This window comes from Rhea pennata, chromosome 8 (assembly GCF_028389875.1).
Source record: "Rhea pennata isolate bPtePen1 chromosome 8, bPtePen1.pri, whole genome shotgun sequence".
In the NCBI taxonomy this organism is placed as follows: domain Eukaryota; kingdom Metazoa; phylum Chordata; class Aves; order Rheiformes; family Rheidae; genus Rhea; species Rhea pennata.
In genome coordinates, this window is record NC_084670.1 from 24,769,509 (window position 1) to 24,830,456 (window position 60,948).

The 60,948-nt window shown below is 41.4% G+C and overlaps 1 long non-coding RNA gene across 1 annotated transcript; it reads right to left on the bottom strand.

Annotated features, from left to right (window-relative positions):
• Window positions 1–29,663: 29,663 nt before the first annotated feature.
• LOC134143520 (uncharacterized) lies at window positions 29,664–47,467 on the bottom strand. The gene is made up of 7 exons (XR_009959129.1): window positions 47,160–47,467; window positions 45,134–45,205; window positions 40,701–40,798; window positions 34,874–34,970; window positions 32,637–32,841; window positions 30,046–30,090; window positions 29,664–29,758 (listed from the first exon to the last, which is right to left on the bottom strand). It is a non-coding gene; the product is annotated as an uncharacterized LOC134143520 (long non-coding RNA).
• Window positions 47,468–60,948: the final 13,481 nt, after the last annotated feature.

Consider the following 60,948-nt stretch of genomic DNA (forward strand, 5'->3'; position numbering starts at 1 on the left):
ATCTGCAGGAAGGAGACTCCACAACCTCTCTGGGCAACCTGTGCCAGTGCTCTGTCACTCTCACAGGGAAGAAATTCCCCCTCACGGTCAGGCGGAACTTCCTGTGGTTCAGTTTCTGCCCGTTGCCTCTTGTCCTGTCACATGGGACAACTGAAAAGAGTCTGTCCCCGTCCCCTTGACACCCTCCCTTCAGGTACTTGTACACATTGATAAGATCCCCCCTCAGCCTTCTCTTCCCCAGGCTAAACAGGCCCAGCTCTCACAGACGTTCCTCATAGGGCAGGTGCTCCAGCCCTCTGATCGTCTTTGTAGCTCTACACTGGACTCTCTCCAGCAGCTCCATGTCTCTCTTGTACTGGAGAGTCCAGAACTGGGTGCAGTCCTCGAGATGAGGCCTCCCCAGGGCTGAGTAGAGGGGCAGGATCACCTCCCTCGACCTGCTGGCAAAGTCTTCCGAATGCACCCCAGGAGACCATTGGCCTTCCTGGTCACAAGGGCACATTGCTGGCTCATGGTCAGCTTGTCACCCACCAGCACTCCCAGGTCCTTCTCTGCAGAGCTGCTCTCCAGCAGGTCAGCCCCCAGCTTGTACTGGTGCCTAGGGTTATTTTTTCCCTAGGTGCAGGACTCTGCACTTGCCCTTGTTGAACCTCAGGAGGTTCCTCTCTGCCCAGCTCTCCAGGTCTCTCTGAATGGCAACACAGCCCTCAGGTGTACCAGCCACTCCTCCCAGCTTGTTAACGTAGGCAGTTGGTTAAAAGTTGCAAATGATACAGGTTTGGCTTTAGGTGTCCTAAGTTCTTGGGAGTTAAAATGTAAGTAAGTAATGCCAACAAGCTTAGATAGCTAATCTGTATTTTGGAATTTTCTGAGTTATGATCTGAAAAATCATAATTTCATTATAGAAAAAAAGCCCTGAAAATGAAGCTACTTTTGAAGTTCCAGTGTCTGAAGACTTTGCCAGTCTGCAACTATTTTGTCCTCTTACATGTTAAGTTCACAATGACTCTCTCTGAGGAAAATGGACCTGACTCTTATTAGACATTGTACAGTATTAATGGCACGACTCCCTCATATTTTATTCATTAAATAAATTTGTCAATGTGTTTTTCTCTATTTTAAACTTTTACTGTAAAGTATTATCACCTTAAAGCAATTGATTCCTAGTGTGAATGCCAATACTATCCAGCCACCATATAGTCTCCTAATTATGCTGAGGGTTTTTTTTTTTCCTAACAGCATTTATTTTTAGGGTGTCAACAATACTTCGGTTAAATGTAGTGTAAAGTGCACTTATTTAGCAAGTTTGTTCGTCAGAAAAAGGGCTTTTGTCTTTGAAACACTGTTATATTTTTTCTTTCTGTCAGTGTGTGATACAGTAGAAATCTTAAATCAATAACACTTTTTATTCCTATGAAATTGATGCATAACATCCTTCTTCACACAGAGGTTTAATGTGTTGTAAATTAATTATCTGGAATGAGTACAGGGTCAATGGACCTTGGTATGACCGGGATGTAACGTTGAAGTGTTCCATTTCCTCCCAGCCTGCACGCATCTCTTACCGCGTCTTTGATACGTGTCAGTTAGTTATGCCATCTTCTGCAGTTTGTTCCCTTAAGTGTTGTTAATGCCCCTCTAGGGCTTGATCGATAGGAAAAATTCGTTTTACCATAAATTTGCACAACAATTTTCTTTCTTCTGAAGGCAGGGCATCTTTATTAACTACACTTGTATAATGCTTGCTAGTAAACTATTCTAACTTTTGCAGGAACTTAATAGCTTTTATTTTAAACTGGAGTGAAATTATGAAAATGTTTAATATGCAGCAGTAGACTTTTTTTTTTTTTTTTTTTTTTTTTTTTTGCTTTCACTCACCATTTCTGGCAGGAGAACTTTTGCTTTAGCATTTCTATGCAGCAGGCCACATAGATGAATAAAACTGCTGGAAAAAACAGCGGGAGAAAGATTCCCAACCAGGAACAGTGCAATTAAAACCTGTGTTCAGTTCAATTTCCTTTAAAAACCGGAGTGGCCACCTCTACGATATTATTTTTTTCCAAGACAGCTCGGCTACTAGTTGCTACAGGAACAAGCCGCCGAGCAGTGAGTAAGGGCTCTCCGCTCCGCATGGCATCGCGGGCCCAAGGTAAGAAAGAGTCGCGAGCAACAACGTTCAGTTTTAGATTATTTTTATTTAATTGGTGCAAGAAGGGTGGTCCGAATACGCCCGTGCCTACAATTCAAACCGTGCTGATACTCCGGGGTTTTAACGGGCTCTTGTGAGTGACGGATGACACTAAACCACTGAAGTCGCAGGCGCGCCTAATCTCACCGAAAAGAGGAGATGCTGCTTAAAACTTACGGCCCGTTGGGGGGATCAGTTTGACGCGCTGCGCTGTGTCAATGTCGCTTGCGTAAACTTTTGCTGAAGCGGTTTTCCTACCGCCTGGTGAGTGATGCTGTCGGGCCTGCGAGTCGGGGGCGCTGGAATCAAGTCTGCTCCGCTTCCCCCGATGAAAAGGTCGCTGCCACCGCTAAATCTCTTTTACTCGCTGCACAGTTGTTTGTGTCAGAGTCTGTCAGCCCTGCGGGATGTCAGGATCACACAGCCGTGGCAGGAACAAGGAGCACGAAGTCCCAGGTGGTGCGTCCCCGGGAAACGTCTCTGATCTTTGTGCGAAAGTCCTGCCGAACGCTTTTCGTCTGGGGTTTTGGGCTCACTTCGCCTTGATCGCAGAAATAAACAACGTTCGTGTTTCACTGCCTGCCATCTGGTGGGCCTTCCCCGCTGACAGCTCGTCGCAGGGCCGCTTGCATGCCTGCAGTCGCAAGCGAAGCAGTCCCCTCTGCTTCGTTTCGTCAAGGGTGCAGGTATAAGGGCACCAGTTAGGGCACAGTTAAGACTCGGCCTGTGCTGTGTTATGTGGTAATGTTTTGACAAATCATCACACCAGATCAGGATCACAAATCCTCAAACTATGCATAAATTATTTGGAAAATACTTTCTTTTTAAGAACTTGAAATAAAGTAAGTAAGTGGCCAGTAAAAAAAATCAATCAATCAAATGGAAAATCTCCCCCGACCTACCAACACAACAAAGCGAAAGGCAAAAGCCTCAGAAAACTGCAACGTACTTTCCTCTTACTCGAAGGATCGTGTGAACCCTTCCGTGCACGGGTGCAGGCAGCTGATAACTCGGCAGTTTTTCTCCCCCCATGTCCCACGCTGCCGGCGTGCCGCGGCGGCGGCGTCTGGCCGAGAGCGGCGCGAGGAGGGTTGGGAGCTTTGCGCTCTGGCCGCGCGGGAGGCGGACGCCACGTCCATCTCGGCCCGGCCCGGCCCGGCCCGGGCGCCCCGCTGGCCCAGTCGCCTGCTTGCTCCAGAGGCCTGCGCGAGCCAGAGCCGAGCTTTCCACGCAGTGATGTATTTCTGTACGACCTTGCGGCTAAATTGGTTTTTTTGAGCGGAGCGGTTTGCTGCTGAGGAGACAGAACGGGACCCGAAGGGGGCAAACACTGAATCTTTTCGGCTTGACTTTCGGTCAAGGTAACTCGCTGGGGCCCGCGGTGATACGAGTAAACAGCTGCCAAGTGAAGCCTCGTGTCAAGGCTGGCATTTGGGGCACCGCAGGGCGCCAGCCACGGGGGCACGTATATCAGCGTGCCAGGCACCCCCCGGCCGGGAGGGGAGAGGAGGCGCCAGGCTCCCCCTCGCTGCCCTCCCCGCGCCCCTGTTCTGACTGGAGAATGCTCTTCGTGCGCCCCTGGCTCGCCGTGCGCCCCTGGATCTGGCCTGGAGGCCATCTCACGCGTTCGTCTGAACGGCAGGAAAACAGAGTCTCTAATCCAAAGCTTTCCCCACCATTCGTGAACGGTTTGAATGAAAGACGAGCAAGCCAAAAGAAAAAAAAAAAAATCAGGAAGAAAAAAGAGTTTTTAATTTCTCTGAGGAAAAATTCCCTTCCACCTCTGTTAATCACTTCCTTGTTTGTACGGCTGTCTTTCAAAACATCACCCAGTTTGCTTTTAAGATCATAAATACTTCTCCTCAGTTCTCCCCCCCTGCCTCCTGAGGGAATTTTAATATAAAAGTTCACCTTTTCCCTTTCTTATCAGATTCATTTCTACTGTTCAAAATTGCTAAATCGTAGCTATTCCTACTTACATAATTGGAAAGCTGAATAGATGCCTGTCGTATCAGTTCTAGTGTTTACTGAAGACCCACAATGTTAGACAGAGGGCAAGTCTGGGGAATGTAAACAAACAGCCACCTTATCAGGACTTTTACCACTGAGAAATCGAAAATAACATTTTTTCTGTACCCTCTGCTCTCCATTATCCCTTGAATTCTATGTACTGTGCTCAGTGTTTATATATTTTCTATAATTTTCAATTTTTAGGGACACAGGTAAAATAATTGAGAACTGTCTAAATGATTTGTCTAAGCTGGAAGAAAGAGGTCTGGACTCTCACGTTTGCCTATACTCATACGGTGGGTATCCTTTTTATAGGAATTTTATCACTCTGAAATAAAACGAAAGAATGCATATATGCTAATTTTTCCATATACACAATGTGGACATTTTAATCATTTATAAAAACAAATTTTCATAAAAATAATTTTGATTTTACTGTGCATTTCAAAACAAAATTAGATATGTGGTTTTGAGAATACATAAACTTCGGCAGCCAAGTAATCAGGTTTAACTTGAACCAATCACCTTAATGTATTTCCGGGGGGGGGGGGGGGGGAGGAAGGAAATAAAGCCAGTATTTAGAGAGTATTCAGACAGTATTTAGAGAGCTTTGGAAAGTTACTTATTGATCAAGCCAAATATTTGAGATGAATTACAGACAACAAAATCTTTACGTCTTTTTGTGGGACTTGAAGCCTTCCCAGAGAAAAAGTTTGCCTAGGTGTATAAATATATGAATTAATGTAATAACTCATTGTGTGAATCGTTATTGGTAGTCCCACATTATTTTTCATGTCGAAGATTAACAGATTTGATAGAGAAATGAGCCTTTTCTGTAGTGGTTTGAAATCTATGGTATGAAGCATCAATGCGTAGATGTTAGGGTAGATGACCAATTTATCTGAGAGAGAAATGGATGCATGAGATCTGTATCACATTACCAATAGTTACATAAAGCTAAAGGAAGTAAATCAAGAACATTTCTAGAAATCACAGTTTAGCTCCAAAATGTAAAATTAAGCAGAGACTGAAACTAAAGGCCATGCTCAGTTGAGATGGGAAGCCAGGCTCAATAAGGAATGAATAAATACACAGGCCAAAGCTTCAGCTGCTCTAATTCATAATGCAAGATCTTCCTTCATATATGAATGTTCCTAAACTGAGACACTCAGATGCAATATTAATTCATATTAGGAGTGAGAAAAGTGATGCTGATTGAACCATATTAAAAAAAAAGTTTGTAAATGTTCTTAAACTGTGACAAACTTTCTCCTCTGAAAATGAAGTTTATACTGATCCTTTAATTTTCAGAAACATAAAGTCTTTAAAAAGAAGTTTTCCAAATGCTTGCAACACTTAAAACATGAAGAGGCTCATCAAATCCTTTTTCTGCAGACATTTTAAAGGAAAACAATTCAGAAGAGTTAATGTATGCATTAGTGCTAAAGATTTGAATGTTTGTAACCACCACCAAATGACATCAATCCAGTCCCTGGGGTCATGCTGCTCAGTGGTGATTTCAGCATGTAGAGTCTCCACGCTGATTAGCTTTCTGGGGAAAACTGGCTGCTCTTCATTCCCAAACCAAGATTTACTTTGCCATGTTCATTCAAAAGGCCGTGCAACAAACCTGGAAAAACATCTTTATTACTAAGATACAAAGCAGAATAGTTTTCTAAGCAAGATCTTTCGGAATCATATTTCTAATCACCTCAGCTAACCTCTTTAGTGTTTCAGCTGCAAGCCCTTTGTTCGGCCCCACATGTGCAGTAGCATTCTGCATTATTATATATATGCATTATTTTGATGTATCATTTTTAATGAAAAAAAAGTGACAGATGTGAGTTCCTTTATATAGCTGAGCCAAAAAAGAGAGGAAGAAAACAAAACCCTACACCATTTCCACATCCTCATCCTCCTTTTACAGCTACGATCTAGGTTGCCCCTGTTGTTGGCTAATGTATGAATAGCAGCATGCATTTGCAGATTTTACTGCAGGAATAAAGCAAGGTCAAAATAATATCTAATGTTCAGGCAGCATGCTGGTGTTCTCCCCATCAGCAGACTATTCTTAAATAATGGTAACAAATTAGCATTAAAAGCTTTCCACAACAAGATGCGCTAAAATCAGAGTAGATGCTCAGTGACCTACGCAGAAAAAAGGGAAATATATTACACTGCTTTCTAGTGCACCCAGCCCCAGCTGCAAGCAGTGTCAATTATGTCACTACAGCTTTTCAGAAGTGGAACTGGCAAGAATCAAGAAAATAGCAAAACAAGAAAAAAACAGAAGAAAAAAAGCGTAAAGTCTGGACGTGAAAAGAGAGAGCGCTGCCAGTGAAGGTTGTTTTGCTCCGGCACTGGGTTGGAAGGGGCTGCCCTCTTTCGCACGATGGGAGCCAGCTTCCCTGCTGTGTTCTCTGAAGTGGCTCATTGCAGAGCAGTAATATTATATCTTAATAAGCATAACACTGTGAACTGAGGCATATTTTTAAGTCAGACACATGGGAGGGAAACATATCAGAGCAGAGCTGTGTTATTTTTAATGGAGCATGTGTTTGTCTTGTAAGTGTGTCAGAAGAAAAGGAACAGGTCTCAGGTTTCTTCTCACCATGTCTTACGTGGGACGGGCACTCTGACTGCCTAAGTGGCATTCGTGGTCTTTCTTTGATACTACAAGTGACACAGGATAGTCTAGACTACACTTACACCTCTGATTCTTTTCTACTGTTTGTAATCAGTGCTCATTTGAAGCTCCCCTTCAGAGGAAGCTTTTTAAAAGCAGAGTGAAAGACTAAGCTAGTTTTCATTAGAAAAAGATAAGAAGATCGTAATAAGTAGCTCTGTCCTCTTCCCAAATTTTCATGAATATATTGTACATGACGGGGGCCTTGCTCTGCAGAAAACATACTTTCTTTTACTTGTGACTAGAAAATAGAGCTTCCAGTGTGGAACTGATAGCTGTCATGTAAACCATACTGCAGCCCATGCCACTCAGCTCTTATTCATAACACCAAACTAATATTAGACTAAAAATATTTGCAGTGAAATTCCAAAGGGCATTTTGAATTTCAATTACTATGGATAATGGGTTTTTTAATAAGTCTTGGGTCAAGATGTATCATAAAACTATTTTCTACAATGCACAAAAAGTATATTCTGTCTTTGCGATACGACTGGATCTAGTCTTACATTCAGCAGCCAGCTGAGCCTGCTTGGCTATTATAGTCTCTTCCACCATTCCTAACAAATGAACAAATAACTAGATGCCCCGTGAAACATTTTAAATAGAACTGTCTCCTGGAAAAACTGTTACTGACAGAGACAGGTTCGATCCAGATCAAGGGAACCTGCTTTGGGTTAGGAAGATCAATACTTGTCACTGTTTTCTTTCTTTCTTTCTATTTATTTCTGGGGTTTGGTGGTGTTCTCTCTCTCTCTTTTTTATTTTTTTATTTTTTTATTTTTATTTTTTTTTTTACTAAGAGGAGGTAAAGATTATGATGAATAAAGTAAAGCAGAAAACAAGCAATCTATGAGCTGAAGTGCATCCTTCTTATTAAACCTTATTGTGCTCCTAAAGCAGTAGCAGGAGCTGTTGCTATGAACTCTATCATGCAAGAGGCTTTCAAAAAAGCATTTAAAACTATATATTAGCTAGAAACCAATTTGTCTACAAATTCTGAAAAAGCTGAAAGTAGCTTGAAAAGAAACCAATGTATTTGAAAAGGGACCAATAAATTTCATGGCAGAGTAAATTAGACGCTATTTTTTACTTTTGAAGTGTTTGATCAAAATCTAGTGCTGAGCACAAGTGTCTTAAATTAATTCTATTTAGACTGCCTCTCTGTTGGTTACAACCTGGATCGTCTGACCTGGATCCTATATTACTAACTGCCCCACTTTCCTACAGTGTTTTCTGGCATATGCAAGGGAATTAGTGTTTCCAAAACCAGCTGGAGGCCCTAAGATCTTGTTCTTATGTTTTAAAAGGAATGCAAAGGTTTGTGTGTGCTGGATGGATCAAAACTATGATTACTTTTATTTAATCTATTTAAACAACATTATCTAATATGACTCTGCTTAACAATAAGAAAGCCAATTACAAGGAAAGAATAGTCACCAAGACCAAATCACCCCAGTAATGGAAAATTACAAAAAAGGATTTGACAGGTCTTAGGAAGCAAAGTTAGCATTATAGCTACAATATTCTCCATAGCCTTTGGCTAAGTTCAGGAATTCAGCCTACAATAAAATCAATCTTTTACAATCCACAAACATTAAATTCATCATTAAAATGTTGTTCTCCCCTTCCCAAACCTTCTGAGTAACAAGCATCTCAGTATGATGAAAGGCTGAGAACAGCCTTAAGGAAAGCAAAAAGAGCAAATCTGGAAAACATATTCATATTTTTCTGGAAATGGGTAGTATTCATAAAACATTTAGCAAGTTCAAGGTCAACTTGTTCTCTTTCTGTATACTATTCATAACAAACATTTGACAACTCAGTGACAGTCAATCTAGCAGCTGAACTGAATGTATTGGGTCATCCAGTTCAAATAAAAGCTAAATCTCCATTGTGGAATGAGCACAACAAAAACAAGAACAAAAGACTTCCCTGTTTCTGAAATTTCAATTAAAATCTAAAAAGTAAATTTACAAAAGAGAGGAAATAGACCTAATATTAATAAAAGCGGGCAACATATCTCCTTGAGCAGGCATATGAGTAAAGGACAAGTGATCATAGTCCTTTACACAGGAGTGAATGGTTTCTTCCCTATCAAGAGAAACTTTGTAATCCTGAGTATTGCACAGGTTATTTCAGTGTATCCTGTCTGAGAAGTGACTCAATGCAAATAAAACATTCAGCTTTTGCAGTCGGACTTTCTCTTTGGACTTACCTTGTCTTTTCACTGTCTTAAAAAGGCATAATTCTGTTCCCAATATCAACTGTGTTTGCATCTGTTTCTCGGTAGGCTCTGTCACTTAGTAAAATGTGTCCCATGGAGGCTTTTGCCCTAATGGAAAATGAGGAGATTACACTCATCAGACTGGAACCATGATACTGTCATCTCACTTCACATCTGGTCAAAATAGCAGCTTGAAAAGCCAGAAAGATACACATTTTGAAAATTAAGGGAATCTTGAATTCTGTATCCATGTGAGTTCTGACGCGGGGCCCATTTGTCCTTTCAGTACCACTTCTTGCTATAGTCTCTGTTACCACGAATCTTATTTAAAGAATTTATTCTCTGTCCTTATATATCCTGAACATGAACATACATGCAGTATATCCATCTGTTATAAAAACAAGAAAATATCTTAAGTAAATAAGCAATAACCAGATATAGTGTACACTGAAGAGTTCGTTAAGTTCATTTGTTTACAATACAGATGGTCCTAAACAACCAGCTGACACCTTCCCTCCACCACTTCTAATTTCCACAGCTATTTCTACCATAGAAAAAGTGCATATCACCAATTGCTGCCTTTGTTTCATCAAGATACAAAATGAAAAACAACTAGCGATTGTTTTGTGGGTGGGTTCATGGTTTAAAGATCAACTATAAATTGAGAAGAGTATCAAGTTCACAGCACAGTTTGCTCCTCTTTGGAAACCACTACCTGGTTTTGTTTTCAAAGCTGCCACAGGTTTTCAATAGGATTCTTATTCTAAGAGCTCCGTATCTTTCATCAGCCAGCATCCACTGAATCACTACCGTCAAAGTTAGTGTCAAATTCTTCTGCAGACATTCAGCTGGACTCCTCTACAGGGATTTAGCCGCAAGGCTTGCTGGAGGAATGATATTATTAACAGGCCCACCTCCCCCACTCGGAGTCTTTCAAACAACAGCTATAAGGATTTTGAATATCCTAATTACTTATTTAAAATTTTAGCTCTCCTCCCCGATTCTGTAAGGTATTTTAGAAGTGGTTTTCTGCATGCAGTTATAAAGTATGTCTGTAGTCCAGGAGGACAGCTGACAAGCACAGTGAATCTTGCTCTATATTTGGAAACATCTGCTATTTCACTTCCATGATGCACAGTGACGTGCTGTTTCAAGAGGAAGAAGAAGTCTGGGCTACGCGGCACTAGTTTGTGGTTATATATTATGATGCTGAAGTTGGGATTCCTCTAATCCAGCTCCAGCCTTCTAAATCACCCTCTGGAGGTACTTCTCCATTGAGTAAAGGAGTTTGAAAGAGTTGCTGAATTCGGCCTCTGACTGGGAGACCATTTGTTGAGGAAATGACTCCCACTCCGACTGAAACCGGCTCTTCGGGTATCAGCAATGTTCTTCCTCTGGGTCATCTGGTCATTCTCCAAGGAGAAGCACACGGGCAATGTGACTGTGATGTGAAGGCACAGCACTTCACCTGGCTGGATTTGAGGAATCTGGAGGTGCTAAGGATCTAGGAGATCTGCTTTACTGTGCGTTTTACAAAGCAGTCACAATGAAAGGCAGAGGTTGCACCAAACATTTAAAAACTCAGTTGCCTATTAAGGCGACATGCCCTTTCAGGGGACAATAAAATCTGGCAAAATGCTATTCATGATAGTGATAGAGAAAATACTGTCTTTGAACAGCTTGTGAAAATATTTGGGTGGAAAATTGTGGCCTGAATAACCTTTATAATACTTTATGTATGGGTAAGGTGAATGGTTCTATCAACTATCTTTAGTCTATATACGGATAATTTTGAAAGGATAGTTTAGATTCTTACCTTAAACCGACCCCCAAAAGGCCTTTCCATGGGTGTTTCCATGGGGATCAACAGTGGCTCACTGCTGGAGCAGGACAAGGAGCCAGATACCCTAGCAACTGGCCCAGTACCATTCTCCTTTCGGTCTTTGGTTTTTGAAAGGAATGGAGTTAAACTTTGGATGGATTCAGACCTTTGCTCATCTCAGTAATAATTATTAATGGAAAATTTAAATTGGAGCTAGAGGAGAAAACAGGAGTGTCAGAGAACTGAATTAGCGCATTTTTGAAGTGCTGTTAGGATGGTACCATTTGGGGTTTGTGTTTCTTCTGTCTGTCTTCAATCATGCTGCTAAATACATTGATAGAAATTTTGAAAAATGTTGAAAATTTGTTATTTTGAGAAGCATGTGTACCAAATTCTTTTTAAAACTACCTCATCTAGTCACTACATAGAAACTTTACATTATTCACATTACTTTCAGGGCAAGGCAGTTCTGTTGGCCAAGGTTATGTTTAAAAGGCTGCGACACAAAGTACTACCTAATACTATGGAGAGGGCAGACTTCTTTTTCCTCTTAAATTTAGACATTAGTGGAGTATTTCTTCAGCAAAACTAGTAAGGAGTACATTTTGATCTGTCATACTCAATTTGATTTGTCAAAATTCTGAATGATAAAAGCTACAAAAATCAAACTATTATATGAACTAAGCTGAAAATGATCTTTCTTTCTTTCTTTTTTTTCCTTACTAGATGTTATGCCAATGTTGTTAAAGTTCCACAAAATATGTGGGCTTGGAAGGAAAAACAATTAACATTTGGAACAGTTGGACTTCTAGCATAGAATGCAACATCCAATTCTTAATTACTCTATTGCTTTTTTTCTAACCTTTCAGCTAACTTTCAACAGATACAGGGTGCCAAAAAATCAAATACCTTTATGGAAAAAATACCCTTAAGTATATAAGAAGTGTAAAACAAGTGCAGTGTGTAATAATGAAATGGGCAGTACCATAACATACACTCCAAAACTGAGAGCTAGAAATGAAAAAAATAAAAAGAACTATCCCCTAAATCTAATTTAGGATATGAAAAGGAATCAATAGCTTGAAAGAAATCTATGAATTTGCCCTGAGGTGAAACTCTAAGGTGGTGAGAAAAGCTTTTATTGTGAGATGACTATGTAAAATCCCTGCATTTCATAAAAGACTATTTCACAATCTTCTTTCTTTAGAGGTTGTTTTACACTCACTTACATTATTCAGAAATGGTTTACACCTTCACTTCCCAACCAGGCTGAGGCAGCACTCTTTAGCTATCCATAAAGGCAGGAGTTACTGCTTATACTAGTGATTTTTAAGAGGTATTTTTGGTTTTGGACTGAAAAAAGTTATCTCCCTACACTTGCAGCATTCCCATCCCACATTTTCAAGAAACATGATTTAAGCAACTAGAAATTGTTAGATTGGCTTCAAAACCATGAGTCTGAAGTTAAACAAGCATATTTGGTGTGTCTCACCTTCCAGGCTTTCCTTGTAGAAGAGATCACTTTCTAACTTCTCCACAATCTTAGTGATTTTTATTTTTTTTTTTAATGAACAATGAATGGTTTTAGCCACTTGAGTCTAGAAGCTGAGGCTTACGTATGTCAACAAATTCAGAGACTACAGTAGCTGTAGATAGTGTATTGTTTCCCAATTCAGATTTTAGATGTCACCCTGAGGGAAGAGGTTAAAAAGAATTAAATTCTTTAAGCCAAGCTTGTTTTGGGTTCTTTCAGAGATCAACTCTGCCAAAAGGGAACCTTCCCTCCCTGCTATCTGGCCATTTTACATTTCTTTTTTACAGCTAGATCCTTATAACCATCAGTTTTGGCTGTCCAATTTCATATTCACGTCTGTACAAGGAATAGCGACACCATCTGTAGACGCGACCGAAGTCACAGTCTCATAGATACTTGACAGATTTCTGCTGCACGCCCTTCCAGCAACTGGGGAAAATGAAATTTGTCCTGGCTTCTGAGCACCTCTGCCAAGAGCTTCAGTTAGACTTCGTTGTTTCTTTAGAGGTCATGGGGACTATTGCTGGTACACAGCTTTATATTGCAATATGCAGATAGTCAACTTTCCTGACCTTAGCAATTATGAACTAAGATCTTTGTGCGGCCAAGAATCAAAAGGGACTATCATATGTCTCAGAAAGCTTGTTAAAAGGGAGATCTATGGTACCACCTCACAAGTGAGAGAGAACATGCGGTCTCAAAGGGCCCCGTCGAACTCTTTTAAGGAACAAGGCCTGGCTTCGTTCTTGGGCAGGTTTTGCAGCCCCTGCCGTCTTGTTTCCTCCCATTCAGATTACTCTGTAATACCCATGTGTCTTGCAGCTGGTACAGAGCCACAGCATCTGAGCTGGCTTCAAGCTACAGGTAGTTTCATTTCCAAAGTAATACGCAAACCTATGTGCACAAAATACAACTGATTTCCTCAGGGAGCTGTGCACTGTAATGCTTGAGTGCACTCTAAGGGAGGCAACACAACCTTGCAGTTAGAATAGATCTTCCATGTCTATTGGATCTGACTCAACTTTGTCTTGGAATTTAATAAACCCCTTTAGAAATCCAGTATTGATCTAATACTAGAGTAAACTATGAATGCAATATTAAGACAGTATCCTCTCGAAAGGATAATAACCAGTATGTAACTGAAATATGGAGGCTGAATGTACCAGCTTGTTGACCTGAAGAGCTCCCCAGCTCTGCTTTTCATTCTTACTAAGAATGGTGAATCTTCAGATTTATAGTGTTGCTCCATTCCTTCTCTTGCTCCGTTTCTATACTCCTTCCCTCTCCTACTCTTTCTGGGTGGCAGACAGTATAACTTTATAAGATAAATTGGTGTGGATAGGATGCAGAGACTGGATTTTTGTTTCTCCATCCTTTTGGTAAGGGAAGATGAACAGACTCATATAGATGGATGGGTGAAGTGAAGTAGAATATTACTGAATAATCTTCAACCTTGAATGAGGAAAATGAGATACAGCATGCCTAATATTTCATTGACATCCATGAACAAAGACACAAAAACATCCAACCCTTGCTCTGAAAAGGAAAGTTATGGGCACCCTATGCCCACTCATAGTTGCAGTCACAAAGAAGGCCCCAAGGACAGACAGGATGACAGGGATCCCACTAACCACTCCTTGTATGGTCTCAGTGGAGAGGCTGTGCCTGGTGCGTGAAGAAGAAAGAGGGCTTTTGGTGAGTTCTCAGAGCAATGCTTTTCTCTTTTCTTTCTGCGTATGAGGTAACACCAACTTAAAAGAAAACAAAAGTTTTATGTAAAATGGGTAAAATATAACTCCATGTTTTTAATTTCTGTATCAATTTCATGATTATGTTTCTAAAAGAAAGGACGCATTTTTATTTTCATAATTAACAGGAAATACATGTTATGCATTAAATGTGACACAAGAGATATGAATTATGCAGTAAGCTCAGTGTGTGCTGATCAGCACAAAGCCCAAGGCACATCCAGCAGAGTTTCTATGAAGATCTGTAATGAGTTTCAAGTACATCATTTCCTGATGGAGGGTAAGAAAACATCCATCAATGCTAATTTTCCCATAGTTTTTAGCTTTTTGTGAATACTTTACAGTTTACAGAAAAGACGAATTTCTAAAGTGCAACTTGAGAAAATTGTCCTTGTAATTAGAGAGGCTTCCAAGCCAAAACTTCAGAGATCTGAACCTTAAACGTAGGACTGATTCAAAGCTGACAGCTTCAACCTCTATTTTTTTCCAAAGGATTAAACTGATATCCCAAATATGACCTCCCAAAGGATATTTTATTTTCCACTTGAACTTTAAATCAGGGCTGTCATTTCCATGCCTATGAAAAAGTCATTTCAATTTGAATTTAGTTGTTAGGCTTGTTATTGTTGCTCAGGATTAACTGATCTGAAAAAGCAAACACAAAAGAGACTGGGGCGTCTCTGTACTTAGCTTTGTACAAGTGGTCAGGCCAAGAGCTATGGAGAGCTTTCAAAGACAAACTCTATACTGGCCAATTTTTGGTGCGTACCTCCCTGAGAGGCTAAAAAATATATACAGTTGGGTCATAGGCATATACAAATAAATAAATATACTAAACCAGAGCAGAAGGTCTTGCAGCCTTTCACAGTGTGTGTGTGTGTGACAATCACAGAGGGATGAAATCATTTTTCCTACCATTCATTCCATCTTTCTTGCCAGACCTCCATCTCAGCAACAAGATGAACCACTCTCGACTGTATTCAGTGAAACCAGCCCCTACCGTTTAGTAAGGAAGCATCAGGTTGTTGTTTAAATGTGTTTATCTGCTACATATGTCCCTCCACTACACAAAATGAAGGCTCTCTCAAAGGAGATCAACACTCTGATTTAGTGACAAATTAAGCTGATACGTTTATAGGATAGAATTTGAAATGAATGTTGAAAGTTTCTCAACTCAAGCCATCACTTTTCACTTGAACCAGAAGGCTTTTCTAAATTCACAGAGTAGATTTTGTTTGCTGAACAACCAAATCAAAAGCAGTGAACTATCGTACTGCCTGAAGGTAGGAGACTATCAAGTACTCAGCAGTACTTGATAGATACAAGAAGTTATTCTCTTCAAAATGTTTCAGCTAGTCAGTCAAGAAATAGAAAAAGTCCCATGGGTGAAGACGAACAAATTATGATAGTAAATATGAAAATTATGAAGTAAATAATCTCACTAGATTATTTGGTGTTTCTCCAAAGAATTATGTCCTGAAAATTATTCACTCCATCTACCCAGTCACAACTGTGGATATTCAGAGGAAGAAGAGGATAGGACCTCTCACGTTCTTGTAATAAAAAGAAAGGCTAATCTAGTCTTGATTAAGGTAGGCAAAAATTATTTGTTCAGCTCTTGTACTAATGCAAAACTATTTTGTGATAAAAAAAAATGAAAAATAATACTGAATATTATTCTCTTAGGTTGGAACCAAATAAAACTTTTGTAGTATAATATTATACTCATTGCCCTGTTCAGGAATTAGTATGGCAAGTGTTCATTCTAGATCTTAAATTATGCTAAAAAGCTGAACAGTATATCAACATTTTCAGCATAAAAATGTCTTCCCTTTGATCATTCAAGCTTTCCATCACTCTAGGTGGTCCTAACTAATAAGGAACTGTGATGCTCTTTACTGCTTGATTCCAGCAGCCATGCAGCAGACCACATGCAATTAGTGCTTGCCATTATTGTTTTAGTCAAATACCAACACTTACCTATGGTTCATTATCCTCTTTAAGAATCAGTTCCTTTTAAGTGCATATTTAGTAGATCTTGTTGCTATATATGTAGGAATCAAAATTTATTTCTCTCTTAAGCAGTTAAATTTTTAAATCAATTTTTGAGAGCGGAGAGTATTTTTTTTCTGCAAGGCAAAGAAGTGTGTAAGTGTTGTAATACAGACAATACATGCTACTGAGCAGGAACCCTGCTTTGAAGTTCCATACAGAGATACACAAGCAGTACAAATCTTTGATTTTTTACAGATTTCTACATGCAGTTCTTGGTATAAGAGTGTTATGAACATGATTTACAAGTCTGACACATTGGTGCAATCCCAATACGGTCAGTGTTTACTCCTGTGTCTCTGCGTCAGCCACTGTGTCTCTTGTCTGCCTTGTTACGGTGCTAGGCACTAACTAGCAGCCGTGTGTTGTGCTGAGAACTCAGAAAAACACACACCAAAAAAGGAATGGGCATCCTCTGAATTCGGTACCTACTTCTGGTAACAGTCTTGTCCCAGGCAGTAATTCTGTTATGGGTTTATTAAGTATAGTGTATGTTCTTGAAATCTTTGGATAAAAACAATTGCATACAGGACACAAACAAGTAAGGGGAAGTCAAGCAGCACAGTCATAAATTTGAGCCTGTGAGAAAGTCGCCAAGGGAAAAGCGAGGAACGACGTACAGGTACAATGTCTTTTTAGAAGACCTTAGAGCCCTCTAGCATTGGTTATAGGATGACTTTCTGTTCTCGCACTCTTGGAGAATGTGTGGTTGTGATGAGACCACGGTGAGTTAGATGTTTCAGCAATGTCAGCTGCAGAAAACCCTTTGGATGTATAAATAATTCCGGCCCAGAGGTATATGATAGCAACTCCCTCTCCCCAAAGGTTGTGTAAGTGACAATATGGCTCATGGTCTCCCCAATACATATTAGGTGATAATTTGTGATTTAGAGCCACAGGTTGGGCAGTGGGTCCTGTCACAGTGCTGTAGCACCTATGGTTGTCCTTAACCTTACTCTCAGCTCAGTTATTCACTCTAGATACTTTGTTAGGCTGGATTATCTGGCAGTAAATCTTCCTTACACTCTGAATGCCTCATGCAGGGTGCCAGCAACTTGAAGCACTGAGAATCACTAGTCACCTGAAAAAGAAATTGCCTTCATATTTTCATTGCCATGCGGTCCCTTAATTCCACATACTCCGTAGAATTTGGTTTAAAAAATCCTGCTAGCTATCGTGAGTGGAACACACTGATTTGAGACTTCAATTTACTTCCATTTGAATATATAGGCATAGATTTTAAATAATTGTAGAAGAAAAAGACTTAAAAGAGGGATGGTATCTGTCCTAAGAGAGGGATGACACAATGGATTTGCTCTGAATTGCCTGGGATCATTTAAAACCAATGAATTAAAAATCAGATAGTCAGTGAGGGCTATAATTTACACTACAGAGGTGATAAAGCCTTTTGTGTTCATATTTACAAAGAAAGCATTAAACTACAGTGATTTTTGATTTTTTTCCCCCACTAGGGAGAAATGTGAAACTCAATTTTACCCCCGATTGGTAAGGTGCTAATTTGTCTGACAAGTTGTTGGAATCTCAGCATGTTTGAGGTATCCTTGATGTATCAACACCTTCATGCTGAATGAAGGATGCCTTTAATGTGTAAATGTTTAGTGCATATCCTATATCTCATTAGCCAAGAACAATACAAACCACACACAGGCAAGAAGGGTCAGAAGCAAGGTCCACTCAAAGGAAAAAATCTTTTATGTTCTAATTAAATGAGCAAACATTTGGAATACATCTCATTTGCAAATGGTTCATCAAAAAATACACTTGAAATCCACAGCCCAACTCGTGTTCTAAGGCCTGAGGAGTCTAACATCAAATGGTGCATCCTGAATCAGAGTGCTGTGTTGTAATGCATATCTTAAAGTTCCTCCTACTGCAGGCAGCATCACAAAATACTTACTGAGAAGGATAGAAGAGTAGTTGGATATAAAAACATAGAGATATACTTTTACAAATTATTTCTGTTGTTAGTTTAAGCTTTGGTAAGTAATATGTAACTTCAGAAATTAAGCTTAATTGAGTCAAAGTTTTCACTTTGTGAAAACAAAGCCATTTTCTTGGGAAATATCATCTCCATCAGAATGAAAGTTAGAATTTCCAGTTTCATTTCATTCTGTAACTACAACATGAAAAAGAAGCCAAGCCTTTGAAAAACAGGCACTCTCTCCCCCACGAAGCTGGTAGAAATGCGTGCAGTTGAGCTGCGTCTCGTGCAGAGCAAACGCCTGGCGGTCAGGTGGAGCGGGCTCCTTGCCACACGTGTTCCGAAAGGACTCTTCCCTCGGCGAGATAAAATATTGATAGCTCTGAGTAAGGAACAAGAGGGTACAGTCACATGCTCTCTAGTAGTTATCCCTGCCATTTTCCTATTTTGGCTGGGATTAAACCGCTTCCCTTTGAAAAAATTTTCCAGGCTGAGACAAAAGTCACGCTTGAGCACAAGACACTAATGAGGCTTTTGCTCAGCTGCATTTCTGGTTGTTACCTTCATTCTCCTCCAGGCTGCACTACTTTAGACTTCCAATTCAATAGTTTAGATAGATAAAATAATTAGTCATCCAATAGGAAGGGAACAAAGCATAAACCAAAACTGCAATTGAACAGACCAAAAAGAAATTAGATTTTGCTGCCATACTTCATTACGAAGACCAGGAGCTACAGCTGAGTGGCACAGGCTGCTGAGCAAGGCTGGAGCCTCAAGGGATCCCCAAGGCCTACTGCAGAGAGAGAGAGGGAGAGAGAAGGAGAGACTGGTCTATTGCAGTTCATATTTGCACAGAAGTTGCTACATTTCTGAATTACTACACAGAAGTAATAAGAACAGGTCTGTAGATACATCTATACAGTGGAGAGTTTTAACACAGCTATAACTCAGCTGACCAGTTGGCTAATACATCCTGCTTCTCAGCAGAGCTAAATAGTCTGTACAGACCCATCTACTACTACAATTATACTTATTATGTACTGAGCAATACAGAATATGACTGCATTGCAGTAGGTGAGCGCTTCTGGGAGATGAGTGGTCTCATTTTGTCCAGCATGGGATTGCATTAAATAGAACAGCAAAATGCAGACAAGGATCTTCTTGAGTTGTCATAAATATTCCCGGCTTGAAGAGTTCAAGAAAACCCCCACTTTTGACAATCTTGGCTATCAGTACTCAAGGGAGGAAACATATTTTCTCTATTATGATTATTGGAAAAATGGGTTGTTTGTACTACTGGCAAGTTGCATAAAAATTATCTGCATCTATTTGCTTGTTATGCAACTTTTGAAACCTAATATTTAAATAAATCCCTGTGATAAATATAGAAATTTTGTAAATTTTGTGTTCCAGGTAGACATGTTATCTTTCTACGTTTGTTTTAAATGCTTGAACGGCTTCCTCTGCTCCACACCAGAGCCAGAGCGAGGTGTTGAGCACCTACCCCCTCCGCTGGGGTGTCTGGGTCTGCAAGAGCGAGGCAGAGCCTGTCAGAGGGCAGCCTCAGCCCACCGCCGTCACGTCAGGCTCAAGCTGCTCCCATCGCCCTCCTGCTCCCTGGTGCCAGCTGGCAGCCGGACGGTGCTGGGAAGCAGCCTGCCCCCACGGCAGCCCGCGGCCCTCCTGGGCACTGCATCTGCTCCCATGGCCATGCCCTCCCCACAACTTCCTGCACAGGGCTGATGGGCTCATTCCTTACCCCCTTCCCCTGCCCACCCCATCTCTGGTTTGGGTGGTGCCTTAGGACCAAAGCTTGAGTTGGAAAGAGTTGATTTTTGGAGAGAAAGACAGGGCTTCTTCCATTTTCTCCACTTGGACCCCTGGGAGGAGAACATGGGGTGAGCATCCATCTCACCTGGCCCCTGGGGTGATCCTAGCCACCACCCCCATCTCTGCAGGCCATCTGGGTGCTCTGATGTGCAGCAAATTTCTGGCTGGCTGTGTCCCAATTCTGCACAGAAGAGATAAGAGAACCTCTTTTCATTATTATTTAGTCTAATTTTATGTAATGCGGATAATGTGGTTTGTCAGTTCAGTTGCAATAGTGCCCTGGTCCTTTATGTGGGTTCATTCCTTTCTGCTTCTCTTTTCCAGAGGTTGATCCCATTGCATTGCTGAAACCTGATGACTTGCAATCAATAATCTGTAAAACAATAAGGTCAGCAGTACAAACATTCAGATTTTCTGCCTCTAAACACAGTAATACTGCTGTGCTGAGCCACTGAAGTGAGACTGACCTTAGCCGAGTACCTGACAGAAGAACAGGGTGGGGAGGAAAGGGATTAAAAATACCAGGAGACATGTGGAGATGTTAATATGGTATCTGTCCACTTCATGCTGTTTGGGAAAATATGGCTGCATAAACTTACAATAGGGTATGACTGACAAATATCATTTTCTTGCTACATTTTAAATCACCGGTAAAGCCTGTGACTGGCAATCAGGTTTCTAAGCTGTATACTTTATACTACAACCTTGCAAAATGATCATGAGCATTTACTAGCCCAGTCATAAGATCAGCCTTTACAATGACAGTGTAACAGGAGCCAAGTGGTATTTTATTTACCAATAAAATTATATTTATTAGTATATTTTGGGGTACATTTATTGCTTGGCTTTAAGCAAATAGATATTTGCACAAATGACAGAAATATTATAGGGTGACATGCTTTGATATGATGCCCAATTCCCAAAGGGAGCTAAATCCAGGCTTCTGAACTGGATCTCCTAATAAAGCTGGCACCTCCAGCACTGCTGAACAATTTGAGTGACTTCTGTGGTAGGCGGGCATTTACGTGACTACTTCTAGTATAGGAACTGGCACCATGCTTATAGTCCAACCTGCTCACCTCTGAGTTGATCAAGCTGTCTAATAAATCCAATATAGTTTGACTACCTGGAACCTAACAGGACCTCACAGTGGCTCAATTACACCCATTTCATGTTGCATGCACAAAAGAAAAACAAACTTAAGGATCAGAGAGTCAATCAGTGAAACGATGCAACGGAAGAGATTTTCCTCAAATTTTTGATGAACTGTTTGGCATCTGGAGAACCCAGAGATGTGCTGAGGTATTCAGAAATGATTCAGACTGTTAAGTCCACATAAACACATCTATCATTCTCCACCTAAATAGTGGAAAATATATCTGTGACACATTAAAAAAAAATAAATAAATAAAAAGATGAATTTGCCCCATACGTGAGTAGGGCTGAGAAGACAGCGGCACATTGATGGAATAACAGGGAGTGCCTGGGGTCAGCGGCAGAGTGCCGTGCGGATGGCTACACGGGGCCGGTTCGCAGCGCTGCCCTAACCCGCCGGGCCAGCGAGGCGGGGGGAGCTATTCATAGTCAAGAACTTGCACAGAGAGCCCAGCTCCCAGAAAAGAGAAAAGAAATAAATTCCTTTTTAACTAAAAATCAGGGCTTCTTTTGTGGTTGGAGGCTATCTGATGAGTGCATGTCCGAGAAGTTATTGCTAAGGCCATTACTGGGAGAGCTGTGGCAAGTCTTCCACGTGCACGTCCCCCGAGTGGATGGACGCAGGAGATGGGTGGCCTGTTTCTGCATCCAACTGGCTGATGAAAACTGTCCAAACTAGTTAACTGTTTAAAGGCTCATGACTGTGAAGTTACTGCAGGTTTTTGGTTTGTGTTTATTGATACTCACCTAAGTTCAGGGTCGGTTTCTAATTTATGTTCCTACTACTAAGTTACTATTTCCTGAATACTATTAAATATTTCTGTTACATTAGTGTCTGCAGCTCAAATCAGAAAAGCTGCAAGAATTAGCCAATCTAATCAAGGTTCAATTTCTGCCTGAAATTAAATGAATAAACATGAATTGGAAGAAATCCTACTGTAATGAGGTTTGCCTCTTGAAAATGACCAAAATAGATCACAATAATGAGAAAAACAAGCAAGCAAGCAAACAAAAGATTAGGAAGATAGAGCAAAATCATGAAGAAATTTCTCATGGACATTTTGACATTTTTTGCTATATTAGTTTACTTGATGTCACACAGTTGTAGTAGCAATAATCGTAATAGAAACAACTCTATCTCAGAACTAATACAATAGGGACAACCATTTGCACACTTAACTTCAGTTTAGGTGCCTATACTTAAATCAGTGAGAGTTAGAGGCACTTAAATACACTCACAGACCTTGTGTAATGTAACTTCAAATATAACTTTTCAAATCCATGGGTAAAGTTATGTTTTCATTTGGGTACTGATCATCTGTCTACTCCTCATGGATAGAAGTATTAATTTCAGATCTGAATCCAATCTCAGATGCTAATGCACTTATTACTACAGATTTTGAAAAGATTTGCAGTGGTGCACGAGTACAACCATGAAATCAGACCTGGATCTTTGGAATTGCTCATTGGCCATGAGTATCTGCTCATTTTTAGTCTTGGGATTCCAATAGGCAATGTTAAATCCCAAGCTACCCCCTCCTACATTCCCGTATGCAGCTGCACATTCTGAACGCTGTGAAAGCGGACCACAGAGCGCCCTGTGTATCTGGTGAACATTTATACGAGAGAGACGAGCCACAATAACTGATAAGGTTAATAGTGGGTAGCATATGCAGTTCATGCAAGTTCACACAAGAAAAGTCCTGCACTGAAACGAAAAAAATAAAGATGTAACAAAATATAAATTAGTGCCTTTGCTTCTGTGAAATGGTTTGCCCCAAATACCTAAGTGTTGATGGCTAAATAAAGTTCAAGAATTTATTGTCCCTACCTTTCATTAAGGGTGTTTGCCTGCACAGCGTTAGGATCATCTGCAGATAAGATATATCTCTTTGTGGTTCCATACTCCACTTCTGTGCTGCAAAGGACTAGCAAAGCTTCTCCTTGTTTCCAGGCACGTTAAATCAAACCATCTCCTGGTGCAAGTTGGAGCAGACAGACTTCAACGTGCATCGCTGAAAATGCTGCCGATAATACCTAGCTGCTCCCCGCGTTTCCCCGGCCGGTTTCACGGCAGCCTCTTGCTGTGTGTGCTGGGGTATTTGTGCGGCACCGGGCTGGTTGTGCTGCTGAGAGGCTGAGCGACACCACAGAAGCCATGGCTGGATCGTGGGTATGTCTCTTGGTACCTCACTCTTCGTCGAGAGCAGACACTGTTTAATCTCAGCTTGGTCGATCTTGTGAGAATGTGACAAGACGCAGCTCGTGCAAGGAGCTCGGCCTACTGAGGAGGGGGGAACAAGGCATCCTGGAAACTCAGGCAGACCAAGACTGGTGCTAACTGACCCTAAATTAAATATTTCTCTTCAGTTTAAGCTTTACAGGTGTTGACAGTACTCAAAGGATTTTTTTTTTTTTTTTTTACTAATGGAAACCCTGAAGATGATAACTTAGGAGCTAAAACACAGCTTCTCAAACAGCACTGATGCAAGATTTACAAAAAGGTGTTAACTTAGGAATCTAAGTGGAATAAGGGACAACTAAAAGTTTCCACTATCCAGCAGCTCCTCATGACTTTTATAGACAGATTTTCAAATCCCTAAATTTCAGAGCATTTTAAAAATGTGGCCAATTACCTCTGATGCCAAAATGGAAGTTGGCCAGCACAGAAGTCTGCAAACAGTATAACTACTCGTGCAGCTCTGTGCTGGGCCCTGCCTGTGCAGAAGGACCTTCCTTGTTTCTAGTGGGCACCATTTGGTTCTTAACCTCATTTCTCACGAGGGCCCTTCCCTCTTTTCCATCTCTATCTACTTCAAACTAATAGGAAAAAGCAAGACCTCACTCAATTAAAAGAAATAAAGAGATAAATGAACTCCTAACAAACAAACAAAGACAGTTTGAAATTTTTACTTCGAAAGCATGGCAGTAATTTACCAGCAAGTACTGAATTCATTAATGATGCCTTATTCGTGATGCTACCATTAAGGCTTTACCAGTGTTAATGTTCAGAACATTTTAAAGAGCTAACTGCTTTATTGCTTTGAAATATCTCTACCCAGGAGTGAATCTTCACATTCATTTTCAAAACAATCAGTTCTTCCACACGGAAGCTATGAAAGCTTAAAATTAGTCCATCAGTCTTCAAAGACAAATAAAAAATAATAGGCTTCCTCATTCCAAAACACTTTCCTTTCCTATTCACCTTCTCCTTTCATGCTTTCTTTTCTTATTCTTATTTCTTAATTTTTCCAGTAGGAGCTACTAGAGTCATATAATGCGATAACAGACACGTGAACACACACAAACAAATAAAAAGAAATGAAGACCAGTCTCTTACAACTTTTTAATACTCTGTTATCATTCTTCCCTGCTCCTTATTGTTCTTTCACTCTTTTCTTTTTCCTTTATATTAATATACGTTCTCTGCTAACATTTTATAGTGATGTTAATTGCCCTTGGTGTTGTGAATCTGGGGTTACCCGCAGTCCCCAAATGCCTCGGTTTCCAGTGCCTTTTGACACAGCACTAGCACCGCTTTTTGAGACAAAAAGCTCTAAGTTTTCTGTGATACTCTGATAAGCATGAAATAATAATTAGCCTAAACCATCAGATTTTGACCCGGAGCAGAACTTAGGCCAAAATAGTTGGGGAGCAGCGAAGAAAGAGTTTGGCCCTGCAGTGCTGGTTTCGCAGGGACAAGCTCTGAAGGCAGGATTACCACCTCCTGTGCATCACCAGCGCTGGCATCTGCGGACGCGAGCTGAGCGTCCAGGCTGGCTACGGCCGACGGGAGAGGGAGTGCCTCGGCTGCAAATTACCCTGTAGCGATTCTGCCCTAATTACGTCCAGAATCAGCGAGCGGAGCGGCCCCGCGCCCCGCGGCCGCCGCCGCCGTGCGAGCGGCGCGGCCGCCACCTCGCGGCCGCCGCGCCGGGTGCGGAGCCGCCGCCGCCGCCGTGTGCGCGCTTCGGCTGAGGTTACCTCGCAGGGATTTCAGCCGTGGAAATATTTCTCTTTCCGCTCCCTTAGGATCAGGGAAAATCTTCGGGAGACGCAAGCCCGTTTGGAAGGGCAGCCTGTCAAGGACAGCAGTCAGCAGGGCAACCCCGTAAATCGCATCGTACAGAACAGCCACGTACAATATAACCGCTACATTTCATAATAAAAACCAGCTTATCACCAGGGACAGAAGGCTTTCGTTTCTAACAAAAAATACCACCAGACCAGGCAGCGCTTATGGGGGAAAACGCAGGTTCCCGCAGTCGGATTTGGCCATCTCAGCTCTGTTCGTGCTCCAGAGTGAGAAGAACAGGTGAAGGTTTACACTGGAAATTGTAGGTCTAGATTACCTTGTGCTTAGCCCTGTAGCAATTCCCAGCATCCTGCAATCGGGTGCCACAACGCACCATGCCCAGTCGGGACCATGACTACCATTACTGACCAGGTCCAGCCTCGTCTGACCTGCGAATAGGGTCTCGCTGGCGAACCGGGCTCTCCACCACGCTCTCGTTTCAGAAGTCACGCAAGGGTGTCTCAGAGTGGAAGAGGTCTGTGAACGATTTGAAGGTTCAGAGTTCAGGGGCAGTTTGGAAAAACACCCCACAGGGGCCCATCAGGGACCCGTCTGGTCATGGAGATTCTCTGGGCAATTCTGGCATTTCACCTCCAGCCTGAGGTCAGGAAAACGCAGGAAAAGGGTAAATACTGAAAAATACACTCAGACACTTCTAGACTTGGAAACCAGCTTTCCTAAGGTTTAATCAAAGGCACAGGTCAGCTCTTATTTACCCACCCGTGCCTCTCTGGAGTAGAACATATCCAGTGAGGTTTCCTTTAAAATATCAGATAAGCAGCATAAATAGCAGCCCACGAATCGGATATGACTAATTCCCATTCACTGGAAGTGCAACATAAATACCTACTTGTTTCACTACTCGTTAATTATACGGGGATCCCTCCAGCTCTGTCGCGTGCACCAGGGTCTGTTTCCCCATCGTCTCCTTTGAATAAATCCACGTTGTGATTCTGAAAACTTGTACCAGTGAGAGGAAACGGGGAAGGATGTGAGCCACGGGCATCCTCCCTCCCTCTCCTTGCAGCTCTGGTTCCTGGGGATTTAAGAGGAGAAGGCAGGCTTCAGAGAGCGAGATAGTCACTAATTTTGTTACCGGCACAGCAGTCTTGTGTCGGAGGTACGATTCCCAGGTGACTTTCCTAAGCTGTCAAATGGCAAATCCTTCTGGGGAGTTTTGTAATTCACCTCAGCAGGATACGTAAACACGACCTAATGGATGTCTTTAATGGGGCCTTTAATGCTGCCTTCCTGCTTCCAAGCTTTTCCCTGGGTCACTGCCCTGGCAGCGGAGCTGCGCACGCGGTACCAGGGAAAACCGGGCTATTTCAGTCTAAGCTGCTCGCAGATTTTTGACCAAAACATGCTTTTCTTAGGAAACACTGAGTCACTGAAACTAAAACTTATCCTTTACATGCACCAGTTTTTAGCGGAAAGCTTCTCAAATGCAGGATGAAACTTCTTTGTAGAGGAAAAAGACTCTTCCGTGCCTAGGGCAGACAGGTTTGGGAGACCCACAGTCAGCAAAGAGCAGTGATTTATGAAGTAGTCACTGGGCCCAGGAGGGAATCAAGCAGAGCAAGGATTTGAACCTGAGTGTCCTACTTTCCAGAACAATTTCCCAGTCACTGGTTCATGGTCTCAGTATATCACGTTAGAGCTAATCCATTTTGTAGAGATAATTAAAAATTCGGTAAGTCAGGGAGAAAACACCCATAACCCAGCAGTTACAGCATCTGGTCGAGATACACGACAACTGTGCTCAAGCCCTTGATTCAGATGAGTCAGAGGATCCCAGCTTTCTGCAGTAAGACCAGCACGGTGGCACGCGTGGGGCAGCCTCGTGCGTGCGCTGCCTTTGAGGGTCCCTCTCTGGGGTGGCGTGGCAAGGCCAGGACCAGAGGGCTGCTCTGCCCAGGGCTGCCGTGCTCGGCCACGCAACGCTCTGCCCCCTTTTCCCTCCCCGCAATAACGGGCCGAGACGGGCCGAGTGCCAGAGGGCAGCGCAGGGCGGCGGGAGGCACCGCTCGCACAAAGCGCGCGACGCCCGAGGGGGACGGGCTGGCCTCACCTGCCTGCAGCAGCGTCCTCCCCGCGCCTTGCAGAGCGAGCCCGGGGCGACACGTCCAACGCGAACTTGCCAGGCGAGGGGCTGAGATAGGTGGTGGCAGGGTGAATACACACGTACACTTGATTTACTAGGGAATCAAAAGGTAACGCACACCTACAAGCAGGTCATAATCAAAATGCAGCTGATTTATCATTTGGCCCAGGAGCTCTACACGAAAACGGAGATTCAGAAGACTCTTACAAGGCAGACAACGCTGCCACCACAGCCCGCGCCGAGGCAGGCTTTCAGCAATGAAGTCGTGTCCTCTCTGACTCGCGGTCCCCTTACCGAGAAGGTGCACGCTGCTCAGCGGCCGCACTTGCGTGCTGGTTTGAACCACCGAGAACACGTGCTGTCGTTCTGGGCTTCGCTCCACCACGCCAGGCGCTCTATTTAAACCATGGGTTGAATTATAACCGTGTAAGTAGGAGGAAAACAAAAACATATTTCTCTGGGTTCGAGAGAAGGCCTGAATAGATGTAATTTCTATCAAGGTTTTACATATGACTAATTGGTTGTATCTGTGCCCTATCCAAACACCCAGCGGTTATGCTTTGCTTCAGAGTTAAAGTGACCTGCTGTGTTATAAGTCTAGAGGTGACCATCTCAATCGCTGCGCGCACAGTCCGTAGCTCTGCCTCCTGGCAATCAATATGAGTTTTTGGGGCGTGTAGGGTGATTGCTAAAGTTGGAGCTGGACATTAACTTTTCACAGAAAATGCGTTATTTTTAGCGAGTTCGACAGCTGCTAGGATGAGCTTTGAAGAATCAGGGTAGCACCAACACAGGGTGCTCCCGTGTTTTTCTGACGCGCCTGAGGTTAATGTGTGATTTTGTAGATTGGACTCGCTGGAGGTATTAGAGCTGACTTATGTTCCCCTGAAATGACTATTTGCAGTTGGGGCAGTCCTCTGGTAGTTAGCTGGTGATCACTGCCAGGAACCTGACCTGAGTAGCTTAAGAAGAGATGTGGGGGCTAGCGCTGAGGCAGAGCGCAAGGGACACCTGCGCTCAGATTACAGCGCAGGCCTGGACCCAGCCAAGGCGATGCTACTGATGTAGGTCTGTCTCTGGAAAATGGGAATAAGTTATATTTGCCTACACACAGTAGTACTAGGCCAGCTGCTGAGTGTCTGTGAAGATGCACTTTGCTGCTCAGAAAGTCCCAGCAGCTAACTGGGTTTTGGACCTGAGTCATCATTTAGTTTCATAGTGTTGCAGCAGTTGAAGCAGATCTATTTTCTGGTCCATCTTTAACTCCGCACGCCTGGAAAGGAACTTGCTTCTAATCGGCGTGCCTAGCTTGGCATCAGTTTCATCGGGAGAGGAACCGGGCTGACAGGATTTCTGCCAATTTGGGCTGAAATAATTGTGGAAGAGACTTTGAGATTTTGCTGTCTTGGAATCAGAAAGGCAGTTTAGCCTCAATTTATCCTTGAACATGACTTTAATTCAAATCACCTAACTTTACATGCTGCAGTTTTAGCTGCTCTTCCCCACCCTCCCCTAGCAAAACAGCGCAGAAACAGGAGGAAAAGGCCCAGTCTGTAAAGCAAAACGCCCTGATGCTAGAGACGTGAGCGAGCCCGACAGTTTCGTGATGTTCGTTCTTGCTCAGCTACAGTGAGGGCAGATTAAGGATAAATTACTCAGTGAGCAAGTGTCTTGTTTTCTCTGGAACTCCACCTCTTTCGGGCATCCTGCCTTATCCCCAGCCCTTGCACTTGTCTGCATGTCTTAATGGCAGTATTCATGCAGCTGGTAATTTATGTGTCTGAGAGAGAAGATTTACACAGAGCCTTCACTTCAGTTATTCAGAAAATTTGAGATACAGCGTGTGATTTGTTAGGTCCCAAACTCTAACTGAAAAATCACAAATGTCTTAAGGGATGGGTCCGAGCGAAAGCAAATCTTAAGTGGGATGACAGGAACCAGGAGTTGTTCCGCAGGTCCTTGCTTTACACCTAGTTACAGAAGTTTGTCCTCCAAATAGGCACAATGCCTATTGTAACATAAGCACCCAGTATCTCGGCCCTGGCTGAAGCAGCTCGACACCCCGCGCTGGGAGACGCGGGGAGCTGATGCAGTTGCTGAGGTCCACCTGATTCAGCCGGTGTCCAGTGTCGTAAACACGAATTGCTGACTTCACATCGCCCATAGCAGGCGCACTGTGAATGGTTGCGGGGCTGGCAGGGTATCGGTTACAAACGCGATTATACCAGCCATTCCTCAGGACTGACACCAGTTTCAAATTAGAAGCTGACGGGCCTCACCTGCTCCCGAGTTCAGCGGCGGGTCACCTCTTGTCGCTGCGGCCGTACCCCGTCCACGCGACATCTGTGCTCGCAAAGGGACGGCGGGGACTGCAAGTTGTTAGAATTGCTGAAGAAGAAGAATAAGGTGTCATCTACTCCAATAACGTCGCGCTCAGCTTTGGCCTTTCACGCGGCTTGATGCTCGCAGCACCTGACTCTGCTTCCAGCTACAAGAATAGCCGGGCCAGGGGGGCACCAGCTGTTCCCGCTTCCACCCATGGCTGCTCGGCACGCCGCCGAGCCCCGGCCCCGGGGCAGCGCCGGCCCCGCAGCCCCCGCGAAGGGGCCTCAGCAGAGAGCTCCCAAACGCCCGGACCCTTCCTCGCAGAGGGCCTCGGCTTAAACAAAACGTACCTTTCGGAGGGCGTGGGTACACGTTCACATTTTTAAACAAGTGACCTGTGAAAGAGAAAAGCAACTGGACAAGATGAATCTTAAACTTTTGCAATTTGTTGGACTTTTGCATTAATTTGTTTATATGCCATTTATGTAGACACAAACCACAGTTTTATGTGGAGAGGTCCTGACCCTTGAGATGATCTTAGAAGAAGATTCTTCACCCTCATTCAGCTAATCTAATGCTGTTGAGATAGGTCAGCCCAAAGCCCATATATTGACACTTCTCAAAACTAGGAAAATCTTCAGACACAGAGTTTGGAATTAGTTCTTATTTCTGCCATTAAGCAAATGGAAATGCTAGATCCAAACATCTTCAAACATCACAGGCTAAGAATTTGGTCTCCTCTATAGTTCAAGTTTGCCTGCTTGCTAAATAACCGTCCAATGGGTGTGTGCAACTGTGCAGTTTTCTGTCTGTCTTGGAGGCCTGGGCTCCACAGGAAGCGAGGTAAACGTATATACATAATCCTGTTGAAGCTGCCTGGCCTGTCACTTTTGCTTGTGGAGAGGAAAATCTCTGAGGGAACTGCCAGTCATGGGATGTTACAAGCTTTACTCCTGGTGGCACCGGGACGCTGAGAGTCCCATTCTCACCTTGAGCTCAGTTGTGTGCTGGTGGGTAAAGGACGTGGACATAGTCACAAAGGTAGGAAAGGTTAAAACAAGATGCAAAATGAGGGACTGAAAACATTGAAGGAAAACCATTTCCCCCCTCTCACTAAATTAAACCTTTTTCTTTCTTTTTTTTTTATTTTTTTTATTTTTTGTCTCAGCCCCTGTAGCCCACAGAGCTGTCGTGACACTTACAGTTATGTTCCTTGCCATCATTCTCAGAAATCTGTCCTTGATTTTATTTTCTGCTCCAGGAAATATTATAATATTGTTATTTTATCTGTATTATATAAATTTAAAGCCAGAGTCATCATAGTGTAAACAATCTTGACTTCAGGAAAGCAGTGCTGATTCATGCCACCTGAGTGTCTGATTCTTAATATAAAAGGGAACACATTACAAGAGAGTAAACAGTAACAAACGTTTGTTATAGAAACTCACACCATCAGCAGAGACTCCCCCCTTCTGCAGCGTTTGGCAGGTAAAAAAAATACCCAAGGTAAATTTACAGAAGCTACCACTTTTTTTTAATGATTTGGATATTGATCATTTTTAATCTTCCTCTCAGAACAGCCAGGAGATCTATTATAGCTTGAGCCAGCCATGAAAAGCTGGTCCGTTCTTTAACCTGCCCCAATTCACTCGGACATATTTTATATCTCCAGGGATTCAGCCACAAAGTCCATTAGAGCATCAGATGCAGTGAGGTCAAATCAATTGTCCATACTGCAGACAAGGTAACCATCATTTACTGTAATTCTCCCCCGTCATGGTAGAGGAGAGGAAAGGTTAAAAGCTGTATTACCATGAGGATGTCTCATCTATCTTTCAGTATATTGGTAATACCTAAACATTGCTTAAAGAACCAAGTGTACAATCTAAAATCTTGTGTTAAACTGGATTTAAAGACTAGATTGCCACATGAACAAATTTGCTGAGGATGTTTTGTTCAAGGAGGAGTGAAAAACATAGCGTCTTTAAAATAAAAAGCAAAAAGCTTTATATTGTCATGTCTGACACAACACGTCCGAAGCTATACTGACCATTCATCTCCGAATGACCCGAATGACTGATATTTACCCGTCCCTATACATAGATACATTTACCTACACAGCAATTTGTTGTCATCTCTTCGAGCTGGAGGTGCTACGACAGGCCAAAAAAGAAAGGAGGAAGTAAGCTCAGGATGTACATTTGGCTCTGTAAATCAAGTCCTCGCGTGTTTGCACTCCGGGGCGGGCAGCAGCACCCGACCGCAGCGATCGCTGCTGCGGGAAACGAGACGGCGCCCAGCGGCCGTGCCGCTGCCCAGCCGGCGGCGAGCCGGGCGCCCGCCCCGACGCCGGCACCCAGCCCTCGCGGGGCCGTCGTCAGGCCCGGCTCTGTCCCCTGGGCTTGCCCGTTCGCCTTTCCTACGTTAATCTTCCCTCTTTCCCTGGATTTCCTTAATCCTGAGCTGTTCTCACTACGGAAGCGACTGGATGAAGAGCTATTGAGATTTTCCTGCTACGGAAATCTTTTCGCAGCTGTAGAAGTTACTAATATTTTTTTCTCTTGTTTCAGAAGCTCGGTTGCTGAGCAAACGTACACACAAATTTAAAATAGAAGCAAAGTAGTAAGGAATAGAAGGTAGCCGAGCACTGTTCCTCTAGTACGAGTGTATCAAATATACTTCTGTGGCTGGTGTACATTCATGGTATTCTTCTTGGGAGACAATAGGATGAATTTAGTGGGAGTGGAGGAAGCGGTGTAGGTTACAAATTAATAAATATTTTCATAACGAAGCCTATTTTTAAAACTTAGGCTTTAATACTCAGCCCTGTAAATTCAAACTTCAGATAATGCAGGCAATCAGCAACGATTAAAAGAAACCAGGAAAAGTTGTGTGTGTGCTGAAGGAGGGAGAAATGTGCTTTAGGCTAGGTGTTACATACCCTTCACGCAGCTGTTCTTCCTCTTCTGTTCCCTCCTTTTGTGATTTATCTTAACACAGACTCACAGCTCCTTTTCCTCAATTTGTGGTGCCCATCACCTCTGAATACTTCCCAAAGTAGGTCTGTTCGCAGGCCCTTTGCTGATCCTCACCACGGTGCAGGTTGTCTGACAGGGATATGGAGCCTCAGAGAATGTCACAAGATGCTGTATAGTGCCATTAACGGAAAGTAACATTACAACTACGAACACGTGCCGGGCAACTCCTTTCAAAATTAAGCTTGAAAGCATCTAAATTTGCTTTTTCTTATAATATCTAAATTATGAAATAAATGTAAGAGGAATGTAAAGCTAAAAAAGAAAGAAATCAGCATAGGGAAAGAAAAGAAAGGGTAAAAAGCTGTTTTCGTTCACAACAGCCCGAAAGCAGGTCTGGACGCGGTCTGTGTGGTCGGTGGCTTCCCCCGTCCTGCAGAGCCTCTCAGAGAGCGAGCAGCGTGGCAGTACCCTCTCTGCCGGCACGTGCTCTGCAATGCCAGTTCAGCGAGTGGCCCGCTGAGTTGCTTAACTGAATCCAGGGTCTCAAAAAAAAAAAAAAAAAAAAAAAAAAAAAAATCAGATGAGCTTTGCTGTTCTTTGGCTACAGCAGATACCGCAGACCTGACTAAAGACTGCTGAACTTGACAGAAAGGCTGTAGATCTGGAAAAATGCGTGCTGAAATCAATTAGAGAAAGAGCAGTCCTTTAACTCCAACAGATCACACTTCATTCTGGCCTTTTTCTCAGTAGATAAAAACATCGGCTCTGTAATGCCTAGTCATTTTTTCAAGATCAATACAACAAACCTAAACTGTCCAGTGGATGTGTGTTTACTATCTGCTGTGTTAGCATTACAAGTCAGATCAGACTTTCGAAAAATGAGCATTTGATTTTACAGTAATTCCAGCCTACACAGCAAACAAATGTATTTTTAAGGAAATTTGTTTAAGCAGGAAAATCACTAAGAAATTCCTCAAGAGTTATATATAGCTCTTAGTTGACAGACTTCCTTAAAGAACTCCTTTTTCTATGTCTACAGTAATTAAAATAAAAGTCGTCCTTTGAGTATTTGCAATTGGCAAAATGTATTCAGTTTAATTTTCTCCAAATGGTAAAGAGGTTGCTACAGTTACGGGGAAGAAGTTAGGTCTTACGAACATGAGAGAGATTCAGATTCCCTGAATTTGCCATAAGGTAATATATTCAAGCAGACATTCCTGATCCTTGTAGTCACTGTGAAGGAGTGAAGCCACCAGAGAAGACTGCACAGCCCCTTCTTTCCTTATTGCTTTTCACAGCAATAAAATTGGGAAAATTAGCAGATGTAGATTGCATGGAGCTTCTTGGCATTCAAAGACGACTTCAGACTAATGTAGAAAGTTTTACAAGTTCTCTTTAGATAAGTATGCCTTTCTATAGAATGCATTTTAGAGATTTATCCTTGTGTCAATGTTCACCTCTACTTTTCCCAGTTTGTAATGTGCCATCCTCCTCCCTCCACTAGCTTATGTCATTGGGGATTCTCATTTATAACTGGATTATCCAATGTTGTCTTATATTTGAATCCATTGACTTGGTGCTTCCTGGTTGCCAGAATGAATGGATCATTCTGGCAATGAATGGATTTTCACAGAAGAAAGTCTGGGTCCTAAAGCTTTCATTAAGGCTATTTAAGCCTTATGAGTTTGCAATAATAGACTAGAAAAAAAAAAACCAAGTTGTATGTACAGTTTTACTTCCTGCTCAATTGCTGAATTTCAAAACATGACAAAAGGCACTGTGACCAGATGAAAAACTAGCTTAAAAAGAACTCACACATAAACTACACTTACATGATTAATTGAACTTTTTGGTATTCACTTTAGTATTAGATTTTGGACTGAAATTTGCTGTAAAAGTTCATCAAAGGCTGAGGGCATTCCCTCAGGGCAAGCATGGTTCCCTGATGGTTCTTGATTTACACAGATTCATCTGCCTTACGAGTTTGCTTAGGAGTTTGTCACTAACCGCCTTAAATGATGATTAAAAGATCAATGTATATTTGCCCAGACCAGCAAATGGTGAGAAAATGTATCAAAATGAAAAACTACTGTGAAAAGTCTTCCACTCTGCTACAGGCTCAGTTTGAACAAATTTGTCAGATCATTTGGAGGATAAAATTTACCAAAATTTTGAAAGACAGGAGAAATAGAAATCTTACCATGAACTCAAGAAAAAGACCTAGCTGATTTTGCCCTCAGTGTCCTCACTTCCAGCTCTGAGATCAGGGTTATTATACACTGCTGCTGAACAGAAATCTGAAAGAGAAATTGGCCAGAAGCAAAAGTGAACTTAACCTTCCTTGTGTCAAAGTCCACCCCATCTTGCCCCAGTCTGTAATTTGTCATCTTCCTCCCCTAGCTGTATGTCATTGGGGATTATTACTTATAAATGGATTATCCAATAGTACCTTGTATTTATAATATAATTTATTTTTATTACTGAAACTGAGGAAAATGCAAGCTGTGTGACAAGGAGAAGTTGTATCACTGGAAGAGGAAGCACTTATTTTTAAAAAAGTAAAATACAGGAAAAAACAAGGAAATCAGATGTTTTTTAAATATGATTTTTGAACAGGCAAGATATCCTTTCAGCATAGCATGGGATATAGAATTAATCTTATTTGTCTGTGAACTAGAAAACTGTGTGTGTTTCCTCATAGGCAGGACTTTGCTATATTACCTCATTTTTACTCACAGAAGCCAAACTGCTAGATTTTTGGAAACTGCTAGCAATAAATTTTGTTCTATGACAATTAGTTCGTTACTAATCTTGACCATCTCCCCAATGAACTTACGAAGAACTTTAATATTAAAAATGCACCTCATAAATCACTTACAACAAACCTGAAGGAATACTGAGCATTTGTAAATATGACCTTCCTTTGTAGGATTTGTCTCTTTTTTCACTTTTCTTCCTGAACCTTTGCTCCTATTATCTTTAAATCTCTGTGAAAGAAGCCAAAGAAATGGGAACACAGATTTGTAGTACTATTAGTCATCTTACTAATGGATATCCTATTGCTTGTCTTTTTTTCCACTTCCTCTTACCTGGTCCTTTCATAATTCAGACAGTCAGACAGACTCTTAAATACCCTTTGGTTGGAGCCAATGGGTCTTACAAATGTAATATATATAGCAGTTGACAATTTAAATGGCAAAATCCCAAAATCTTATGCTTTCTAAAAATGTAAAACTATCTGGAGCTCATTAATGAAGGTTCTTGACTAGTCTTTAGAAAAACCATTCATTTATTCATGAGATTCAGCTCTTCTTTTTAAAAAATACTTTGGGATCATATGGTTTTATCTGTTGATTGTTTTGTCCAGGGAACTCAGCCCAGACCTCCTCAACGGCAGCACGACAAGCGATGTCAGAAGTGAGACATCGCGATGGCCACGCTGTCGAGGTAAACAGCGCAACAGGACGTTTCGTTATACAGGAATTGTAGTGTGTGGTGGATTTATCTTAATACTGAGGCTGAGAAATTTATAAGCAGCTATTAAAAATGCTTTAGAAGGGCAGCTGCATATTACAGTGACCTTTTAAGAGGTTTTACCTTATTAATGGAGGAAAGACCTTGGAAACTGCTCTTTTAACCCAAAGGATCTAACAGGATTCAGGATTCTACTTGATTCCTTTCCCTGTTACGTTCGACACAACATAACTGCATTGGAAGTGTTCAGAAAGAAGGCACAGTGCACTATAATCAGCTCAAACTTAGCTTAGTAGATATGATTCACACAGCTGCTAGTTCTGAAATCAAAAAAATGAGCTATGCTCTTATTTTTCAGATAAGCATTAGAATCAGGCATAATTTCTGTCTTATATTTTTTCTTCCTGTCTTCTTGATTGTCTCAGGGAGAGAATGAGACCAAGAAAAAAGCATCAAAAAACAAACAAACAAATAAAAAAAACAGAAAAGCAGACTATTTCTTTGTGACTGGGATAGAAATTATTTGCTCTCTGTAAGGGTGCATTTTTCAGTGCCTCAGTCAATCCCATCACCCTTACTTTCCAAATTTTTTAGCCCTCAGTGAATAGGGAGACTTTTAAATAGAGATGCTCTCTCCATTCTCCACTAGTATGGACAAAATCCTTTCCCTTGAAATTGTGTGGTTTGCACTTGCATTTTCCCTCTCTTGTTCACCTTTGGGATAAGCTGCTGCCATTTTCTGGTTGCTATGTTATCACACCCAGGCCAAGGGCCAGGTGATGTACAGGAAAAACAAATTAGTTTCCTACAATGACCAACAGGAGTCTAGGTAAAGGATCTTTAGAAAAATCTTGAAGAAATAGGTTTTATATAGCAGACATAAACACCAAGTTAAATATTATTGAGTTTTGTACAGTGTACGCGAAGAGAAGGGGCATCTTCCAAGTGAAGAATAGCACTGTTGTACACAGTTCAGTTTCAGAGACTTCAGACTCCTGCCGAAAAAGAATCAGACGCCCCGCAGCACTGTAAGAGTTGCGAAGCAAATTCCCATCTCCAGAGAGGAGCAGCAGCAAAGAACCCATTAGACTTGTCCTGGAAAGGCTGAATGCGCTGTCAGCTGAACCATCAGACCAGAATTATAATATTTTAAGAGATAAGCTACCCAGAATTATTTTGCATTAAAAAGATATGCTTAATACCTAGCATATTGCTTGTTCACAGTATGTTATTTCATTAAAAGGGACCTGTTGAAATAGGTTTTCTTTTTTGTTGCATTGTGATAGGAAGATGAAAGAGACTTCACTATATGCCACTTCATCTTCCTTATCAGCCAAGGCACAGACGTTTTTGGGTGACTGCTATATTTTTTGGATACCGATCAGAATACACCTCAGCTGTTGACTGTGATCAGACCTTTTATGAGCAAAATAGTATTTTATTCCCCCTACAAAGACTCCTAGCCGATATCCCCACCACGGTCTGCTCTTGGCCTTGCAGCAATTTGCTTACATACTAGTAGTTTATGTGCATCCTGGGGTCTGACTGAGAGATTATGAGATAACGTGAGATTTGGGTAAGCCCTAAAGTTAAGATATAGGCCTACTTTCTTTTGATTTTTCTTTTTTTCACTTGATCAAAACCACATCAGTAGCTTCTAGTTTTAAAATGATGATCTATGTTAGGTCAGTATTATATTAAAATATATTTCTACTAGTACAACATCCAAAGAAAGACACAAAATCATTAAAATTGCACTGAAAGAAGATTCTTCCTCTCTGTCACTCATTTCTCTCTTTTCAGCTTAAGCACCTCAATTACTAAAGGACAATATGTTAATCAGACACCTTGCAAGCCTGAATACTATGTAGCTTGATCACTTTTGGGTGAAATTTGCCTAAAAGTGCAGGCTAAAAATTGGTCTCTATGGATTTGTGCTGAATTTATTTAATATAAAGTATAATATAAAAAGCCCTCTGTGCAGTTAATTAGCCTCCAGGTTATTACAGGCCCCAAGGCATCGTATTTGAGTTGTCATTGCTACTTGCAAAGATCAGCAGTATTTAATTCCTGTGTTACACAAAGTCGATTGCATGTGCTTATCTGGCTTAGGTTCATTCATGGTATCCAGGCTCTAATTTCATTTTTAATTTTTTTTTAGCTATTAAAATCCCAATGGTGTAAATCAAGAGGAACTTTGTTGAAATCAGACGTGTTAAAATGGGGTAGTACCAATTTAAGTTACAATGGAACCAAACCTGAAGGCTGCTCCAGAATTACGCTATCGTAGCTAGAGGCCGAATTTGTTTCTGTTACCTCATGAACCTAAAACCAAGAGGGCTCATTCAGACTCCTTTGGGACAAGGCAGATCTAAGCTTATTAATTGTTCTTGTTTTCTAAGGAGAAACCATCAGGTTTCCTTCATTTGATAATCCTGTTTTCTCAGAAAACATTTACAGATGTTCCAATACCCAGTTAGCGGTGGCAGGAACTCTTTAGTGGTTAGAGAAGTGTCAGAAGGTTAAGTCATCTGACTTTGATGTTATGTTGATTGTTTACTCTTAGTGTACAGTAAGATCTTAAAAAAATGGAGAGAAGTGGGTGTATTCATTACTGGACAAACACAGCTGACAAGTTATAGAATATGGGACTCTCTTAAGCTGAGACCAAAGTGCTTCATTTATAATGGAGATTACAGTAAGAACCAAATGAAGTTGTCTAAGGGAAAATGATGTCTCCTGAGTCTTTATTCTAGCTTGGCCACAAGTTAATAATGCGACCAGCACTTAACAACAAAATGCAGGACTGTATCATCTCTTAGCAAATGCCAGTCGTGCAATCCAAACGGGTCAATTACTAGCAAATCTCTGAAGATCTCCTGAAACCTCAAAAGGTTTAGAGATGCCAAGAAAATGTCTAGATGCACAGAGACACAGGAACAGAAATAGGGAGCAAACCAATTTGCAGAAATGGAACTTAACCCTTAGAGGGAAGAATCCAGCCTGCTACATATTCATTTCCATTTCATTAAATATTTATGGAGAAACAAGCATGTAATATGATTCTAAATTACCACAAACACATAGAGAATCCACACTGTTCCACTTGTTTAACTCCTTTCTTCAAAACTTCTGCATCTCACAGGGTTAATGGACTATTTTTTTTTCTGCCACTAACTTATTCTAGACATTGGGAAAATAACACATTCTTTTGAATGATTCTAAATCAGCACACACATAAAATAGAGTGTAGAGGCCCTTGATAGTCTATTTTTCACTTCAATATGCATGTCTAAGACCTATTAATATTAATGAAAGCTGCACACAAGTGTGTGGGGATAATTGACCCCATTAAATTCCATTTACTCATGAGCTACTTTATAAGGTTTGCCCCTTAGTTATTGTAGTTCTTACCAAGAATGAAAGTTGGAGCAGGATTTATGCCAACAGAAGCCTACTACAAAAGTAGTTTTGTGAATATAAGAGAAAAGCAAGTACCACAAGGAAATATTTTTCATCCAAACTTCCACCAGTTAATAAAAATAACCTTATTTTGCTTCAAATGGAGAGGTAACAGCAAATTTTTCTCCATCTTTGACTAGTTTTTATATGAAAATCTAGCATATTTCCAGCTGAGAATTGTTAGCCCAGCTTTTTTTTCTTGCTCTATGATTTGATCATGGGCAGACGGGTTGCCCTTTTGCCAGCTCATTAGCCCTGGCAGGTCCAGACCCAGCTCCCACCTGCTCCAACATTTCCATCCATCTAGTCGCTCTTGCGTTAGCCACGCCATGCGAACGCCTAGCGCATTTACAGCCAGGGCAGGGCACCTCTGGGGAGCAGCAGGGGCAGCCCCCTCACCCCTCCAGCCAGGGGCTCTCCGGCTGCCCCTGTCCTTACGTGCAGGGAGGGGAGACTTGCCCGATGCTGGTGGGCGACAGGGTGCTCTCCAGGGCTCAGTTTCCTTTTTGACTTTTGGCTCATTAGACTCTCTGAGCTGCAACATACCGAACAAAACACAGGCTCAGAAAGCACAGCTAGAGGATCACTGCTAACCCCGTTTGCTCTTATCCCTTCCTTGTGGGAAGAGGGGAGAAGTGTAAGACAGATGTTTTCACAGTGTTGTTCACGAGAGGCTCAGGTAGCGTTTACTGATGTTCCCACCTGAGATCATCAGAAAGCTTTTTGAGCGCTCACATTTTTTTTTCTCAAGTCACAGAGTTCCCGTGATCCTGAGAGGGGTACAAGATGCCTCAGGAGCTCCTGTGGCTGAGCCCCTTCCTGCAGAGCGAAGCGCTGGCGGAGCTGGATTCCCCTCCCGCGTTTCCTTGATTCAGCTTGGGGCTGTGACTTTCCAAGGTAGCAAAGCTACTGGTGAATCAAGTTCCCATTAACTTCTACAGGGACATGATATCAAAATAATTCAGGAGATGAATAACTTCAGCTCAGATATATTCTCACAGGGGATCTCTACTGGGTGCTGTTTTCACCTGCAGGGCTTCATACTGAACTGGGCAGACAAGAAAAGGAGGACCAATATTTCAAACACGTACCTGGAGTCTTGATCTGTGAATTTTTTTCTTGTCTTCCATGAATCTTGCCTTATACTCCCTTCACTGACTTTTCTTTCATACTTTTTCCTGTTTTCCATCTGAAAAAAAGGCAGTAAAACAAGAAAATCAAGCTGTTGTCTATCTAATAGCTCATCTCTAAACACTTAAAGGCTACTGACTTGGTTCACTGGAGAGGATGCACCTCACATCTCTCCTTATTAGTGCAAGTGCAATTCAAAGTTATGGACAAGCACGTGTGAATCATTTTTATATATTACAAGAAATAAGTGATATATTTTCAGGAACGGCTGATCTCTTTCAGCTCATCTTTTCTTTAAAAGATTCAGCCTGTGACATACAACTGGTGAATAATGAAAGTTTTGCAAAGTTACATGAAACCATGATACAACCCTTGCCCAGACATACACAGAAAGAGGGAATATTAATGTTAGAAATAATACTAGTGTTGCTACAGCTAGTGCTTTATAATTATTCATAATAATTTTCCTGGCAGTAGTTTTACTTATGATATCGGTAAAAATCTCAAAAAAAAACCTCTTAAGAAAATCTCACAAACAGTGAGAGTTAAATCTTTCTTGAAAGGAGCACTCAGACCAAATGATCTATCACGCTCCCTTTTTTCCGTATGCAAAACAGAAGTTATCATTTTGCAGTGCACCTTCAAAATCCCCTTGTGCAAGGGCTGCAGGGCACCTGAAGAAGGGTCCAGAATCAAGGTTATTGTGTCCAGATCTGAACCAGGTCTACACAAGAAGCAACATCTCTGTCAGCTTCAGACAGACAAAATGCTAGTTGCACTAGACCCAGAATGAATAATCTACAGACGTGAATTCCTGGTACCATTAAAGCAAGAGCCCAGCTGACTGACAGACTGAACAAAAGAAGTTTGGCAAAGCTTACAGTGGGAAAGCGTACAGAGGAAATTCGCTCTTGGCGCTGAGTGCACCCGAGTAAGAGCAGGATGCGCTGCTGATTAACAAGCTCAGGCTCTGCAGACCAAATACCGACGGATGAACAACAGCAGTAACAGCCTATTACGTCTCTCTAAGGCATGCATGCAATTTATCATTAAGCTATATTCCTTATTAGCCTGGATAGGCAGTTCCAGCAGTACATTTTCACGTTTTAGTTGATGCATATGTGATTCGGCTGGTAGTTTCCAAAAGAAGTCAGAAGTATGGAGAACTCTGCTCCACCCAACAAGGAAATCAAAGCCTCATAATGTCAGTTATAACTGCAATGGATTTTTTTGACATTAACGCAGCCAGTTCACTCAGCAAGGTAAACAGTACAGATGTATCTCAGAGTGCGCACCTTCAACTGGAGAGGTGGGGTTTGTCTAACATGCTCTAGGTGACCGTGCTTGAGCAGGGGGGTTGGACTAGATGATCTCCAGAAGTCCTTTCCAACCTCAGCCATTCTGTGATCCTGTGTAACCATCTTGCTTGTCCATCACAGAGCCCTGGAAGTAATATGACTGCCTTCTCCTAAAGCCAGGTGGATCTCTCTGAGGCACATGTTTCCCCCTATGTCAACCATCTCTATTCTATTTACAGCTGCAGAAGTCAAGTTTATCAGTTCATAGTTCTGTGGATCACTTCTGGAGCCTTTCTTACAGATTTTCATCATCCTCTTCTATTCCTGTGGTTCTGGGGTCAGTGCTACTGATCGTTCACACAAAGCCATTACTAACAATTTCATATCTGAGTTCACTTGGAAATCTTGCTCCGAGTGGCTTGACACCTTAGTGGAGGCAGCCACTCAAGCACATCAGCTCTGACACGGGAACCTCCCTGCCATCCTTTGCTCATTGCTGCTGCAGTCAATACATTTAGTTTGCCTGCAAAGGCTTTCTCTTCTGTAGCTGCTCCTTTTACACCTCTATCACGTGTGGGCACCATTCATTCACCAGTGGCTGTCTACTTTCTAAGGTAATTAAGAACATTTTTTATTATTAGCTTTGTATGTTTAGGAAGTTGCTCTTCAAAATGCTGCTGGCCTATTTATTGTGGCTTTACAATGAATTTTTACAAGTTCGATCTCTTCTCCATTTTTCTCCATCGAACATGACATATTTTCTGAAGGATGGCTTTTTACTTTGGATAGCCTTGTACTCTGATGTTTTAGCATGATAACTTTGATATTTGCAAAGGTTTAGTGATATACATTTGTGCTGAACTTTTATTATAGTTCATTATATAAGTTACATAAGTTATAAGTTTACTATTATATATCTTTAAGCAGGTTCCACGTAGATTGTGATAGCTGCTCCTTTTAATTTATTTAACGTCTCCATTTTAAGGTTAGTTGCTGCAGAGCTGGATAGTTTCAGCTTTATCTTTCTGCGAGAAGTTGAATTTGAGGAATGACAATGTCATCACATAATTCTTTTTCTTGTAGATAGAAATTTGGCAACTTAATTCTGCTGAATGTATCTGACCACTAAGTGTTACTGGTATCCAAGCGTTTCTGGCAGCGTCTTACCTCAGCCTTCAGTCCTAATGAAAGCCTCAGCCTTCTGATTTTCTTCGGTTAGACAGTCACTCCAGAGCTAAGCCTTACAGCTGCTCACAGTGAGTGGACCACCCCGGCATGCCCCCAGCGCCCCCCGAGGAAGATGAACGCCGTACAGCCACGACAGACTCACTTCAGTGCTCTTCTCAGGGCTAGACCATCACCAGGTTAGGCACGGTGCGTACACGTGAGGGGAGGAGCAGTCCCTAGCCTGAGAAGCTACAGGCATAAATATTAGCTTGAGCTTTCAACTTCCCGAGTCTGGTGAGAAACAGAGTAACTGACCCTTTTGAAGAAACGCCATGTGCAAAGAGAGGTCTTACGAACTCAGTGATTTCCTATTACAACGGACCTGCCGGGTGAGTAACACAGGATGGCACTATCTGATTTCTCTAGTGCTTATAGCAAAATGACTTCATAATAAAAGCATTCACACTCACCCATACAACTTCAGAGTTCGCGAGGCTGTTATGTTTCTAATCATGAAACATATGGCTTTATTCAGATGATAAAGTAGCCATAAATAAGAGCTCACAGGAGCAGGCTGACAAATAAACTTTTTATACGTTTGGTATGTACGGTGATGTAGTTTGTAGTGACAGCACATTGCTCAGAAGAGCAGATCATATTCTGCTTCTTATTATGCCAGTGTCAGCCCAGAGATTTTCCCTTATTCATATTTCAACCAGTTCAACTAAGATAAAGATCTCTGCACAGGATTTCATAGCTTTTTTTGCCACAGTATATTATTATTAAAAAAGAAAGTACTATAGGGGTCAAATTACTTTCAATGTTGTTTCTGATAATAAATAAGTGCATTGCAAGTGGTCTAGTCTCATCCATTAATCATGATAAAATCATAAAAAAGGCTGAAGTAGATTTCAGTAAGGTATAAAACTCTTCTGTTACGAAATTTAGGCATACGACACAAAGCAAAGCCTATCTCAACGACTTTCTCTGGAAACCAGGCTCCTGAAGGTAGACATTGCCACGTTAGGTCTCACAACGACAGGTCTCTGCACAGATCAAGACTCGAGCCTTCAGATTATTTGTAACAAGAATAACTAAAGATGAAATTACAGGAAGGAAGACTCACGGGGAGGGAGGTTATGAGAGACAAGCTAAACAGGCATGCAGAAAGTGCAGTGCCCTGCGTTATTCAAGGACCACAACAAGGAAGCCACCTGCAGAGCCGTGCAATGGCAGAAGGCAGCCGGAGAACAAGGCAGCCCTCTGCACGCAACCTCTCACCGCCAGCCTCTCCAGCTGGCAGCCCCCGGGGCTGTGCAGCAGGGCGGGAGCTCGGGAGCTCTCGGACCCGGGCGCTGGGGCGGCCGCCGCCAGCCGGGCAGGACCTTGCAGCCCTCGCCGGCTCTGCGCCCCCGCCCCGCGGACGAGGAGGGCACCCCACGCACGGCGTCGCGGGCTGGCCAAGCGCAGCAGGGGACACGCTGGCGCGTGGGCGCGCTGCCGGAGCCCCGGGACGCTCCCTGCCCGGCGGACGGCGACGGGGGCACGCGCACACGCAGCAGCGAAAGTAGGGCAACGTCGGCACACGGAGCCTGAGCTGCTTAGCTGGTGCTAATGGAAAAAGGGATTTGGATAGCTAAAGCCTCGGACATCAAACTGAGATGAAAATACAACACTAAGTGTGTATTTCTCGGGCACATGAGGACCAGTAGAGACGAGAAATGATACCCGTCTCACTACAGTCCTGGAGCATTTCGGTGCTACCCCCTTCTCCAGTAACATAGACAGACGTTACTACGAGCAAAAATCTCACCCTCTTGTACGTAAGATCAAGAACAACTGGAAGCCTAGTTTCAGGCTTACATGCGAGATGTGTGTGTGTACATACATGTGTGAACATCTTTTTACATAAGCATGCACATACTTACCCTCCATGCATTTCTCTGCTTCCCCACGTCTGTGTTTCATTATGCGCCCCCACAGAAAGGGATGACAAACAACTGCACAGGAAAAGATAATAAAAAAAAATTAACCTAGTACAGACTATTTCAAAAAGATAAATATAAAACCTATACTACATTTTTAACTTCTCTATAAGTCAAATGCTGCACAGGATAGGGCAAAGGACAGACGCTATTTCAATTTCTAGTGCTGTAAAAAAATTTTGCTATTACTCTGTTCCTAAGTACCACTGAAGAGTCTTTGCATTTTCCTGTAATGCAACAGCATGAAACAATAAAACTTTGAATTTCAGTGGCTTGTTTCTACGTGAACATTCTCATTTCACAACTAAGTCAGATTAGCTTCACCATCCTCACTGGAGCAGGTATTGTAGAGCTTCATTCCCATTTTAGGAATAGGATTATTTAAAAAGAAATATTATGAGCTACTTGATGAAATACAGAAAAACAGTGACAGAAGTAGTGAGGGGACCCAGGTCTCTTGTCATCTAGCTGTGTGCATTAATCTCTAGGCTTTCCAGCAGAGTATGATGCATATCAGAAAAGGAATTTCCTAACTATTCAAAATATTTTTTGCAGTCCCAGGATAACAGTAATACTTTCAAAAGAAATTAGTGTTATTAGTATTGGATGGGAGGGGGTATATTTTAAACAGGTTATGGTTAATTTATTTCCTTTGGGGCAAATTCTGCTAGTTTTCCAATGTGCAGTTTACACTGCCACCAGTAGCACTTCTCTCTGTACTGCCGTCTGGACTGGCAGAGTGACGAGGGGCAGGGAAAGAGAAAATCCAGTCTTATTAGTTTGCTTCATAAAATGAGGGTACATTCAATCCCTTGTCCCTTTCTCCCTTCCTCCTGGCTTCCCTGGAGGGCCTCTATGAGTACTGAAAGACTACTGCATAAAAGACATCTACGCCTTCTTCATCTGAGCTGTGGCAAAGCTGGCAGAAATTGTCATACTATCCCTGGAGAAAATTCATGATCTCCTGGAAAATGCAGGATTTTAGGATTCGAATCCACCTTTCTCATCGTAATTACCTTCCTTCTTAACTATCTTAAAAAAAAAAAAAAAAAAAACAAAAAACAAAAAACAAAAAAAACCCAAAACAAACAAACAAACAAACAAAAACAGATGTTGACTAAAAATGTGTTGAGGCTGTTGTGCTAAAAGGTAGATAAGCCTCCTGTGTCTGGAAGGCACACTGTCAGTAGCCAGTGACACTGACCTACACGTAGTCTGCGACAAAGATGGATTTAAGTACACGTTTCATACCATTTCCTTTCTCTTTTTAGCAGAGCGTGGAGTTTAATGATAAATATGCTAGAGCCAAACTACAATAGTTTTGACAGCCCTGGAGAGGGGCGTTCTGCCTGGTGGCTGAACTCTTCTCCCACTGCCGTGGAGGAGAGGTGCCCCGCGAACAGACAGATGGCTCCTGCAGAAGGTCGGCAGCAATGTTCACGCATAGTGCACTTTTTTGCACACTATTCATTAATTCAAACTGCTTCTGAGCTTTTCTCCCCCTGCCCTTTTAATAGGGATTTTATCATGTTTTTAAATCTTTGCCAGTTTCAACGTGGTCAATTTAATTTCACACGAAAAGGTGTGGGAGCAGCGGTGTCGGTTCCCCTGGATAAACACTGGACTACGTGCTATGTGTGTCTGACTATGTCAGCCACAAGCTCTGTAAGTATGAAGTCCTGCCAGGCAAGACATAAATCTTTTGTTACTGAAAGAGGTACATTATCTGCTTCTCAGCTGTTTCTTTTCTAAATAGCTACCTGAGGTTTAAGATAAATATTCAACATGGTTAGTTAAAATAAAAAAACAGAACACTTTCTCATGCGCTGAACATTAATGACAAATCATGGACATCAGGGATCAGGCCTCATGACATTTCCCAGGTCAGCTGAGAAATCTAGCAGTGCTGTGAAAGGATTTCCAAGGAGGCACGGATTTTAACAACATTCAGTTGTAATACACTTTGTACCTTTGAAAGCAGTTCCTGGAAGTGAAGCTGCCAAATTAACTCTTGAGGCAACCAGGTGCAACTCCGCCGGGTTACTGAAGCTGTGCCCTGCTTCTCCGGGAGTACATTCAGTCCAAGCATGGCGTTTTGAAGAAGCATGTGCTAGAGTTCAAACTGAGGTTCTTGTTTTCAGCAAAAGTATTGTTGTTCCTAGGTAGTTTCTTTCTAAAGTGTGAAGAAATTAAACTGATGACCAGCCAAAGACAAACAGCTTAAAGTTCATAGATCTGGTAGTGCTTCACGAATCCACTCAGTCTCTACGTCATCTCAACTCCTGTAGACATCTGAAAATCTAGATTCGCTCCTGAAAAAAGGTGACTGTTACAAGACCCACCAATATGTGGGGAACATAGCGCAAGCAAGGTCCACATTCAAACATGGCTTCCAGCTGCGGTGCTCTAAACTGCGCTTGGAGAGCTTCACAAGCCTTGCGGGGCACAGAGATTTAACAGTGCAGGTTTCAGACGCTTTTAAAACATCTTAGAAAACAACATATTAGAGAACGGAATTGTGCCTTAATTGTAGATTTCAAACTTGACTCTAAAAATATTCAAAGCTTGGGGACATCAGTGTTAAAGGAGTCTGAGGTGGGAGGGTGTTGTTAGGTGGCACCCTCCAGGCATCCCCACCCGTGCTGAGAAGAGAGCTCCCTCCCAGACACTTGGTCCCTTCTGGTTGCAGAATCAAGTCTGACTTGAGTACGATGGGCTTCTTGTCCTGCTCCAAAGCACAGGTATCAAGTGCAGGGGCTACTTAACAGGTATTCCCAAGCACATGATCTGCTACCTTTTATTTTCCATCCTCTCCCCCTTTTCCTCTCCCAGATTCTTCCCCTGCAGCTGTGTCTCCTCCCAGGTAAACGATCTGTCCTTAATTACTTTTTCCCCATTAGTCTCGGATTTGCTACATCCATACCCAAATTCTGATTTCTGACGCCATTGCCTAGGTGGTCTTGGTAACCTGATACGGTTACCTAGGTACTGTTGGCCTTGTGCTATCCCACCCCCCCAAAGTTCCCAATGCTCACCCGCAGCTTTCTGTGGAGTTTGGATGTTTCTCACAGAACTCCCCCTTAGCCACCTGTGAAATTCCTCACAGCACCGTCTGTAACTTCTGTCAGCTTCTCACTCTTATCTACCACGTCCAGCGATTTCTCGTGCCATGTGCGGCAGTTTCTCAGGTCCTGCTGGGTCAGCTGTGCCTCAGGCCTGGGCCCTGGCAGCACCCCAGCACCTGCCTGCCGCCCCCATAATTGCCATCGCAGCCTGAACCTGCTGGTGTGAGAAACAAATGTATTTTCTTAGGACAAACTAATAGCAACTATGGCAAATAACATATAAAAACAATAGAAGTTACGGATTGAATATGGTACCCTTTTGTCATGCTGATTGGTTTCTGACTGCTTACGGAATGACTTACCGAGAGAATAGGACGTACCATACGGTCACACACAAAAGTAAAGCCCTCAGTTAAATCTGAGCTTGAAAAGGGAATAAAGATGTTCACGACCATTCCACGGAACGGGAGGTCAACGTGTGAAGCTGTTTTAGTGGATGATGGGCTCAGAAATGACAAAACAGAACTTAGAGTTACAGTTTAGGAGAAATATCTTTGAATGAGGAGGAGGAATAGAACAATAAATAAAACCAAAGTGACTGTAGGAGCTGTAGATATGATTATATTAGATTTAGATAGACCCTCAGAGGACCATAAAAACATCTCAGTGTAAAAACACCAGATACAATAACAAAGGGGATAGGCTTACCAGTGGATAGGTCTTTTATGTGCAATTTCGGGAAACCAAGCTATGCATATGTGATTTGTTGCATTTTTTGTTGTAGAAGGCTTTATCCCATTTTTATGATTTTAGGATTAATAAACATTATCCTAGTCAAGCATAAAACCAGCACCTCATTCAGCTAATTCACTAGAACTTCCAGTGCATGTATCATTTTCTGCTGGGAGCATGGTTATAACAATGATTAGAAAACAATATGGCAGGAAACTCTTGATGTTAAACACTGGAGTTATGTATCACAGATTGTCTCAAATTCTCTGACTTTTTAAGTTTAAATCTTTTCAAAGTTTTCCTGAAGCTTTTGGCACATTTTCTACAAAATGCGTACAAGAAAGGCAGAAGATTCATGGAGTACTCTCGCCTTCTGTTCTTGTTTAAACACTGATGCTTAAGGTTTAAATTTACAGGGGAAAAAGTCTTTCTACATCCAAACTAAGGTGTTGCATGTTTATTTACAGACCAAGCTCCAGTAGTAATGTGTATTTTTCATGGAAGCTGATTTGAATTTAATTCTAAACCTCGTTTTGCACCAGGAAAATGTGAGTTTCATTTTACTTGGCTCTGCTTTTAATTATAATTTGACAAAAGAAATAACCGCATTACCTATTTGATTTGCCAGAACTTTATCCCAGCACCACCTGTTGAGCCCTCGGCACTCGAATCCTGACATATAGCAGAGAACAAAATTATGCAGTTGGCATACTGACTAGTAAGGATGCCAACAAAAGCATAATATAGCCTTTGTACTCAAAATACAACAAAATATATATTAAGCTACCAACTGCAAAGGTTTAAGAAAGCCACATTTAATTATACATGAACATATCTTTCCCACAAATAGCTCAGTAGAAAAATGGTATGGAAGTTAGAAAGGACCCTTTCTGTACGATTTGCTTTGGTAAATATTACAAGCTTAAATAAATAAAGTTTCACAACACCGTAGTGGATTTACATTGGAGATGGCAAGAAGTTAGCCAGTTAGTTTATACAAATAGATGGGTTCAATACTATCTGCTCTCAGTTTAAACAAAATGTCCCATGTTCATCTGTGACCAGCAGTGGGGAGAGGCAACCTAGCACAGCCTTGGTCTCCCATGGAGAGAGAAGGGGGTCTCAGCACTCGCCTGGATCAAAACCTCTCTTCTGCCAGTAACTGGCAGCAAAGTAGTAGAGATCACTGTATCCCGAAGATATGTTTGTGGAAGCAGCCTTTTGTAGAAAGTCTCCATCTTCTGCCAAGAAAGGAATCGCAACTGCCTTCCCAGCACCAGAGATCCTCTGACCTGAGGTCTGCACAAAAGAGAGGACAGAAATCTAAGGGAGACAGGACAGGTTGATAAGGATGAAGAGAAACCTCTTCTCCCCACTTCTGCAGTGGTTACATCTGCACAGGGGCCATGAATTCATGGGGGGTGGCTGAAGGAGGTCTGGAAGTGGTTCAGCAGACGTGTCCTTAGCAAAGGCATCAGGAGAGCAAATGAAGTAAGGATATGAGCCTCTGCATCGAAATCTAGGAGGTTTGGATTTCTCCACAGGACCTGCCTGCTGGAATCAGGAGTTGGCAAATCATTGTGGTGCCCATGGGAGCTGCTGCTCCCCAGTTCCCTCACATCACAGGAGGTTGCTGACACCCACCATGCTGCAGGAAAAGGTCTTAACAATCACATGAAAATGCTGAGTTTGGTTTTATCTAACTATGACATTCCTGGGAGAAGAAATAAAACATCTTTCATAGACAATAACTAGATAGACCTATCCCTAGAGATGTTTTCTCAGTTCATCCAAAAACGTGAGAGTGAAATCACTGCAGGCTTTTTAAGGCAGTGTTTTTAAATGCTAGTGGCAATGACAATTTACAGATTTTTATCACCCTCCATAAGCCCAAGAGAGAATTAAATCTGAAAGCTTGATTACTGTATTGCTAATTCAAGGAGAACATCAGCCAAAAAAATGACTTTAGTTATAGAAAGGACAAGTGGGTTCCAAGAGACGAAAGCAGAGAATGAGGTCTCTATCTTGCTCAGCCAGAAATCACCACAGCTCCTGTCAAATAGATCCAAATAAAAGCACTGGGTAAAGCAGAAAGAACCGAGTAACCTACGAAAAGGGGGAAAAACAGTTTGGGAAGTATAGAGAGAGGGTAACTATAAGTTTTCAGTGTTAAGGCAATTCTGATATATTTGTAGAGGGCCAGGCACACCGGGGGCTAATGTTGGCTAAGGCTTTTTTTTTAAATATTCTGATACAAAGTACAAATGAAAGACTTCAAAGCTTTGGATTAGGAACCCAAATGCTGCAGTTTGAAAGTAATACTTAGAAAAACTTCGAAACACAAGTAAGTATAGCCGTAGAATATCTTATAAAAGAAATAACCAGCTTTGTAGATAAGTAAACAAACAACCGAGCAGCCAAAGAATTTTACTTCCTGTGCTAACTTCCACCCTCTGAGCAATTTGATCCTGTATACCCAGGAGAGAGAATCAGCACACAGGTGGCAGGAGGGCAGCAAGCAGAGCCCAGAAGTTAGCCTCTGGTGAGCCAGATTTACCTGGTGTAACAGGTTCCTGGTCCGAGGCTTCAAGGTCCATGGCGAGACAGCAAAAAAAGGATCTCCCCCCCAAAATTGAATTTTTGTAATAGAAGTAAAAACATCTGCTTTATTTTATTTTTCTGATTTTAGTGGCTACATAACCTGCCATCTCAACTGAATGCATCCCTAGAAGGATCAAATGTGTATGAAGATCATAAAGCAGTTTCATATAGGGTGGATGCACTCGAAGCTGCAACAATCTGTGGCTGTAACTATCCACTACGCGCTGGTCACTGGGAACCTCACAGTCATAAGTGAGCCAGGACCACAAAAGCTATGGGTCATGTATGCCGACATGCAATTGCTGCTTTCACTGTAGGCTCATACAAGCCTAAAGGATGAACTACTTCCTCATACCTACTAGTTATCACCAGATATAAAGCTCTAAAAAAAAAGGATTTTTGAGCAGTTTATATACAACTAAGAAAGTCTGATGAGTGAGAAAGCCTCTGATAGAAAATGGAACATTTCTAATTGTAGCCAGAAAAATGGAGAAAAATTTCATGCGTGAACTGGTCTCTTACCAATACATTCCAATAATTAACATTCAACAGAGGTTGTGGAAGCCCCATCTTGGAGGTCTTCAGGACTTTACTGTACATGGGCATGAGCAACCTGAGCTAATTAGACCTGCTTGAGCATAGGGTTAGACTAGATGACCTCCAGAGGTCCCTTCCAACCTAAACTATTTTATATTCTATATATTCTACATTCTAACCTGAAGAAATCAAGTCTTTTCCTTGTTGTTAAGTTATACTTAAAATTATTTTTTTTCCTATTTATTTGAAGGTTGATTTATTTACTATTTATAATTTTAATAGATTATAGAGAATTTTTGTAAGTTTATATTTTAATATATTATTTATTTCATTTTTTCTTAAAGACTGGATTAAACAGAAGAAGGAAACATACCAATCCGTAAATATTCCAGAAAGGATACTGGTTGCCAGTTGTGTAATCCCAGTTAGCCAATGAGAGATGCTTGGCTAAAACTCAAAACTGGTGGCTTGAAACCCCAGTAAGTTTAATTTTTATAGGCTAAAAATGTAAAATGAAAATTGTTAATGAGAAAAACTTCCCTGCAAAGTTGTAATAGCAACTCTAAAATACTTAAGAGAGAGACCACATTTAGAAAAGCCTAATCTAGTTGATCTCTCCTTGTCAATTCCAAATATCCTTTGTGGTAACCAAATTCAAGACTTCAAGACTAAAGAAAGTACGCACGTAGCAGATAGCTTGGCACCAGCTACTTCTCAGATGTCAATGACTTTTCTCAGAAGGCCAAGAAAATGTTCTGGCACTCCATGTCGAACAGTTCATCCATGTCATCTTTACTCTTGATGAAGATTTCAGAAGAAATATCTGGATAATGTTCCAAAAGGGTATTAAATACATCTCCTGTAATACAATTCCTCTAATCCTACTTTCTCCCTCATTTAAAATAACTGTAAATTCTTAAATCATAATTTGGAGCTTTGATGATGTTTTTCATAAGCCAGTAAGAAAACTCACTCTGGAAAAGCACTACACTGTCTAGTACTTACATGGTATCTTCCAAACACGCCCAGATTTTTTACTGCCTTTCAAGTATTCCCCCAAAGACACTCAAAATCGTGGAACATTTTCTTGGCTCTCAGACATGCAAGGAAACTGCAGGTGGATAGATCAACAGTCTGGTAGCTCTACAAGTGGCTTTTGCATCCTTGATTGTGCTTTAGGGAATGTAATAAATCCACTATGAAAGTCTGAGGCTGCCGTTTCAGCTTTAAATTGAACATTTTACAAGTAGAATAACCATGAGACTCTTGTGTGAAAACTTACAAGCGGATTACAGTGAGTCCTACAAGAGACAGCACATCTCCAGGCAATCTTTGACTTTGGCTCTGCCTCTGGATAACCCAAATGCCTCAGACGTTGCTTAGCTCCATCATCTTTCAACAGTCCATTCTTACTAGTCCTTCCTATCATCTGGTGAGGTGGGATTCATTGTTGCATTTAATTCCATTTTCATCTGGAACATTTTGGAAGAATTAATACATCTCAATTAAATATTAGTGATTCTTACATTAGTTTAGTATTCTGTAACTGGAGCAAGTGACTGTTCCAGTTCACATCATGTTTCTTTTATCGTTTGAGTGTTCTGATAGCGCACACACATCATTCAGCATAAAACAACGTCCCTGGGAATCTCGTCACCCTAAGCTTGAATTTATCAGTCGCAGAAGATGGCAGAGGTCAGCTAGTTTAAAATGACTGATCTATAATCCACACTTCCTAAAGGGATAAATTAAATCCAAAGAAGGAGTCTAATAAATACCCAGAGGGATCTTGGTATCATATAAATAGACTTGACAACACTCCAAAATATTTGGCCTCTGTTTTAACAAAGAGGAATTGAAACTAGTTTTGGTGCAGTTCCTCAACAGGAGGTAACTTCTCAAAGTGCTATTTAACAGTCCGCACCTTCCTTATCTCTTGGCAACTTGTCAGCTTTCACAGATCATAAGATACCACAGCTGAGTATGCCAAATAATACAAGTGGGAGAGAAAGAACAGTGTGCATTTTCATACTTCCCCATCTACTTCTCTGTATCTCCTCTTTTACATCATCATTCATGAAGATACTTCTGTAGAACTGGGCTCAGGGTTATGCAGGGCACAGGCAAGCATTTTTATATAAAGCCCTAACATTTTAAATGTGATTCTATAGAAACAGCCCTAGAAGTTTAATATATTTAGGGAATTAACCTTGGTATAATTTTTTTTGAATCACAAATTACAAATCTACATCAAAAATAATGTTCGCTGTTACATTTTATGGAATATTTGTCAGAACTTTTCCTGTTCTGCTTCCTGCCCATCATAATCTCAACACTTCTCCAGAAAACTGAGCTTTTCACTGTTGTAGAAGCTAGTTCAGATTTACCCAATACTGCTTCCCAACACAAAGTGATTTCCTGTCTTAAATGACTAAATTATTGCTTTTAGAAGAGAAGGAGTTTAATTTCACTGCCACCCTCTCAGCTAGTAAGATGATCCATCAGTTTGCTCCGGTACCAGAGGCTGCCAGCGAGAAGCATGCTTCAGCAAGGGCGCTACCGGGTGACGATTTCATTTGGCAGCATCTCGTACTCAGAGTTTACAATGGCCCTTATCCATTTAGGCAGCTATATTGCCCAAGCAACTCAGGAAATAGGCATGAAACTATAATCATAAATTGTCTTCAGAGAACTGTCTTGATTCTTGATTGTCCTAAAACATATAAACACAGTTTACCACAATGATTTCACCCATTCTGTTACATTTCTCCTGTTACATGTCAGTCAAAACAAAACCCACTACGGCTCTTGCCAAACTTGTTCAAAGTTTACATGGATTTGGTTGGACAAATGTGTTGTTGGAAAATCATATCCAAAGTTTTGAGATTGGCTCACATACCTCCTTACATCTTAAAAGTGGCTCTTTCAGCTTTTAGTGCAGATTTCTAACTTACTTTTTCTTTTTTTTTTTCCTTTTGGATTACCATATTAAAAAACAGGCCATATAAAATAAGATATTACTTGGGCACTTTTTTTTTTTTTTGGTTGGAAGCAGTAGCTGGTATTTCTGCTCTGCTTTTCTTAGATGCTGCTGTTTTAGGATTAGCTATTGCCTGTAAAATCAATTGTTCCTCACGTGGTGGAGAGAGATCACTCTGTGATGGAGGTAGAGATAACACAATGTTATACTGAAGATAGCTGATAGGGTGGCAAAAAGCATTGGGCTTGTCTTATCTCACTACCAATTTCATTACATTTCTTTGTAGTTAGTAGTTGGATGAAATCAAAAGAATATTCTGGTGGATTTTTTAACTTCCTATGATACATGTTATTGAAAAGAATTACATAGTAATAGTGAGGTTCCTATTTCCCCTTGAGTTTCAGCATGATACAGAAGAACTTAATGTTATTTTGAAAGATTATATTTTGCATGTCTACAAACTAATAGAATTTCATTTTTTCAATCTCATTGGAAATAATCATCACATATATTTTGTCTGAAGGAAAGTTTACACAGCAAGCTAAGATATTGTTGGGTTACCTTTGGTACTCCTGCTATTTAAATCTAGAGATCCAGGACCGTCAATACTTACAGGATCGCTAACAGGAGTTATAAGCAGAAATCAATAGTTACTCATACAGCAGGTCAGACAAAGCTTACTGAAGTGGAAGGCTGAGCGCTTTTGAACTCTGTTACCTCAGCACATAAATCTCAGACTAGGGCAAGCATGTCACCGATCTCGGCTTTGTGGGAATGCTTGAGCCCTTCTGGAAATTCCTCCATTAAATAGAGACTCCCAAGGAAAGAATTAATTCATTAAATCAGGTTTGATAAAGAGCATGCCCTACTGTGTTTGCATAGGAGGCATTTGTATGTATGTGTCAGTTGGTAATAAATGGCTGTACTCACAAAGGACTCAAACTCCACTGAATTGATTCTTAAATTAAAAGTTTGGCACACTTGCAGATGACATCTGATAGGGAACATTAAGCAGATGCCTTAATAGATGGTCTAAACTTCTGGAAAATTATCTTCTGTTTAGGAAACTTTCCCTTTCAGAAGCGCCACCTTCCTTCTGATGACATTTTTGAAGACCAAGAGATGCTGCTACACAGAGGCAACAAGGTGAAGTAGTTGCAGACTGCTTCACAGAATGAGAATTCAAATCTCCCCAACCTCTGGTGTAACTTCAGCGGCCTAGCTCACCTTCTGCAACAAGATTTGACTGTACCTGCCCTTGCAACATTTATGTACAGATAAAGGGATAATATATCTTAGCTAAGCAATGTCTTTTCTTTATTTCATTTTGGAAAGTAATCATCATAACAGATGATCATCAGATACACTCTGCTGTGTATCTACTCTACTGTGAAACATGCATAATTGGTCTCATTTTACATTGTCATTACTGTATATTCTATACAGCCATGATTCTAACAGTATAGGATTGTAATACTACTATTTTGAAATAACACAGAAATTTGCAATGCTCTAGCACTCAATAAAGCATCAAATGGCCACAACCCAGTATAAAACAAAAATGTAGACTAACAACAAAATGCCCCATAAATCTGCAATATGCCTTGGATTTGCCTAGGTGAAATCTAGGGTTGATTTCCTGGTAACCCAGTAATATCGGAAACTTAAGGATGACAATGAAGAGAGGATAGAAATTAGGCAGATGTGAGTGCTACTGCAGGCAACAGCTCCCTGTTCAGGGCAGCCTGGGCGAAGCGTTGAGCTTCGTTTTAGGACATTCGCTGTTTCTCGCCACTGAGCCTGTAAGCCCAGCAGAGGTCACTATTAAATCTATTTTACTGGTGAGGTGAAATTTCTGAAGTACGTTGGTACAGCAGTGAGAGGCTTGAAAACATTTACAAACGGACACAGCCTGAAATATTTCCTATGTTCAGTAAATTTGCTTGATATACTTGATGCATATTTGCAGGTAAAAATATTAGCTTCTTCTCAAATGTATTTGTAATAAAAGGCATTATATAAGGAGAAATGTAAGCATGTACAAGTTAACCTCTTAGGTCAAAAAATATTTAAAGGTTCCGAGAAGCTTACACAATTCAAGAAAAACTTTTCTGGGGATTACTGTTACTGTTTTCTGAGTAAAGTGAATTCCCATTCCTGAAAATTTTTACACATCTGTGGCTGAAGATAGACTGTTCAAAAATGGCATTATATTTTAATAGTTCATCCTCCCCCCCCCCCCAATTTATTTTTCCCCTTCAACTGAGAACTTTTATTCTTATTCAACTCCAAGGACACATTGGGAAGGAAGCATAAACAAATTTTTCCTTCCCTATTATTTCTTCCCAGACGACCTATTTCTTGTTTTCTACATTTCTTTTTGGAAGGAGAAAGAGAAGAGAAGAGGATCTTTTATCTGGAGTTGAAAAACCAGAGGTTGAGTGGTAGCTGGACTATCAGGAGTTGGGAAAAGCTTAATTGCAGAGAAGAAAGTAAGTCTGGTTTATTTCCTGGTGCTGCTTCCTCTATAGATCTGTTTTTTCGAGTCCTCTACAGTGCTTCTCTCAACTGTTTCAAAAATGCTACATGCAGAAAACCCACAGAAACCTCTGAGTACATTTACATTATTTCTCCATTCTTTGATTCCTTAAAACGAAATAAACTAGATCAACCAAGTCATTCGTTTGGGTTTACGTTTCTATGCTTAAAACAATAACGAAATATGACAGTTTATGGATTTCCTCCTCTGGATGGCAGTAACTCCTGCTTAAACGTTCATGACCCGTGACTGCAATATCCCACAGCAAGGGATTTCCTTTCCTTTGTCAGTATGCTATCCAAAAGAAACATTTAGTTTTGTTCACTCCGTGTTTTTCTTAATCTAAATTTGAAAGCTAAGTAAGCTTTCAAACAAGGAATCTGCTTAAAATCTAGTTGCATGAGTTCAATATATAAAACAGAACAGGAATCAGAAGAAAGGAACTGATGCTAGATATTTCCCTCTATTTGTACCTGATTACATAGTTTGTAAAAATTAACAAATGTTGGTGAGAAATTTGAATTCCTTTACATTAGACAATCAAGCAATACAAAAGATAGAGGGGCATCCTGGCCTGATACAAGATCGAGGGGCATCCTGGCCTGATACAAGATCACCTGCCACTTTAAAATGTCCTTACTGTATCTGGATTTCTTACCTGTTTCCCATAATGAGGAATTTTAAAACCGAAAATACATTCAGTAATTTCTAAACACCCACTGTGCAGCTATATAAGTTAGTTTATACAAGAGATAGGAGGGAGAATGAAGCCCTCCTCCCTAAACATCTGACCAAATGTCATTATTTTGGGAACACAGACACATTTACCTTTGGGACTCCGGTCTTCTTACAAACCACGACTAGTTCTATGGCCTTGCTTTAGTGCCAGAGAAAACAATATCGTTCAGAGCAACAATTTCCAAAGATGAGTGCCTAAAATTTACGCAGCTTCAGTTGCCTTTAGACTGTCCTTTAGAATCAGAATAGTCCATCAGCCTGATTTCCACAGTGCTGCAACAGCGCGATCCCCAGGCAGACTAGCTTCCCAACAGCAGTATGTCACACGCTTCGGTTTCCAAAGCCACATCAGTGCTTTAGCCTTATCTGGGTCTCAGGTCATTCAGCCTTGCTTTTAACTTCTGCATCAGAAGCTGGCTTCAGAAGTATTATCTCCTATCAAGCTCTGCATCCAAATATAGCTTATTCTAGCAGTGAGAAAAGAGCTGATTTTACAAGCACGTTCAATTCGTGGTCCATATGCTGAGGCTGCCAGTTTTTGTAAGGCAAATGTTTCTCTACCAAAACCAGAACACTATCAGCTCATTCGAGCAGCTTACCTGTTCTCAAACAGGGAAGAAAGTTTGGCCGTTAAAATTGAGCAGAACATTTCTGCCCACATCTTCTTCAGTGCAAATGCAAATTTGGCAAATTCAGTAAGTTTACATTAGTTGCCCTAGAATCACTACTTACATTTTTTTCACCACAATTGCTAGTACACAGAAAAGCCACTTATTTATACTGCTCTATTTCTACCACTATTGTCCTGATCTTAAACAACACAGTAAGGTTCTGCCCATTGACCACCTAGTCTTTCTAAGACTGAACGAGGGAAGCAAAACAGTTCTGTGGTAAACAAGTCAGTCCCGTTAAGGGTCCTACCTAGCAATTGGAAGTCCTCTGAGGTGACAGAAACATCAGCCCAGCACTGGAGGCAACGTGCTTCAGGAAGGCAAAACATCTCCTGGGACTCTGACGTATGAGGAGCAATGAATCGTCGTTACTGTCCTCTTGGAAAGGACAGTACACATGAACATGACCTGACACGAACACAGCTCCATGGTGCCGAGGGAAACAGAGAATCCTTGGCCGACCTGGCATGTTTGTCTGGAATACCAGGAAAGCTGCAAAATACATACCAGGGTACAAGTAGGAAGGTGATTTTACAGATTGCCCCCAAACTGGGCCTTCAGCCATTCAGAAGAATAAAATGGTAAATAAATCACTTGTTACACTAGTTTTCCTGTTGGTCCATACCTGTAAAATTCCCTGGTCTTCTGCTGTGATGTTTTTTCCAAGGACTTCCTTAAGTTCTGACACTGGCACCAGCTTATCAGCGGTATACAAAGCACTTTGAGAAGCCTTCCCAAAATGCTCCTCTTGAGCACATTTGTGAAGGCCTTCTACTATTTAGACTTCTGAACTCAAAAAGAACAAAAAACAAAAAATATAACAAAAACAAAACTCCCCACCCAAGTAGAGAAAGGATATTTGTAAAATATTTGCATATTTGTAGTTCTTTCCTGTCCTATTAAGCATAGCTCACCTGGGTGTTAAGCAAGTTCAGAGGATTGTTATGAAGGCCCATTAAATATGAGAAGTGTTCAGAGTGGAAATGTCTTGCTGTTTTTTTTTTTTTTTTTTTTTTAAGGGTTGGTTTGTAACTGAAATTCCTGTGTTAAAAATCAAAAGTATTCAGGGCAAGATTTCCAAAAGTACTCGGGGTGGCCCGCCTCCGAGGGTGGAGAGTTTGTCTCCTTTTCAGCACTGTAGTGGGTGAAGGAATGACAGCCATCATCTCAAATACATTCATTGAATGGTCTTCCTCTGATTTATTTTTACTGTGTAATTTTCTAGGCCTAGCTTTGTCCAGAGTGTGGGAAGAAGATTTCTACCTCAGAACACACGAGTAGGGCACCAAACATCTTAACTCTCCCAGTCAGCACTATAAGTGACTTGAGTAGCATTCTAGATGGTCTGTTTTTGAAAGAGCTGTGATTCACTGATCTCTTTTTTTTAAGAAAAAAAAGAAAAAAAAAAAAAAAAACACCTTACATACTTACATTGTCTGGAGCTATATCCCAAGTGGTGATATTTACACACAGCAAGGTAGGAGAACAGACAGAACATATGCAGCAATGTTTATGTTTTTAAAATTGCATTCTTCCTCTCCCTGATACACTAAATTGGAGGTTTTTCTGTAAGGTGCACACCGTCACCACAGCAGCCAAGTCAAGGAGAAGAGAAGGCATGCAGAATATTTCAGGCTCAGGTCCAAAGCAGAAAGATTTCAGACTTATTGTAAGGACAGAAAAGCACTATGAACTTGAATTTCTAGTTTTTGGCACTATAACTGTACCCAGTTAGTTTGAAGCTTAGGTTATAACTAGAGCTCAGTTTGAAAGGAGATTTCAAACAGATTAAAAAATCCTGCTCATTCCGAGGTCCTGAATTAAGTGAGACAATCTGAAAGAATGCTTTCTTTCTGAATCTTGAATCATTCTTTAAATTATAATCAGAGGATTTA